General features: G+C 35.7%; 2 protein-coding genes and 1 non-coding gene across 6 annotated transcripts; 2 read left to right on the plus strand and 1 right to left on the minus strand.

Moving 5' to 3' along the window:
- The first annotated feature begins 8404 nt into the window (after positions 1-8404).
- Positions 8405-32769, plus strand: LOC132030257 (uncharacterized). Of its 3 annotated transcripts, none has more exons than XM_059419815.1 (23): positions 8405-8653; positions 9588-10688; positions 12877-12992; positions 14338-14546; positions 14761-14880; positions 15192-15320; positions 15413-15538; positions 17838-17893; positions 17988-18087; positions 18627-18744; positions 18908-19117; positions 20266-20590; positions 23648-23741; positions 26135-26243; positions 26353-26621; positions 26749-26873; positions 28367-28601; positions 29121-29309; positions 29404-29687; positions 30180-30387; positions 30461-30700; positions 31953-32038; positions 32274-32769. In XM_059419815.1, the coding sequence occupies exons 2-23, from the start codon at positions 9862-9864 to the stop codon at positions 32431-32433; spliced, it is 4335 nt and encodes a 1444-aa protein (XP_059275798.1). In that variant the 5' UTR covers positions 8405-8653; positions 9588-9861; the 3' UTR covers positions 32434-32769. The 3 variants fall into 3 exon arrangements, with proteins under 3 accessions (XP_059275798.1, XP_059275799.1, XP_059275800.1); XM_059419816.1 differs by lacking the exon at positions 8405-8653 and adding an exon at positions 9138-9161; XM_059419817.1 differs by lacking the exon at positions 8405-8653 and having other exon boundaries at positions 9574-10688.
- Positions 32770-34564: 1795 nt separating this feature from the next.
- Positions 34565-34636, plus strand: TRNAM-CAU (transfer RNA methionine (anticodon CAU)). Its single transcript has one exon. It is a non-coding gene; the product is annotated as a tRNA-Met (tRNA).
- A 2283-nt stretch (positions 34637-36919) lies between these two features.
- Positions 36920-50405, minus strand: LOC132030258 (lon protease homolog 2, peroxisomal). 2 transcript variants are annotated; one of them, XM_059419818.1, is made up of 17 exons: positions 50242-50405; positions 49067-49179; positions 48640-48748; positions 47969-48138; positions 47640-47731; positions 46660-46839; positions 46484-46567; positions 45803-45930; positions 44516-44717; positions 44226-44432; positions 42498-42628; positions 41855-42068; positions 40778-41080; positions 39999-40193; positions 38787-39032; positions 38493-38594; positions 36920-37302 (listed from the first exon to the last, which is right to left on the minus strand). In XM_059419818.1, exons 1-17 carry the CDS (start codon positions 50346-50348, stop codon positions 37219-37221), a joined length of 2667 nt encoding a protein of 888 aa, XP_059275801.1. In that variant the 5' UTR covers positions 50349-50405; the 3' UTR covers positions 36920-37218. The 2 variants fall into 2 exon arrangements, with proteins under 2 accessions (XP_059275801.1, XP_059275803.1); XM_059419820.1 differs by having other exon boundaries at positions 48640-48739; positions 49064-49179.
- Between the last annotated feature and the right edge of the window lie 21684 nt (positions 50406-72089).

The following is a 72089-nucleotide window of genomic DNA, read 5'->3' on the forward strand; positions in this document are numbered from 1 at the left end:
CAGATGTCATCATCCAAAGCACTAAAAAGGAACATTGTACCAATTCATTCTATTCGAACAAAATGAAGTTGAGAGAGACAAAAATAGAATCGCTCTCCAGAAAACTTTTAAAAATCCAGATGTCATGAATTAGCTTTGATTGGTCATAAATCATGGATGCCAGCGTATTATTATCAAGTGTGACTTGAGAAAGACAAATATACCAACCTTATAATAACGCAAATTTTGAGTTATGATCACCCGAGTTATATTGCATCATCATTCATCAACATTGCCAATTTTCTACTATATATTTCAATTATTTCAGCTAATAACTTGTTACTATTTCCAAGTTACAAATAATGTGAGATAGAATTCCATCATATTAACAAATTTAAAAGATATCATTTTTAGTTAAAACATAGAATTTTCATTAATTAATAGCACCAATTATTATGCCTTAATCCTAAATAAATTAGGATCGATTATATAATCAATCATCACTAAACATGTCATTCCATATAATCTCATCTTAGACCTATTTTATATTATAATAATTATAATAAGTATCAGAAGTTTTTTATATTTTCCACTGGCATATAATTTTTGATAGGATCAATCTCTAGAAAAAATTAAAATCCAAGGTAAGCATATTTAAGTGGCTAAAACATAGTCTCAATTAATAAGTATATTGCTTATATCAATCTTTTTCTATTATTGTGCCTTACTTTTTGCTGAATGATCTACTTGGATCCTAAGAGATTTTAGGTTTACTCAGATAACTTCCTTCAATATGATTTTACATCTAGCTTATTTTTTTTTTAACGCCCTCTTTCTTCACGATTTTGCACTACATACCAATGCATTTGGAGATCAATAGGACACGATTGATCATACAACCTACTCAAGTGATCTTCTCTCGTTTCACCCCCAATCTCATATGTTACTTGCAACTTTTGCAGGATGTCATCATTTTAATCTTCTAATTTTGCTTGTATAACCGTACATGCACCTTAACATGCGAATCTTAACAACACTCATCTTATGAATATAATGTCAAGGTTCAAAATATTTCTAAATCGTATGCCTAGTCAAATAGTCTCGATAATTTGGAATGGAGGGAATATAGCATAATTGATGATCAGAGAGTATTTTATAAGAACAAACACAGCTACGCCAACGATGAAGAATAATGAGTTACAGAGCACGTGTATGCACACGCATGTCAACATCCAACATGCTGATCTGTATTTTCTTCTATATTTAGATCAAATAATATTTTCTTTAAAAAAAATAAAAATTCCTGGCTTTACGTTCTCTTTGCTTTAAAAAAAGAGAAACACTTATTACAAATGTGGGTCCACGTAGCAGGTGGATCAGAAATCTGTGGGGTCTCTTTGAACTTTCGCAGAAAATATGTTCCATAACTGTTCTATTACCATGTTCATTCCTTTTTCCATAAATACCCTTCTTCTTCTTCCTAATTTCTGGTTACCCCACCCCTTTCCCGCGCATTTAGTGTAAGATTATTTGAAGGTATTTGCCTAAAGTTTTGCTGGGAATGAAAGTATTATTAAGCAGTGATTATAATTAAGATAATATGATATGTGAACTAATTAATTTTATGTTTTTAAATAGGTTATCTTGTGCATTACTAATACACATATTGTTGTTCCGCATAAATTAATGGATAGATCTCATACAGTTTAATGCGTACATATAGTACTGTCAATTAAACACTATATTATTTTATATAAGATTTTTTGGTTAAGATTAATAATCCATATACCTTATTAACTAACATTATTTTATTTTAAAATGTTCATTTTATAAATTTGAATTTAATTATTTAAATTCATAAGCCAATCTTACCAAAGTGAATAGAATTGGTCAACGTACACATCCCTCATGAGATCAGGTTCTATATCATTGCAAATTGGGGCTCACTTTGATAATAGAATTAGAAACTTCATCTTTCTTCTTTATATCCGATCTCGATTATCATGACATGCCTTCAATCATGTTCATTTGAGAAAAGTTAAATACATACACTACAATAAAGTACAGAAATGGCAACAACTATTTTGGCAACAAAAATAATATAGTTGGCAAAATTCAATATTTGACAACAATTTAGTTTTATTGTTGGCATATATGATGAATCTTTTAAAAATGAACTTTTTTTTGTTGCCAAACAATTTAATTTTGTTGTCATAGTATTGACTGTTGTTGGAAAAATTTTTTAAAGAAAATAAAAAAGTTGTTAGACGCCATTGTAATAAAATAGGTGAGAAAAGTTTATGCAACAACAAAAAAAATGTTGTTACCAGAAATACTTTTTGCAACAATAGTCTATCTATGATAACAAAAATATTTTTATTGGCAAATGTCTTCTTTCTTGTAGTGATAAGACAATATTGACAAGCTTATAGAGATTTTGCGTCACCATTAAAATGTTAATTAAATAATTGATTCATTTTAATAACATTTATCCTTAAACTCTATTATAATGCAAATAAAAATCGTTTTCATAGTTCAAGAGAGACGTGGTAATCTTGAACAATCCAGATTATGACGTGACATATATTTGCTTAATCACCTAATCAGGCTAATTAAGTTTTTATTAATCAAGATGTTAAGACAGATTACAAATTGATCAAATCATAATTAACGTGGTATGATGTATAACGTGGATTATGGGGAAAATTGTTTTTTTTGTGTTCTTCAATTTAAGAGCACAAGACAAGTAGTGTGGTGGGCTAGTCTCTACCAATATTTTATGCTAATTTGATAATAAAGCTTTGTCTTCAATCATTTCTTACTATATTTATTGATTTATCTGATTTTTATGGGCCGTTGTATTTGCAAGATTGACTTTACTAGATCTAGCCAGCTATGCATGATGAATAAATTATAATATCTCTGAATTTTATAAATTTATTTATCATGATCTTGTTTCTTTACACAATCTTGGCTTCTCTTTTTTGTGTTTCTACATGATCCTCTTAACTTTACTGTTAATGTTAGTTTTAAACGTATCATAATGTGTCTGTCTAAAAATGAATGGAATTCTTTTGTACTCCTACTTTTTTCCTAGTTTCTGAATAATGTGAATGCTATTTTTAGAAAAAATCAAGAAACAGATGTCTGAGTATTTATGAAAAACAGATGTATCATGGCCATCAAACTTCGACTCTCGATGTTTTTTTTCCTTGGGATACAAGAAACAAGTTTAACCTTATGCAGGAAAAAATGTGTCACATTGTCACTATAGCCACGATGTTTGATACGTCAATCTTATAGCAAATATGGATTGATATAATGAATTTCCCTGTTTGAAGAAGTAGTTTATGGTAATTAAGTGGGTCATATTTGAAGTTCAAGATTCCAAAAAAATGAGAGGAAGTACAGAATATTTTAAAGAGTGAATCTCACTTTACCCCCTAACATTTGAGAGTTGGGAAGTAATACCCCCTCCACATACTGAATGGAACGGTAACCCTCTTACGTAATACTTTCTAGTAAGAGTTTTTTGTTTTTCCCCCCAAACAAAGATCTTTTATTTTTCTTTCTAGAATTAAAATATAAAAAGGGAAAAGGGCCAAACATTACCCTGTACTATCAGAAAAGGGTCAAATAACCCTCGTTATACTTTCGGTTCAAATATATCCTTGTTGTTATACTTTCGGTCCAAATATACCCCTTCCATTATACTTTGGCACAAATTTGACTTCAATTTTAACGAAAAGACAGGTGGCAAGCTCAGAATCAAATAACCCACCCCCAAATTTAAATATCCGATTCCTTTTAACCGACTCAACCCATTTATCCTTTTTTTTTTTTTTTTAAGTTTTTCCTCATTTTACAATTAATGTGCTAGATACAAAAAATAAAAAAATTCACTCTCTTACTTCTCTTAATTAGACTTTTTCCTCTCCTCGATAACTGTTGGCTGTTTTCATTAGGATTAACAAGACATTGTTCAAAGGCTATAACAGGTTATTGTGCATTTTCTTTCATTTTGGGTTGTCTGAATATGTCCTCATTATTTTTCGTCACTAGCCCTCAAAACATTTTCTACTTTCCTTGTTCATGAAATCATATTAGTTCCTCTTAGATATTCCTTAGAATTTCTCAAGATATGTTGAGTGATATTTAGTCTCTATCATAGTATATTAGCATATTGAATTGTTGCTAATGGTAGAGTGATTTTTGGTGTTTTAATAACTGGGCAATTGGCATTTGTTTGCTAGTTCCTTGTCGGTTAAACGGGTGGTTTTGTAAAAGAATCGGGTTTTAAAATTGGGGTGGGTTCTTTGATTCTAAGCTTGACACGTGTCTTTCCGTTGAAATTGAGGGGAAATTTGTGCCAAAGTATAAGGGGAGGGGTATATTTGGATTAAAAGTATAACATCAGGGGTATTTTTGGACTGAAAGTATAATGAGGGGTATATTTGATCCTTTTCTGATAGTACAGGGTTATATTTGCCCCTTTTCGATTTTTCTATTTTAATTCTAGAAAGAAAAAGAAAAAAAGATCTTTATTCAAAAAAAGAAAATTCTTACCGAAAAATTACATAGGGGGATTATCGTTCCCATTTAATATGTGAAGAAGGTATTGTTTCCCAACCCTTAAAATGTTAGGGGGTAAAGTGGGATTCACTCTAAATAAAAGTTACTTTATTAGAGGATTCCATTTTCTATGTAAATTCAATTCTTAATGATTAAATCTTTTCTTTCCACACAGATCAAATCATTAGTAAGAGTATGATAAAATGGTAAAGTTTAAAGTTTTAAGAGTTATTATTCTAAAGAAATATGGATGATATCCTAGCGTCTGGACTGCAAATCATTTTTACTTATCTAGCGGTAACATTATATATAGGTTCCTTATATATATATATATATATATATAGACACACACATATATAATTTAATGATTATACATTAATTAATTAATTAACACTGCATACTGAGTAAAATTTGTAAAAATAAAGACTAGTGTTTTTCATTTTTGTGGGTTGCTGACTTGTTGTGTAAGGTAAAAAATCCATCATTTTTGTTGTTGGTTCTTTTACTTGTTTTTGTTTTATATATGGAAAAAAAATGAATGTATTTGGATATTGTTTTGGAAGCATTGGGTTTAATTTGTATGTTGAAGGAATTATTTTGCAGAGCCTTAAGGTTGTTTTTTCTTTTGGGAAACAAAAAATCGCTTCTCAAAGGAAAAAAAATGTTTTTAATTTCAATGTTTAGACTAAACATAAAACTAGTTTTATAGGACAAGATCTAAACGGCTAACTACAGTTGACATCAATTTTCATTTTAACACTAACTAAACATATTTCTTATTAGATCTTGATGTATATAAAATATGTCTATTGAAGTTGAACTCAATATGCTGATAGGATAAGGAGTTTGGTAACAACTCAATTCTCTCAACTCAGCTGTAATATTTTTTTGAAGATGAATAAAATGCTTTGTTGGTTTTTTTCTGGAAAAAAATAACGCTTTCAACTATTTAAATTTCGAACTTTTTATTTTTGTTGCAAGATTTGCCCAAAAAGGGGTGATTCACAAAAAAAAAAAAAAGAACAAAGCCTGAAACTAGACAAGATGGTAGAAAACCTTTTTTTTTTGGGGTATGTTTTTCATTTCGTATTTGATATTTACTATGGGTTTTCGATTAATTTTAATTCACGCCGATAAGACCATTAAAGGAAAGTGCCTATTTGGATTTTTTTCTATTTTCATGATTGAAACTCGAGATATTTAATTAAGGATAAATGAATTCTATCTATCACATTTCAAACTTTTGGTGGTGATAGAAAACTTATTATTCATATCCAATATGGTGCCCCATTCCCACTAAGCCCTTATCTTATCATTGGACCACTTAAATAATTGTTAATGTCAATGATCACCTAATACCTTAAATTTATTTATCTCATTAAAATAATCACTCTTTGGGACCAAAAACGAAATTTCACCTAATGCCTTTGGGCTTTTGAAAAAATATGAATATAGTACTTGCATCAATTTTAGTAAAATAGTTTCATCCTTTTCTCCCCTTTGGGGACTCATCAAATGATAATGTTTTGTAACTACTCTCAACCTTAGACGTCAAACCATCCCTTCTTGTCACTTTGTGTATGTTGAAGACCATTTGTCAAGAATGTTCTGTTCAAATGGCAGCAAACCACCTGTTCAAAATTAATATATTAAATTAATATTATAATATTTATGATGGATATGTATACATTTTATTACAAGTCAAGTGTAAAATAATATTTTCATGAATTATTCGTTTGTATTGTTTACTTGTTAAAAGAGTAAGTTAAAGAGTGCTTAATCATAATGAAATATATCTGAATGGAGCAGAATAAATGTAGAAAATTCATATACAGTACGTTAACAAATTTAAGGTTGAATTTAAGTTGATTGATTGACAAGCTAATTAGGTCCGTAGACCAAAACAGGAAAAAAAAAGTTTAAACCATTTAACTTTCCTATGGATACTCATTGCTCAAGCTCGTGTTGCTTTCGATTTATCCATTTTTATCCTGATAGAAATTAGCCTCCAAAGAAATGCCAATTCCAACACTTCATATTCACAAAAGTTGGAGCTTGTTCCCAAGATATTTGTCTAAGTATGGATCACTTTATTGTTGAAGTTGAAATGTGTACCAGGTAGTTCCGAAATTCTTAGCATGCATCAATGCTTTAATGTCATGAGAAATACTACAATCATCACATAACAGGATTCTCTTTAAAATTGTTGCACTGGAATTTCGTAGATCCAACTTTTTTTTTTAGTCTCTCACTCGGCATTTGATATCCGTATTAGGGTCCGATTAAATTTCTATTTACACCGAGAGGTCTCACATTAGGGTAAAACACTCATCACCAAGACAAATCTATACCCAGGGCTCGAATCTTAAATCCCTCTGGATGTAATTTAAAAATAAAGGAGTACTTATCACTCCAAAGACGATCCTTGTAGGTTATATGATACCCATCAATTCAAAACGGAAAGAGTTGAATAGAATCTCGTATTAGGTGTGTGTATTATTCAAATTAAGTAAAAAAAAAAAAACCAATCGAACTAAGTTGAAATCAAAATATATTTGTTATTTGGTTTGGTTTTTCAATTTTTTTTGGTAAACGAAAGATTTTAGAATTTTTGTTTCTCCATTCAGTACCGAATTTAAAACTAAAAAAATTAAGTATCTAATTTTTTTTTTTTATATATATATATATATATATATTATTTCTGTATAAAAACATATTTAATCCTTGGTTATGATCAATAAAGAAATTAACTAGCATTAAATAATTTTATCCACTATTTTAGCTAAATGATGTATTCTTTTTACACAAGCTTAAGAAAATAATAGTAACTAACTTGTTATGATATTGTTGAATTCAATTATAATGATTCAATTGCAATTTTTTACATTGTAAATATACATAACTTTAAATCCTACTTGTGAGTATATTTGTCAACAAAATAACATGTTAAACTCTTTACATTATCACTATAAAAAACTAATTACTCAATTAAAAAAGATCTTGAAGAAACAAGAAAACATCATATTGTTTCTTTGGTATAAGAAAGTCTCATGATTCGGTTAATTAATTCAAATTGATATCGGGTAAGACATAAAAAAAGGAAAATATTTTTAATTACTAAATATCTTTTTTGTTTTCAAAATTCAAACCTAAAATATATAACATTCATCTTAATATTAATATGTGCAGTTACAAATCACCACTCCCGTTGGTGGTTAAGAGTCATGATATACCAAAGCATGGACTAGAAACATAAAAATTTACTCGTACGAAATGTTACACCAATTCAATAAATACATATTATGTGTTTAAATTTGTTTTTTTTTTATACTTAATCATGCTATATGATTTAGCATAAACATTCAGTATATATAAGTTCTCAGGGGTTGTTTGATTCGCAGACTAAATTATTCAGAAATTATGATTTTTGAATTAATTCATCCCACCTAGAAGGTGTAATAAAATAATATCAAGTTTAATTGAATAAAGTAAAATATTTCAAAGTTAAGTTTGAAATTAAATTTATAGCGTATTTGATTGACGATATTAATGGGATATCCCAAAATTAAATTTGAAATTAACATTACAGATTCTAAAATATCCGACGTAGCAAACACACTCGAAATGACAAAATGGGGGGATGGTGCTTAGCTGTTAAGGATAGTGTCATTTCCGTAGTTAAAGGCATATGGTAAGGGTGAATATCGTAACGGTCAGAGTGGAAATGGATCTCAACGGGGAGTCCAGCTAATACTCAAACACACCCTTTTGCTTCACTTTGAATGGGAACTCATTTTCTCTCTCTATATTCACTTCAGTTTCACTGCTCCCATATATATTACAACGCAACAAAACAAACACCCATCAACATCAATACTATCATCATACACCATTTGCCACCATCAACACAGAATAGTTTAACATTGAATTGAAATTTAAAAAAAAAAAAAAGAGACAGTGAAAGCTACTTACATACACATACATATACAGTTTGCTTTTCTTTACTTCAATTGTTATATTGTTATCATTCACAGATTTGACCAAAAAAAAAAAGTTGCATCATTCCAATTCTGGAAATTCTCCTAGATTTTTCCCTTCTTTGGTTAGTCTTCCTTCTTTCCTTTGAACTTGTTTAGTGTATATAAATGTGTTGTAAACAGTAGACGTTTCACTTTTTTTTGGGCGATCGGTTTGTTTTTGAGTGGTTTTAGTGAATTGAGGTTTTAAATTGAGTATATCGTGTTTAAGTAGGGACATGTAGTTTTTTTTTTATTTTTTTTTATAAATTTTGTTATTGATCGAACTTGATTGTATGAATGTTGTCGGTAGATGTGGGATTATTTAGTAGGCGTTTTTTGGTCATAGAAACCAAACATTTTTCACTTTGTTTGGAATTATTGAAGTCGGAGTTGTGTTTGGTTATAATTTTTGCAAAGAATATTTGGTTGTTTGAATATACTGAAAGTTGAAACAGGTTTTTAGGTGTTTTCCAAATTCCAATACAAGTTGTATTTGGAATTTTGCATGGCCAAATGCTGATTTTCAAATAAAGTGAAAAAGTTTTCCGGAAAAAAGAGAATAATTCTCATGGCCAAACAGGTCCTTACTGTGTGAGTATTTTTCCATAAAGCTTATGAATTAGGAGTTGGACGTTTTATCAATATCGAAATTGCAGAAGGAAGTGAATTTTCATGTTCATGTTGAGCACCATTCATTGGTTGGGGATGAGAATTGAATCTGGTGCACATATGAGATATATAGGCAGCACCTTTACTAATTATCTTCTTTTTGCTAATGATCATGTTTAATTAGATATTTTCGCTGATTGAGGAGATTTCATTTTGATAAACTGTGATAGTAGAAACAAGTATCATCATTTCTATGACTTCACGATGCTTATCGTAGTCTTTAAAGCAGAGTACAAGATAATTGTTGTGCTGTTTGGTTTACTCTGAAAGTATGAACTGTCATTATAATTATTTGCAGTTTGCAATTGTAGAGTAAAAGATAATTGTGGCTTATGTACTCCATCTCAGGGCGGAGGTACTAAAGAGTAGTGCTGTTTTTGGCCTAAAGAGAGAAAATTGAACAGATATTTATTTGCGGAGATACTGTATTTACATTGTTGGTAGTGGCTTTACTGAGCTTGTAAGCTGATACCCTGTTTTGTGCTTAAAGGAAGCAAATTTGTTGAGAACTGATTGAGGGATTGAGCTTGTGCCTTGTCTGCATTTCTGGCTTTACCAAGACAATTGTTCTGAGCCCAATCTCATGCTTTGAGATTATTAGTCTATATTTCTTTGGGCGGTGATGCGTCCAATGCAAGCGAAATGCTTTCTCAACTGGTGCAGTTTATGTCAACTTTTTATATTAGTGCTTTCCCTTGGTTTAGGGCAGTATAGAGGCGAGCCTGTTGCATTTGAGAAGCAAACAGATTATTATTCTGGATCATCTCTGATTCACTGGTCTGAAATCAATATCACAGGACCTCAATTTTTGACAAATAATTCAGCCTCTTGTGAGGACCTTGAAGGTGTTGGATCTTTTGATACAACTTGCTTGCTGAATTCAAACCTGTACATAAATTCTGACTTGTACGTGTCAGGTACTGGGAACTTGGAGATACTTCCTCAGGTTTCTATTTACTGTCCAATAAAAGGCTGTATTATAAGTTTCAATTTGACTGGCAATGTTAAAGTTGGGCAAGATGCAACAGTCGTAGCTGGTTCTGTTATTTTTTCTGCGCTCAGTCTGACATTGGGACACAATTCTTCTATAAATACTACTGCATTGGGTGGAGAACCACCTTCTCAGACTAGTGGGACGCCAGTTGGGTATGATGGCGCTGGTGGAGGGCATGGTGGACGAGGTGCATCCTGCCTCAAAACTAACAAGACAAATAATTGGGGTGGTGACGTTTATGCTTGGTCTTCATTGTCAAAGCCATGGTCTTATGGAAGCAAGGGTGGTGGTACCTCTCGTGAACACAAGTCTGGAGGAAGTGGGGGAGGAATGGTTTTCCTTGATCTGAAAGATCTCCTGTACATAAACGGATCCATATATGCAGATGGGGGAGATGGAGGACCAAACGGCGGTGGGGGTTCCGGTGGAAGCATTTCTGTACATGCTCAAAAGCTGTGAGTAATCTTTCTGCTTGGACTTGCAGTATGAATCATCACTTCTTTCTATCCTTGGTAACGTGTCAAAAAACTTTCTATTACAGTATAACTATTCTCAGGCAATCGAATATTCAAAGTCTATGCATCTTGATTACTGTTCCAAATAATCTGGACATTGAATTTGAGGCTGCAAATGTCAAATGTTATTATGTCAAAAGTATGAATTAACAATTACTTATTTCTTTTTTAATTGTTTAAAATGTCATAGCAGTCTATTTGCACTTATGGTTCTCGTTTTTTTAGCTGCTTGTGCGTTCTATGTCTGCTAACTCACAATTGCAGACATTAAATTCTTGTACATTAAGCTTCTCATCTTTCTAGTGGATTTGCTCTTTTATGTTCTAGGCTATCCATTGATTAGGCGTTGTTAAGAAAATAGACCTTGGACCTAACTCAACCCAAAAAACTTAGCTCCTGAGGTAAGAACTGACCAAGATCATATATAGGAGACAATGACCTATTCCTTCAACCAACTTGGGACACTTAACACCCTCGGTACGCCCAGAGTTGAGAACATAGGATGTGGGGCCCTAGTTTGGTTAAACCAAGAATACAAATGGGTCAGGCTCCAATACCTCTTTTTAGGATCAAAATAACCAAGTGTTGTGCGGAGGATAACAAAGCAAACCCTGAATGATAATAAATCAGGCAACTAAAGAGAAATATACCAAAGGAGACACAAAATTTTAACGTGTTAGACAAATTGACATACAACTACTCCAAAGAGTACATAAAAAAGAGTACAAAAATATCTAGAGAATGACCTCGCAAAATTTACTCTTAAAGAGATTCTCACAGATGACCGCTAAGTCTTATGTCTCACTAACTCTCTTCCTAGATTGTACTCTCTAACTCTGCAAGTCTGCATTGTGAATGCTACCAAGAGACTAGCAATGGGTTTTAATTTATTGGAGGACATAATTTTTTCCTCCAAGAAAGGAGAAAGCCAAATATGAAAGATTATATTCTCATATAGTAAAAGAACAAATCAGTTATGGTAATTAGATAAGAAAATCAAGATAAACAACTAACTTTGTCATGAGTTTTTTAACAAAATAAACTTGTTCCGCCTTCTCCACATAATCTTCGATAGGTTGGATCTCCATCTCCTCCACTGTAGCCACAATGTGCGGGCTGTAACATTAAAATCCTCCCCACGAAGTCTCTCTCTACTTGGAGTGGTACTCTAGTCAAAATTACCGTACAAAAATCTTCAGTATTGTCAAAATGGATGTACCTAGAACTAGACCAGCTTTGAACCTTGTCGTACCATGTAATAAGTTCTCTTGAAATTGAAGTCCCTCCAATGAATGAACAGATTATCATAATCTACATTGGATACACCTGATTCTCCCAAAAAAAAAAAAAAAAAACACACACACACACACACACGACATTGGATACAACTAAAACGATCTAATTGTAACCAGTTCTATAATGCTATAGATCGAATCGAGTGGCTAAAAGTTTTGAACACCACTGGCAACTCTGGTGACACAGAATACTGTGCTAATGCATCATCCTCCGCATGCACAAGAAGTGGAAAGTTCTTTGGACATACTTGAACCTTGTCTCTTGAAAACTGGAACCACATTATAAAGAAGACATGTACTTTAACCTTCCAAATGTGATATGCTCGAGAGTATAATGATTGATAAGCAAAATAATCAAAGCATCCTTACATCTGATTTTGCAAAGTTTTTCAATTTGCAAGTTTTTTAGTCATCACATAACCTTTTTCTTTCCTCATTCAACCTTTTCATTATTCTTTATATCTTCTCCTTATGATGCATAAAGTACCCTGATAGGTGACCAGATTAAAAAAATTAAAAATAAAGTAGTGATAGCCTGATAGGCGATAGCTAATAACTGCATCAAAGATCCATATGTTCATCCTCTTCCCCCCAACCCCCCCCCCCAACCCCCCCCCCCAAAAAAAAAAAAAAAAACCACCATGTTTAGTTGTGTCGTTCCATTTGTTTTGGTAATGGAGTCTGCAAGAACCTCACTAGCAGTTTGTATAACTTTAAACTTGATTTCAGTCTTAAAGTGCTGCTTGTATTCATTCTTCTACTGCAAAATTTGAATAACTATTTATTGTACTTGCATGCCCTGTATCTAACTTCAATACGGGATACCTGGACAGGAAAGGATTTGGAGAAATAAGCGCAGCCGGTGGGAGGGGATGGGGTGGAGGCGGGGGTGGAAGAATCTCACTGAACTGTAACAGCAGACAAGAAGATGTAAAAGTTACCGTGCATGGTTTGTGTTGATCGTACTTGTTTTGGCACATTCTATGATCTGCAATATTTTATGACTGCTAAATTAACACTCTTTTGATTCAATACTCTACAATGGAATTGTTACTTCTTTGGATTTTTATTTTAGTCAATGAGCGAATCTAATTTAAAAACTTTCATGTGTTCTCATTGGCTTCCATATCTTTCAAATTGAACTGGATTTTCTTGCGGGGTTTAAAAAAGACAAAAATTCATGGTCACAATTTTAAGGAAAAGTTCATGGTTGCTTTCCAAATTTAGACAGAAATTTATCATTCATGATGTAAGGAATAAATGTTGAAACCGTTCCCATCACACTGCATGTGCATTATATGTAATATCAAGAGTGAGACGTGTTGCAAAACCCAATTGAAGTGAGAAAAAACTCTCTTTTTCTTTTTTGCCCTCAGGGTTTTGGTCTAGTGGTAAGAACACAACATGTGATGTGCGGGTTAGGCGCACGTCAAGGGTTGGAACCTGGCTGCAGACAAAAACTTGGTATTTAAATGGAGATGGGTAGAGGTGTGGGCCCATTACCCACATAGTTTTGTACCGTGCAACATTGACACTGGGGGATTTCTCGTAAAGAAAAACGAGTCTTTTTTGCATAAATTTTTCAAAGGTTGCAGTTCCCTACCATCTTTTTACTTGCAGAATGTATAATTGTACGAGATGAATACACATTTTGTTTTGCTCAAATGCCCTATTCCGATTTCCACGTAGAGTTGTCCACACATGAAATAATGGAAGAGTGTAAAACGATCATTCAAACATGGTCTTCAAAAAATTCTGTTACCTTCCTAAAAATTTTTTTTTTTTAATGAACAAAAAGGTATTACGCAATCAATGATATGTAGACTAACATATGTATGCATCTTTAATATGTTAAGAGATATCGAAATCAATTAGATATACTAGTAATACGTGTGAGCCATAGTAGACTGAACACAGAAGAATGCAAAAACTTGATAGCTTTCCAAATAGATGTATACAACTATTAGTTTACCTATCATTGATTGTTTCATACTGTAGTAGTTAATGGTTTTAGTGCATCATCAGCAGATACATTCATTACTATTGTAAAGTATTTTGCTTCCAGATGCTGGAAAGTGGTCTCTCAGTCCACAACCTGCATTGCTAATGCCGAAAGGACGTCATCTCTCTCCCCTATGTTAATCTGATCTTGAACCTGTTGTCTAGGTGTGAAGGAATTTTTGTGTTTATTGGAAGAAAAAGGATATTAGTCTGACTAACATATAAAGTTACCCTTGTCCAAGTGTTTAATGCCTCTCTTTAAGCTACATAATCTATATTTGGTCTTTTGGCAGGTGGTTGGAGTATCGGTTGCCCTCAGAATGCTGGTGCAGCGGGTACTTTCTATGATGCATACGTGCTGAGTTTACGGGTAGACAATGACAATATAACAACAGAAACAGAAACCCCTCTGCTGGATTTTTCGACTTCCCCTCTCTGGACAAATGTTTATGTCGAGAACAATGCTAAAGTTTTGGTGCCTCTATTTTGGTCACGAGTTCAGGTCTGTATCTTGATTTTTTCCTAGATCATCTATTGTTTGTGTTTGTTGGTGAAGACGTGGACTCAAACCGTCAAGATCTCTTCTTGTTTGTTGACTTCCAGAGTCACGTCATTCTTGCTAAACCACTGGTTAAGAGTGTTCTAATTTTCAAGCTAATGATTGTTTTTCTTTTGGTTAACAAACTGTTCATTCTGTTCATAATTTCTTTATAAAGGTGAGGGGCCAAATTAGTCTACTTTACGGAAGCAGCATTGTCTTCGGGTTGTCTAATTATCCAGTCTCTGAATTTGAGCTTGTAGCAGAGGAACTTTTAATGAGTGATTCAATAATAAAGGTAAAATTTCATGTGAAGATCTTTTATTGCTCTCTAAATATCTAATTGTCCTTTTCCAGCACGGACCATTGTTTATTCCGGGCTTTTTAAACATTTCTCTCAGTAATCACTGGCTAGCAAGTTGATGGACCAGATTTGTACCTTCACCTATTTAAATGCTAATATTCTATTTCTTTTCTTAAACATGTCTCAAGCATATTATGGAAATAGTTAAATCTCCTACTGTGTTCTGTTTCAAAATCACATTCCAAATATATCTTGTTGAGATACACAAGCAGTATTAACTGTACTCTAAGAAAACTGTATTGAAGGTTTATGGTGCACTTAGAGTAGCTGTGAAGATGTTACTCATGTTGCAATCCCAAATCCAAGTTGACGGTGGAGGAAACACAGTTGTTACTACATCTGTCCTTGAAGTCAGGAATCTTGCTGTTCTGAAGGTAATCATTAAAAGTCTACCTGATTCATTGATACTGATGTAGTTTTATTCCTGGTAAATTATCATAAACACTTTGTCATACCTCTTTTGCAGGGAAAGTCTGTTATTAGTTCAAATGCAAACTTGGCTTTATATGGTCAGGGACTCCTAAAGTTGACTGGGGAAGGTGATGCAATCATAGGCCAGAGGCTTTCCTTGTCACTGTTCTATAACATTACGGTAAGATGTTGATTATTTTTATTTTTTGATAATGGTGGGGCCAGGGTCAGCTTATGTGCAAGGCGACTATTTCACCTGGTACCTGCTACATCCCACTAGCACAAAACCAGATAATACGCCTGTCAAGGTTTAGGCAAATGAACAGGCTATAAATTCGAAGAAACCATGCCACCTTTGAACTTTGGTCAACCTTGTCTATATAAATGTGCTTGCGGCACTAATTGTATGCTCGCTCTTCTCAGTTTATGCAATGGACAATTAGACCCTTTGTGGAAATATTGTAGTTCTTTTACCACATCACTTTTTATGGTAGTGTATAGGGAACATCAAGTTAATAGTTTGAATTTTTTTTTTTTTTTTTTGAAATTGGTACTGTTGTATTCCTCAGCATTTAGGGGAATGCTGGCGACTTCCAAAAGGAGACAAAAGAAAGGAAGAAAACAGAAAACAGTAGATTACAAGGATCCTAAGAACTGAAAAATCTCCTCTACATCTTCTATACAATGTTCTTTACACCAAAAGTAGAAAGATACAATACAATTGCACTTCACTTTCTGAAGGGAATTGGACTTATCTTCAAAACATCTCCCATTTCTTTCTTTCCAAACTGTCCACCATACACAAGCCGGAATTATCCTCCACCATTTCTTTTGACTTTTACTTCCCCCTCTTCTAATCCAGCAACTCAGCAAATCAGTTAATAGTTTGAATTCTTAAGAGAGGTTTGTTTAATTGGTAAATATCACATGCTAGTTTGAATTTGGATTGTTTGATGGATTTTAATGCTGAAGCTTCATCAAAGGTGTATCCTACTTCTCAATGAAGTGGGATGAAAAACGTAAGATTCCAGGGTTCAAGTTTCCGCAGAAGCAAAAAGCGATAGGTGGATCCTTTCTGTCTACCTAAATTTTAGTGCTTAGAGTTACCCAATACCTATGCTGGTGGGATATAGTAGGTACCCAGTGGAATACTCTAGGTGCGCGCGAGCTACTTGAGCACCATTGTTTTCATTTTTTTAATTCTTGAAGCTTTTGAACCATGTATCAGATATTACTTCCCTTTTATGTTACCTAGTTTGACAGGCATTAATAGTAAGAAGTTAATGGGACATGCATGTTATTTTGATAGTGGTACAAGAAGTTCGTAAAGCTATTAAAATTGTTGGTTTGATAGGGAAAACAAGGAACATGGTTTTAAATTTGGATTCCTAAAACTTTGGGAAGTTCTCTAGAAATTTGTCATGTGTGGCCTAGGATTTCCAGAAATTGTGTGGCGATGAAGTATTATGTTTACAAGATGCATAGTTGTCAAAACAGGTTACGCGTTTCATGTCCAAATGGCCAATCTGTGAATTAAATCTTGTATCATTAGATACCTAACAAAAGAAAAAAGCAATGTAGTCACAAGATAATGTATACAATCTCAAGCTATATTATATATTAACAAGTAGCAACCAACAATACTATAGGTAATAATGAAAAATAAACTCAAAACTCTTAGAAATAAATTTATAATCCATCTCAAAGATTGATATCAGCATCATCACACCCATGACCAACTTAGGATATAATGTGACCCAAGAAAATTCAGAGCCACACGGATTGCATCTATATGCGTGAATCTCTGGATACATATGGGTTATAAGTTATGGATTGGATTCCCATGATGTATAGATACAGTAATAACATATGTACTTTTAAATGCTTGTGTTGAATTGTTTGATATCATACCTATCGAGTATTGTCAGACGCTAACACAATGAAAAGAAGTCAAACGTCTATTTGGAATGTCCAAAATGAATGGGCACATACATATATAGAACGGACGAGCGGAAAGCTTAATGAAAATACTGATGTCTGATTCTATTGTAGAAGATTAAGAGCCTAATGACATCAAACACATACATTTTAGATTCTGTTGACAATGCAGATTTATTGATTGTTTATTGTTTCCTTTTAAATTTGTTCTTTCTTCTTTTTCAATAATTGAGAGGGGGTAAAAGATGAATGAGAATTTTCATAAGAAATAAATAACGCGAGAAAAATGGCGTTTTCTTAAGATTTGGAGCTTGATAAAGCTCACCATTGTGGTTGACTTTGTGCAGTTTGTTCTACCAATTGGACTTAAGTATGAGATAGCAAGTGCTTTTTTTCTCCAATGTTTTCCTTGGATTTGATTGCCTTCTCACTGTTGTTGTTTCCCATTAAGCTCTGAAGGGTATTCTCTCTTTTTTTTTTTTTTTTTTTTTTTTTAACTGTTATACTTCTGCGTAATTCTTTTGTGAACTTCTCATTGTTAGGTTGGCCCTGGATCTGTACTTCAAGCCCCCTTGGATGACAACAGAAGTAGAAGCAAGTATGGAGTCTTACTTCCTATGTTGTTTGATTTACTGTCCAATTTAGTGTTATTATTTCATTTATGTCATTTTAACCTCCTTGACTCCAAATAGGGTGACTGAATCTCTGTGCGACAGCACACACTGTCCAATGGATTTGATTACTCCACCTGATGATTGCCATGTGAATTACACGCTGTCGTTCTCTCTACAAGTAAGAGAAACCTATCTTGTAATTTTTCTTCTGCCAATAATGTGTGTGTGGCTGAGATGTATTATTATATATTTAAATTTTATCTAGAAAATGCATATCTAAAGCAAAAAGTTCAGTTTTGCTTCTCTTTGTTAACTAGATTTTCATCCATTTCTTGCATGATTGAGTTATAATCCATAGAAGATTGATTGGAGAGATGATCATGAATTAAAAGGTAGACCTATGAGATGGAACATAATCATCGAGAGGATTCACACTTCCTTTACTTATTCAAAAATATAATTTCTGCCTGGCCTATCTCAATACATATTACAGTTTTCATCTTTTACTCTGGTTGATAAGCAAACAATGGTCACTTGGGACAGATGCCCCATTGCTTGAGATTAATTGTTCATTTCCTTGTCTTACATCAATAATTAGGATAATAAAAAATGGCCAACTGAATATGAGTGATGCTCTCAACCAATTTTTGCCTGTTACCAAGTCAACGTACATAATTCTTGAGACTAATTTTTGGTTTCCTTGTCTGCTAATGGCAGATTTGTCGAGTGGAAGACATTCTTGTCACAGGCATCATCAGGGGTAGCATTATCCATGTTCACAGAGCCAGAACTGTCATTGTGGACTATGGTGGTGCCATAACAGCCTCTGAATTAGGTCACAAATTTTGCCAGTGATTTTTAATTTATTTGCTGTCGTTTTTCTCGGGTTCTGATTATTTTGACTCCTCTGCTGAGCCAGAGAGCAGGAGAGAGGTTTCTAAAATGTCTCATCTGATGGTTCACTGGGTATGTTGTTGTTGGTGATGGTTGACTTTCAGGTTGCAGTAAAGGTGTTGGCATGGGAAACTACTCAAATGGAGCAGGTGGTGGCGCTGGACATGGAGGAAGAGGTGGTTCGGGATTTTTCAATGGGAGACTGAGTGAAGGTGGTCAAAGATATGGCAGTGCTGATCTTCCCTGCGAGTTGGGCAGTGGGAGTGAAGGTCCAGGCCAGTCCTATGGACCCGTTGTTGGAGGCGGAATAATTGGTATAATATTTTACTTAAGTTATTATACTTAAATCCTTCACCTTTTTGTTTGTCTTATGTTTTATGGAGGGTGATAAAATTAGCACATTCCTCTTCATTTGTTTTCAATCTAATTAACGAATTCCTTTTCGTTCATTTTTCTTATTTTTTGAACCACTAGTTTGCTGCCTAGCATCTGCACATGTGCAGTGTACTGGAATTACGTTGCTTAGATAGTGTACTCCAGGGTTCCTGTTTAGAATTTTGTTTGGCTGTAAGTGGTATTGGTGGAGAATAGGTTAGTTATATCAGTACTCTATTGAAAAACCTCAATGTGGTGGAATGCACCAAATATCTGGTTGAAATCGACAAATAGAATAGAATGCAAGGAGAAATTAATGAATGGTAACAAAATAGTTTTAACTCTGCAAACCCCGCATTATCCTTTGCAAATCAGTGAGTACTCTTCTATTTGTCTTTCCCTCTTCAACCAAGAAACTAAGCTGTTCACGTACTAATGTGATTGGAACTTGAAGTACTTTTCTTAGTGAATGTGGGCTTCCATATTCATTATGATTATGTGTGGTGTGTTCGGTGTCTACCTTGGCTGATTACGGCGACATCCGATATGGTGATTCTATGGAATTCATCTCGATATCGTGCTAATTACTTGGGGCTCTTTACTGCTAGACAATGTTGTTAAGTTGCAGCGTTAATCCTTCTTGGACTGTCATTCGAAGAATGGGTCCCCAATAATATATTTAAACGTCTAATTGCTTCTATTCTTATTTTGTATTGCTGCTTCAAATAAAACAGCACTTCTAAATTTGTTGTCTCCCACATCTCGTCTCTATCCCTTTTAGTTGGGTAAAAGAAAGTATGTAGAATTATGGTCCCAACTATAGATTTGATAGAAAAAGAAGGGTAAGAATGGATGGTTAATCCTCTAGTCGAAGAGTAATTAGCATTTCAGGTTGCTACCCTATGTAATCCTCAACTCAAGTACATGCCTATGCTGGTCGATACTCTGTGGAATCACATGTGTTTAGCACAATTTCCTCTAGTAATCCCTGCATTTCCAAGTGTATGTTTTCTGTTTGACTGAGATGTGTATGGTTTGATATTCACAAACTTACTTGTTGACTCTGATACTTTTTCATGGTTGCCAGTTTTGGGATCCAGCCAGTGGCCTCTTCTGAGACTTGATGTTTATGGATCTATGAGGGCTGATGGTCAAAGTTGTCGTACCCCAAGCAAAAACAGTAATGGTACTCTTGCTGGCGGAGTTGGTGGTGGTTCCGGAGGAACAATTCTACTTTTCCTTCAAGCTCTTGCTCTTTTGGATAACTCAGTTTTATCAGTTGTTGGAGGCTATGGTGGCCCACTGGGTGGAGGTGGTGGTGGGGGTGGCAGAGTTCATTTTCATTGGTCTAACATAAATATGGGTGAGCAGTATGTCCCTCTTGCAACTGTAAATGGCAGCATTTACTATAGGTAGGTTATGTTCATGATACTTATGCATTTTACCAGCTGTTCCTTTTCTTTTTTCTTTCGAGTACGCATGCAGTATCTAGAGGTTTTGATTAGAAATTCATTTCAAATTTTGTTTCCACTTTCTCCTTGAGACGTTGTATTTCAGTTGTGGTATTGTTTAACTTTGCCTTTGTTTTTAATTGGTAACATCTTTTGTTTAACTTTGCCTTGAACTTGCAACTTTTACTAGTCTTCCTCTTCAGGAATCGGGATTCACAAATTTCATTAAGATTCTCACGTTGCAACCAATAAAATCTATGCTTCAGTCCCAAGCAAGTTCAGGTTGATTATATGAACCTCTATTGACCATGCTGCTTCAGTTAATCTCACCATAGACCCATATTGTACGACAACAACAACAATGTACCAGAAGTTCTTTTGGCACATAATCTCAGATAGGACTAAAAGTCTCCAGAAAACATAAGACCTAGAGTAAATGTACTAACGTGATTAAAACTTAGTCAACTAATAAGTATCAGATTTGGGCAATCTTTTTTAGCCTCACAAAGGTTAATTGGACCATGCCAGGGCACACCTCAGATCTATTGAGTTGTTGGGTTAGAAGAGGGGGAAGTAAGACTCAGAAGAAGTGGTGGAGGATTGCCTGTGTTTGGTGGTCTGTAAAGGAGAGGAATGAAAGATGTTTTGAAGATAGGTCCAATTCTATTCATAAAGCGAAGGGGAATTGTATTGTATCTTTTTATTTTTGGTGCAAAGAACAATGTATAGAAGAAGTAGATCAACTTGTAGAATTCCTAGGATCTCTGTAATTAGCTCCCTGTTGCTCTTCTTTTTTTCTTTTTGGAGGTCGCCAGCATACCCTTAATGCTGAGGAATACAACACTACCAATTTTTTCAAATAAGTAGCACCCTTATAGATTATTTTCTTTCATTGTACCCTATTTTGTGCTAGGTCTGCGTGGATTCCAAGAAATTGTTGGACTTTCGAGACAATTTCCTTCCATATAATTTTAGGTCTACCTTGTTCCTTTCTTAACACCATCATTCGCTACGGTTTCAGACAAATATAGTGCATCTGTAGGTCGTCGATGCAGGACATGACCAAACCATCTCAAGCAACCTTCTCTTGTTTTATCTTCTGTGTGCTAATTGCACCTTTTGCTCGATGTGGTCATTTTTAATCTTATCTAATCTTGTATGACCACACATCCATCTTAGCATGCTCATAATAGCAACATTCATCTTGTGGATATGTGACTTTAGCGGCTTAATTTTCACTCCCATATGACATTGCTACTTTATAATTGTTCTAAACTTACCTTTCATTTTGGTAGATATTTTTCAATCACATAACATCCAAGTAACACTTCTCCATTCCGACCATCCTATTTTGATGCCATGAGTAACGTTTTCATCTATCATACGTCTAGACTGCATCTTTATTTAGTTCCCATCTTCCCAACTGGCAAAGATGAGATACTCATATTCTCTTAACTCTTGAGGCCCGGTCCATCTATTTAGAAGGAAAATCAACAGATGTCGCTTGCGATACCCTTCCGTCAAGTAAAGTGCTTTCATGGCCTAGTTTCCCTCCCCTTATTGGCATTTGGCACCACACATAGCATTAGTTAGAATAAGACGTGGCCGTCGAAGTATTGCCTTTACAATTTGACATGAATTGGCAGTGATTATCAGTTTCTCAATTAGTTGAATCTCTTGGTGCAAGCAACGTTATAAAAATCATCGCTTTGTTGCTTAAAGCGATGCGAAGCGAGGGGTTTTGCTTCATGGGATAGGCCATGTGCTTTAGAGAAGTATGCGTGTTCAAACTATGACGCGCAAAGTGATACTAACGAAAATGGTCGATTATTTGAATCTCTAACTTGTAAGGAGTTGGGTTAGTAGCAATATTATTGTAAATTAGATGCTACAGCTAGTTATTTTAATTGCAATTTAATTAATACAATACTAAATTCACATATCTTAAGTACTTTATCTTTTCGTAACTTGTGCGCTTCACTTTATAAAAGCGTGAGTTTTTACTACTCGCTTTCTGCTTCAAGCCCCTTGGACCATGTGACTTTTTTGCACTTTTCGCTTTTAGCAACACTAGGTGCAAGGTTGTAGTTCAGAATTAGATTTTGAGTTGTATGGATTATTTACTGTTAAGATGCTCGGAAATTTTCCGTGCTTGATATCTTGAATAGAGGTTAAGAGGAGAAGGGAGATTGGGTGGCTTCTTGCAAACCTACATATCTCTTTGGTTACTAACCTATTTTAGTCGACTATTCCATCTTCTAGATACTAGCTGCATATGCTAAGCAAAATATTGTTATACTGGATCAACAACATCAGAGGAGAAGGAAGGACATCTGATTGGTCGTGTCATTGTGTATATTTGGGGTGATTTGGAGTAAAATGAGTGGACAGTAGTTGAAGGAATTGACAGGACTAAGAATTCCTAACTTCTTTATTTGTATTTTTGTGTAAGATATACCTTTTTGTGTAGATTGTTGAATTGCCTTTTTGGAAGCTTAATGCTATAAACGGAATTGTAATTTTCTATAAGTAAACTGATTTTGTCATAAAAGAAAAAGTAATTGAAATAAGAGATGTGAAATGACCAAGAAAAAGAGATGTGGCTTGAATATGAATAAAACTCCTGCTCACATCCTACCTGACTACTCACTGTCATTTGAATGACAAGAAGCCAATTGTGTTTAGTGCAAAAGTTAGATCTGGTTTAGATTGGATTGCATGGTGACCAGATAGGATGAAAAAAATATGGTAAGTTTCTCTCAATCTTAAAGGTGGAAGATATTTGATAGTACCTGGTGATAGGGTTTTCTAGTTGTCCTGATCAACCAAATACGATTCCCTGCTTCACTACAGATTATTCTTCCCTTTTTAACTGGTCTTTTATATGTTATGATCTACCGATCAAAAAGATTAAAAGGTTATTTTATGATTTAATAGCTGTATTATGTTATGTTTGCGGATGCTTATCTCAGTAAATAGTAGGTTCTCAGTAAACTGGTATTTCTCAATTTATTACAGTGGAGGTACCGGGGATGGTGGTGGTCTTCATGGAGAGAAAGGGACAGTAACTGGAAGGAAGTGTCCTAAGGGCTTGTATGGTACTTTCTGTGCGGTAATTTTCATACTAAACTGTTTTGTTATTGCCTTTATCCTACGTTTCTTAATCAGTACCTTTTGCCCTATCTATTGCTTACTATATAATTTCTTACTCTAAAGAAATTCATTGATAGGCAGATGAACCAAGTGAGGCATTGTGGCACGTACCCTATTATCTTTCACCTGTCGTTGTTGGATTAGCAACATAAACATTCTTCCTGATCAGATATGCAGTAGTTTAAAAAAGATTAGGTGTGAACCGCAAAGCTTGCATCAGCGTGATGTAGAAGAGCTTGACCATGCATTTATGACTTGGCTTATAGCCCTTTTCGACCTTCCCTTTAGGAGGAAAACAAAAACCTTCATCTATCGTCTTCTCTTATGTTCAGATGATTGATTAATGAGGCCAATACTTACAAAAAAGAATTGATTATTAGGCCAATGACATGAAAAAAGCAATAGACAAGATTGTTATCATAACTGGATATGACTGTCTATAATCTGCTAATTAAAGTGTTTCCTAGCAAAAGCTTAATAAAGCTGCATACAATCTATAGAAGCCAAGGCTAAATCAAATAGGAGCACCAAGTGTAGCTACCGGAATTATTTTTGGTTACATGTTTCATAATTCATTTTGGTCTTTAGTCTGAAGGTTACTGGTAGCACCTCCCTTTGTGTGTTCCTACTTTAATATCCTCACATTTGAAATAATTACTAGATACCGTACGAGCCAAGATATTTGTAATTGCTAAAGGCAATTCAATACCAGCCAGGATTTCCTGCGAAATCTTATGGGTTACGAAGCATAGAATATGCAACAGAAAGTCTGCAGTAGTAGTAGAATATAGCTGGGTTGTAGTCATTGATACTAGAATTACTATGCCTCAATCCAAAAATGGAGGGGTTGGTTACATAAATCCTCTATATGGCCTCTTCTCTTTTAGGGGTTTTCTATAGTTAGAGGTTCTTTAGATATCACATTTATTCTAACACTGACAGACATATCACTAACAGAACTAAAAATGATTTCTGACAAACATCAGATCTAATGTAAACTTACCAGCATGAAAACCTTAATTTCAACTAATTGGTATCGCCTATACAATTTTTTTTACTTCATTGTATTCTGCTTTTGCTAAGCTCAATTGATTCTGAGAGATTGTAATTCTTTTGAAATAGGATCTCTCTATGTGATTTTAGGTCTTCGTTCTCTTCTAACATCTTCAAGCATCATCATATAGCACCTATGGGCAGATACCTCTGGAGGTCTATGTAGGACAGAGCCAAATCATCTTAGGCTAATGCTCTCCTATAGTATCCTCTAGGCGCTATGTGTGCTACTTGTACCTTCTGTACGGTGTTGTCATCTGATCCTGTCTAATCTTGTATGGCTTTGCATCTATCTAAACATCCGAATTTCTAGGACATTAATATTGTAAGTGGGCCTTAGAGGCCAATTTTCACTCCTATAACATTGCAGGTCCCGCAATTGTTTTATCTTCCTACCGCACCACTCTTCCTATTAATTCTAGTGTCATATCTTCATATATCATACCATTCTCCTTTTTTTTTTTAATGAAGTAACCATTCTCCTATAATGCTGATTTTCTTGGATTAAGGCATTACAGATCTGCCTAGTCTCACTTCAACTTCATTATCGTAATACATATAACTCGTCTTACTTTTTATCCTAAAACCCTTTTCTAGAATACTTCTGCATAGCTCCTGCTAGTTTTGTTAACACAATATTACATGCAATAGCATGCACCAAGAATCTTGTACAATTTCAGTTAGCTCGTCCATAACTAAGGTAAATAAGTATGGGTTCAAGGTAGATCCCTAACGTAAACCCATGGTGATGGAAGTATATAAAGGTCGGAGGAAGGATCTCCACATTCATTGACCTAGAAAAACATATGAGGAGGAAGAATCCGCCTATATCCATTTCTCTCTATTAGGACCTGTTTCTAATACTGTACCTTAATGTTTTCTACCCTTCTATTGCAATTTATCGAGTGGGGACTATGCATTTTAAGAATTGTGGTTTTGGTAGTTACCCATGGCAAACCAATCAAATCGATTGAGTTCCTAATCGATTGAGTTCCTTAAGCCAAGCTCCTTATGGGCAAGTGCATTCTTAACTTTCAGATTTGCATCCTTGAAACCTTATTGTTATTGACACTGATGATTTCTCTTTGCTGACCCAAAAATCTCGTCTCCTCTGACTATCAGATACTTTATCAAAATTATACAGCTTTACTTTGCAATTGCTTAAGAGTGTTATTAGCAATCTGTTGTCCAAGTCCGGCTTATTGTTTTCTATTATTCCATTAGTATCGGCTATGACAATTAGATATTTTCCAGCTGGTTAACAGTGATAATCTCTATCATCTTATTACATTGAATCAGGAATGCCCTATTGGAACATACAAAGATGCCGAAGGATCAGACCCTTCCCTGTGTAGTCCATGTGCCATTGAGCTCCTTCCTAGACGTGCTTATTTCACTCATAGGAGAGGTAATGGTCACTTTTGAATGATTACTCTATGAGATGTTGCTTACTTTCTCAAATCTTTTGAGAGTGTGCTGTACCAGATGTCAATTAATTGCCTCAACTGCTGCTGCAGGGGGAGTAACAGAATCACCTTGCCCCTATAAATGTATCACCGATAAGTATAGGATGCCAAACTGCTATACACCTTTGGAGGAGCTCATATACACATTTGGAGGCCCCTGGCCTTTTTCCCTGTTGTTGGCGTGCATTGTTGTGCTGCTGGCTCTTCTATTAAGTACTTTGCGAATCAAACTAGTAGGATCAGGGAGTTCTTATAACACTTCAAATTCAATGGACCATCACAGTCATCACCATTTCCCTCATCTCCTTTCCTTGTCTGAGGTATAAAATTCTGAGAATTTGTATGCTCTTTTACCTTTTGTCAAATTATCAAAAGCTGGATGTTCACTTAGTAATGTTCTTCTTCTTCATCTGCTAAGTTTCAATTTTTTTTTCTTCTAATCTCAAGGTCCGAGGTGCTAGAACAGAAGAAACTCAGAGCCATGTCCACAGGATGTATTTTATGGGCCCCAATACATTTCGCGAACCCTGGCATCTTCCTTACTCACCTCCTGATGCCATTATTGATATTGTGTAAGAATTTATATTTATATCTACTTTGATTCTGAATAATAGTAAATCTGACTCCTATTAGGCCATATTCCCATGATAAACATGGTTTTGGTATTAATCAATGATCACTCAACAAAATCAATGATCACTCAACATACTTAGTATATCTCTTCAACAAATAATTTTTTTTTTTTAATCAAGTAAAAGTATTTTCATTCATACACATTGCCAAAACGGTTGTATACAAAGGGTATACCAAAAGATCAAGAATCTACAAGCTAGGATTCTCTACAAACTCCACCCAATCCTCTATACAACTAGGAACTTTCTGTTTACACCAAAAGTAAATAAGAGAGCGGACTCTACTCCTCAACTGAGAAAAACTCGACTCTACTCCTTCAAAAGCTCTCCTATTTCTCTCATTCCATATTACCCACATTAACGCAAGCGGTCCCGCGTTCCAAGCCCTTCGTCTCCTCCTCCTCTGGCTCTTCCAACTGAACATCAAATCTTTCACAGTTCTTGGCATTACCCAAAGTGTGTGAAACCACCTAAACATATCCCACCATAATCTCATGGAAAGCCCGCAATGTAGAAGAAGGTGATCCACGTCCTCGCCCGTCTCCTTGAACATGTAACACTAACTGACGCAAGCAACCTTCCGCCTTCTAAGATTTTCCGCTGTCAAAATCACCCCTCTAGAGGCTAGTCAAGTGAAAAAACACACTTTTCTTGGCACACGTGGAACCCATATTGCATTACATGGGAAATCAACCTCCTCCCTAACCAAAAGACTCATAAAAAGAGTTCACAAAGAACACTCCATTATTTCCAGGCCACACCACCACATATTGGGATTAACCGCCGGATTGTAAGTCTATCAATCTTTATAACTCACTTCCCAATCTTGAAAATCTCTTCTAAATCTCAAATCCCAAAAATTCTCTCCACCTTGTGTCCCCCTAATTTGTTGAATCCTCAAGTTTCTTTGGCAAGATATTCTATACAGACTCTGGAATTCAACTTTCAAGAAGATATTCCCACTCCAATTATGTCCCCAAAAATATACTCTACTCCCGTCTCCTACCTTGAATGAGATATTTTCCACGAAATCTTCCCATCCCTTCATGATATTCCTCCACAAACCACACCAAAAGGCAACACGATATCTCTAGTTTTCCAACCCCCTTCTATAGTCCCATATTTATCAACTATCACGCCCCTCCACAAAGCTTGTACCTCCAACCCGAATCTCCACATCCATTTGCCCAACAAAGCTTTATTAAAGACTTTTAAATCTTTAACTCCTCCCCATTTTTTAGGAGATGTGACAATCTCCCACCGCACCAAGTGGAACTTCCTTTCCCCATTTTTTACATATATCTCTTGTAAGATGAACTTTGTGTTGAGGTTCCGAGAGTGGCTTGACTTATCGACAAGCCATATCTGTTAGGGAATACTCAATAGCTCCCTGTCACTAACTTCAGCATTTCTTTTATGACATGGAATTGCAGGTATGAAGATGCTTTTAACAGATTCATAGATGAGATTAATTCAGTTGCTGCTTATGATTGGTGGGAGGGTTCTGTGCATAGCATACTTTCTGTCCTTGCATATCCTTGCGCTTGGTCTTGGAAACAGTGGCGGAGGAGAAGCAAGATTCATCGCCTTCAGGAGTATGTGAAGTCCGAGTATGATCATTCTTGTTTAAGGTCCTGCCGCTCACGTGCTTTATACAAAGGAATGAAGGTTGGTCTAGTAACTTGAATTCTGTAGTAGTCCTTATTGTGATAGTGTCGAGCTTGATGTGGTGCATTCTCTTTAAGAATGTTTTCTCGTACTCTTCAATTCTCTATGTGAATTATCACATTCTTGACTTGCAACTTGTGCTTGAACAAAATCCAATCATTATGTATTAAAAAGATGAGGCCCTCAACCTCCAAATTAAAAAAAAATGAATTGAAGGAACAGAACAGGGCGGGGTGGGAGAGCATAATGGATGTGTACGTAGATTTGATGCATCAATTTGTTTGCGCCTTTATACATCCATCATGTCAGTATCTTACAGGAAGTAGGTTGTACAACTTAGTGCATCTAATTCAGATAACCAAGTTTACCGTTTCAAAGAACTTAGCATGAAATAAAGATCTTTTGATCCAGTACTTGGAGACGCGTGAGGACCTGGACACCATAGTCCTCCCACTTTGGTGGTCAGGGTTCGCATTTTAACTGCAAATACTGTTGCATGATTTTATGAGTGTGTTACAGGTTGGAGCAACACCAGACTTGATGGTTGCTTATATCGATTTCTTCCTAGGCGGTGATGAGAAACGTTTAGACATAGTAGCGAGTATACAGAAGAGATTCCCCATGTGCATTATCTTCGGTGGGGATGGAAGTTACATGTCACCATATAATCTTCATAGTGACACGGCATTGACAAATCTCCTTGCTCAGGTCTGTTGACATTCTTGTCCTTTGATTTTATATTAGCAATTGCCGCAACCTAGTTTCTTGATCGTTAAAGGGGAAAGATCTTATTTGTTTCCAGCATGTGCCTTCGACTGTCTGGAATCGCTTGGTAGCTGGTTTAAATGCCCAGTTGAGAACTGTGAGACATGGGTCAATCCGCTCTGCGCTCCTACCTATCTTGACTTGGCTTAGAAGTCATGGAAACCCCCAGCTTGAGTTTCATGGTGTTAAGATCGAGCTTGGGTGGTTTCAAGCAACCGCTAGCGGGTACTACCAATTGGGTATTTTGGTGCTAGCTGGTGATCATTCTCTCTATGATCTCCCACAAGCTGAAGATTCAGAAAGCTGTGATGACTGCTCTAGGTAGTCTTGATGAGACTTTGTATATTGTTCTTTTTTTGCTTGCCGCTTAATGTAGAAGTTTCTTCTCTGCATAATCTTTGCAATGCTCTTATTCCTGAAACTTCCTAAATTGTTCTGAACTTTTTGAATTTTTGTGTTTCCACCTTGAATTTCATGATAAAGTGTCTGTCTTAACTTTGACTATATGCTGCTAACTTGGAAATCTTTGAAATCTTTTTTCTTCCGTGTGAAAGATAAATTTGACGATTCTGAAAGAATTTGGATAACTGATTCTTGAAAGGAGATGGGTCTTAGTGAAGCACCAAGTTTGTCATCTACAATAGCAAAACAAATCAGTGTAGAGATGCATGTCTGTCTGGTGCATAATGCATATGGCATGGTATTTCTGGTTATAGAGGCTAGACTTCTTCCAGTATTATTCTAACAAAATTCAAAAGCATTAAAATGGAAAACTGATTTCTGTTATAAAATCTCTGCTTGTATGTCTTACAGGACGGTTCCCAAAATAGTACGGAGGAGTCTTAAGCAACCTCAAGAAAGCCAGCAATGTGCGAGTCATGCATTATCCCGCAAAAAGATCACTGGTGGAATGAATGGTGGCCTCATAAATGATATTACTGTGAAATCCCTGGATTTTAGAAGGGATTATCTCTTCCCATGTTCTTTGCTCTTGCACAATACTCGCCCAGTTGGTCGTCAGGTACTGTGCAGCTACTTAATTTGAGGATTTGAGTTAATCATAATCTAACCTTTCATCTTACTATGTGTTGCAGGACACTGTACAGCTGCTGATCACCATCTTACTATTGGCAGATCTATTTGTTACCCTTCTTACTTTAGTTTTGTTCTATTGGATATCCCTTGGGACATTTCTAGCTGTACTGCTTATTCTCCCTTTATCCTTGCTTTCGCCTTTCCCGGCTGGCCTAAATGCCTTGTTCAGCAAAGGTCCGAAAAGAGCTACTCTTGCTCGAGTTTTCGCACTGTGGAACGCTACATCTTTGTCCAATATTGTAAGTTTCTCTACGGATGCATTACATTTCGCATGCTTCATTAGTAAACTCTGGGTGGGCAAAACTCTAGAGAGTTTCGCTGGGAAAAAAGCCAATTGATTCGGTTTTCTCGAAATCAACGAGTGGACTTGAAATCATAGATCCATTTTGTGATCCACGCGACTCAGACAAGAATCCTATATCTTACCCACCCAGTGCTGTTCTGATTGAATTTCAAAGATCTCGCTCGCTGAAAGTTCCTTGCCTTTTCCCTCTCCCTGTAGGTCGAGCCTCCTTTTCAGTCGCCCTCTCACTCTTTTCCACTCGAGAGCAGATTTGCTCTTTCTATCAACTAATTTTCTATGGTCGAGAGGCTCCCCAATTCTGGATTGATCCTCTCGACCTCGATGCAATACTCAAACTCCATCTAGAAAAGATGGAGTTTGATCATGGAGCTCTCTCCTAAGAACTTCAAATAACACATCTTTCAAAAGTCAATATCTGCTTTTCATCCTTATTCTTCCCCTGCAAATTATAAGGTAGGAACTGAAAAGACTTGTGAAGGCCGATGTGAACAATGAAGTGAAAGTTTATGATGGAAGTCCAATTCTAGAATGATATAAAGTAGTTGAAATCAAGAATGAAGTAGCTCCGTATCCCAAATCGTTAAACACAAAATTTGGCTTCCTTGCTTTATATATGATTATATTTATCTAAAGTTGTTACTCAAACCTCCTGCCTTGTGACGAAATTTCTAGGTTTTACAGCTTGATCACCAAATAATTCAGAAGCTTTGTGACTCTTGACATCTTATAAGTCCAATGGACAAGTAACAGCCTTTGCTTTGTCCTATTATTCTCTGCTTTACAAAAGAAGGATATGAAACATAATTTACAGCTCATGCCAATGACCCTTAAAATGCGGATGAGGTGCATTTGGTCACATAATGTGTGGATAAATCTAGAACGACTAAAGTTCATATCATGCTGCAACTAAACATTGAGAGATAAGGTACATTTGGTTTGATCTAGTGCCTCGTAAAATATGGACAAATTTAGAATGACCAAAGCATATATCACGCAGCAACTAAACTATAGGGAGATGAGGTACATCGGGGTTGGTCTTTTGAAGACAGCACACTTTCATGGATCTGAAATTTGAGGATGACTACATATGATCGAGACCTAAATGATAGTCTGACTGTAAATGCTAACGTCATTAGATCTGGAACTTTTGTTACTTGTTTGAGAGAATCTGTTTTGCCTTCGTGCAGGCTGTTGCTTTTATCTGCGGTTTAATCCACTATGGAGTTGCTGCATTGAAGCCCCCAGATGAGAAAAGCATTTGGGTTACGACAAGGTGAGATTGTCAATATTACTACATCCAAAGTGCGTCTTGGCCCCTAACCTCATTAAGTCACAGCATGAGACATAAAAAGAAGTCTGATTCTGGAGCCAGAAATTTAGTGTAGTTCCCTAACAAGAAACATTAAGAGCTATGTAAATTCATGCATATATATCAATCAATCGGCTTCAACTCAATCCAAAGCTAGTTTGCAATTGTATTTAAAAGTTTGAATTATTTGTATTGTCAGGGAAGATGACAAATGGTGGCTTTTTCCTACGATTTTGCTGCTATTTAAGTCGGTTCAAGCTCGATTTGTTGATTGGCATATAGCAAACTTAGAAGTTCAAGATTTTTCTCTCTTCAGTCCAGATCCTGATACATTTTGGGCCTATGAAGCTGCTTCTTGACATGAAGAATATCTTTGGATAAGATGGACAAATTGTGCAAATTTTTGGAATAGCACTTCTTGGAATTTTGACCTGTATATATGTCCAGATCAGTACAAAATCATTGGTATACATGTGCAGTTTTCTTTGATGTAATTAGTGTGTGAGGAGAACAGTGATAGGTTTAGAAAGTGGATTTTTACATTTGAGGTTTTTTTCCTTTAGGGGAATGTATAGGTGATTTACAAATAGTTTTTGAAAGAGCGCAGATAGAATAGGAGCAAATATTTATCTTCTTTATTTAACTTATGTTACTTCTAGAAATAGTGAAATGTGTTGCAATTTTGTTCTCCTTAATTCTGCTTGTTAATTGTGTAACAAATCTCATCAAGGATCTCTAGATGGTGCAGTTAGAATGAGGTTGTTTTCACAGGGAAATTTAAGTTTTGTATAATTTAACCAATAATAGCAGCTTACTTATTAATTTTACCATGTTACCAATTAATACTTATCAAAAAATTGTAATTATACTTATATGTAGTTTGAATGTATATATTTTACGCGGTAGGCCTGTAAAACTAGGAACACTCCTGAGAAAACGTGTACCTTCGCTTTACATGCAAGTATCAGGTGTTGTGTATATGTGTGTGTGAGGATTTCTAATTTTCTGTGTGTATGGATTTCTGATTTTCTATCTGTCACAAGCAATACAAATAAACTGTTCAAGTACGTCAACTTTTGAAGCAACGAAAACTAGATGTGAGATTATATTAGCAACAAAACCGAACCAAGATTAACAAAGAAAATTGAATTTCTCAACTTCTGGTAATTAAAATTACAAGAATTTGATTACATTTGCTGCGGTCTACAATCCTCCACCCAGTACATAAAAGAAAGATGGAAGTTTACTTTTGTTTAGAGCCATCAATATCAAATAAAATACTATGAAGGAGTTGGTTGGAAGACTACACAGGGGGATCTATGTTAAATTTGTGGGTTCGATAAACTTCAGTAACTTTGACCTAGATCTCATATTTGTGTTAAGAAATTCATTTAACACAGTTAGTATCCTATAGTAAAATTCAGAACCTATAAACTTAAGAGGTTACTATAATGCATATTAAGGGTGTTTCAAGCTTCTTTTGAGATTTCACAAGCTACTTCAAAGGCAAAGGCAAGAGGCATGCAAGAAGTGGGGGTGAGAGATCAGTATGATAGTATCACATTGAATTCATAAACCATTGAGGACAAAAGCCTTCTTCAAAGTAAGGGAAATTAGGTAGGTCAATTCAAATGGTCTGGACTCTGGAGCCTTTGATATTAGGTTGCCTAATATATTAATGTAAAGAGAATAGTTGTCTTCTCTATTTTAGATTTGGTGAGAGTTAAGAGGAGGGGCACGCTATGATACCCTAAGCCCAATGTGAGTTTTTCTGGTTGGATTTGCTTCTCCACCGGCGTTCAATGAGAATGGATAAGAAACTAGTGGGATTGACATAAGGGGATAGGGGTGGCTATATTTCTGGAGAGAATGTTGGGCGAATATGAAGCGTGTGGATACAAGTTATGCCTTCATGTAAGGATTATGAACAATGTGTGCAAGTGCAACTCAATTTCAAAAGGTAGTTAGAGTTGTGAGGATTGTCAAAAATCATAACTCATGTATTTAATCGACGTGAGACTCTAAAACCCTCATGTGCACTCAATATATTATAATATGGGAGCAAAGTGTTGAATAATCTAATCACGAATTTATTAGGCTGTGATAAAATGCCTAACATCACGAATTGATTAGGCTGTAATAAAATAGACCTTGAGCCTAAGGATACAAATAAAAATGGCTATACAAGAGCAATATCAAAAATGCATAGAAGGAAACGAAAAAAGGAATTATTATTAAATTTTCAAAGAGTAATAGTAGGTTGGTCATTATTATTTTACTACAAATTAAATCAAATAATGTCAGTTTTTCTAAATTTTAACATAAAATCGCATCAAATTAAAGAGTAGGTCCAATTTTTAAGCTAGAGAAATTCTCTTTGAACAGCCTAGTTAGTCGAGATCAATAAACATTAATATGAATGGTCCATCCCGAAAATCAGACCATATGACGTCTAATTAAATATACGTTATAGCAAACCAACAATAACTAATCAGAGTGGCGCAGCGGAAGCGTGGTGGGCCCATAACCCACAGGTCCCAGGATCGAAACCTGGCTCTGATAAATTTCAGTAGTGGCTTCCGTCTATTTTTATTTTTTTTGGTCATTTCCCACTTTCCTTTCTCTTTCTTTATTCCTTTTCTAAACTTTTTTGAGTTTTATGGTGCAAAAATAATCAGCTCTTCGTGCAGAAAAAAAAACTAAGCAACCAACTTAATACATAGATTAAGCACTCAAAAAAAAAAAAAAAAGATCAAATACTCATTCATATTCAACTATAATCAGTTCAGCTCGGCCTCAAATCTTTTCTGCTTAGGTGATATCCATTATTCCTATTTCCCACCCGACTGCTCCCCTTTAGCATTTAGTTTTCAGGATGCGGTTTATGCGTCCATTAAGAAGAGTAATCAATCTATCCTTTATTAATTCCTAATGTTTGCCTATTATGTGCCTCTTAATTCTAGAACAATGAACAAATTAATTAATTTTCTCTTGTGATTCATTAAGATGACAAATATATAGGAATAACTAGAATTAATATACATGACAACTACTCCTCCGTCCCAAAATACGTGTCGTTTTAGCTAATTAAACGCTCATTACGAAAATCAATAAATACAAGGTATAGTTTACTAAGTTACCCTAATTATTAGATGTTTCTTGCGACTTGAGCACTATTAAGAAGTACTGTCCACTTTCTCCTTTACACACCCTTTAAGAAACCATTAATAAAAGTATGTTTTTTGCAACATTATCCTTATCTCTATGTTTTTACAACATTATCCTTATCTCTCTCCAATAAATTGTACTCTAATCAATATTAGTTGCTTTAAAAAACAATTAACGTTAAGGTCAAAAGAGGAAAACTATAATTAATTCTATCTTGGTTTTATAAATGGACAAGTATTTTGAGAAGGATGTTTTTATGAATGCGACAACTAATACTTTATTGGTTGAAACATCTTTAATAAAAGGGTATAGTTGGAAACAACACTATTTTTTGTCTTGAAATTCTAAAGTGATTATTATCTTGGGACAAATTTGTTTCCACTAAAGTGACATTTTGGAACAGGGGGAATAAATGAGAATGGTGCACGTGGGAGCGGCTCACAATTCTAGTGCTTGCACCATGGAGAGCCAGTTCATTTCTACATTTGCTGGCGTGGGGGATTTAACCACCATACTCTGGTGATCATAGCATAAACAAAGCCCATACTCCTAAAAAGAGATCATCAGTCGGAAGTTGAAATTTCCACATCCAGCGGATGTATAGCCATCCATTGCTTTCAGCTCAAAGCATATTGAGTTGAAGACTTTCAAAATATGATTTATACACTAAATATGTGTTCACCAATCACTGGCACAAAGAATGCTGGTACAATGTAATAGTGAGACTATACCTACTGATTTAATTGCGTCCATTTGTCATCTGATCATGACTCGTTGTTAACGCAACTACCTGAAGAAATAGCTCGAGTCTTGCACCACCAAAGGATGTGATGCAGCCGATGGGGATCTTTCCTCCTTAATCGGAATCTCGCGTTCAGATATGAAAAAAAAAAAAAAAAAAAAAAAAAATTTTTAGGAAGTGAAGCGCTTTCCGGAATGCCCTACACCGCGCGAATCCAGATATAGTTAGGCTCCAATATAGATGCCGGACACTAAGGAAACCAAAAGGAAAAACACTAGTCTTGGAAAATAAAGAAAAGAAACGAGCATTGGTTCTCCATTCGGCCTAACCACTAATCCACGAGCAACCTTTTTTTTGGGTAAAATTCACAAATTGCCCCTTCTCAACCCCTTTAATTTTAAGAAACAGACATTGTTCTTGAGTTTGAAATTCAACTACATTGGACGCTATTAATACAATTAAAAAAAAAATTGGCAGTGCTAGAGCGGACCTTGAGGCCCTGCCGCCCTGGACGACCCCAGAAGAAAGGGTCCTTTGCACTTTTTTCCTATTTTGTGCTAAACAAACAAGTTTTTCGTGGAACATAAATTTATATTTCCGCATCACAATATCCCACAAGTTATCTGCGCTCGCCCTTAAAGAACTTATGCCCTTCTTGGCATAAGTTCTATTTTGAAGGGCAAAATTAAAGACCAACCCTTTCGTAGGGAAAAACATGCAGATATTCCCAGAAGAAAATGACTAACAAGAAGATTAAAAATGTGGCTATTAATTGGTAAAGTTGAAGGCCAACTATTGTAACTATATATGGAAACAATTCTTTTCTGGAATAGAAAGGCGGAAGAAAATTAAATAATTGTTTGAAACTTAAATTCGAGATCTGCCAACCACATACAAAAAAAAAAAAAAAAAATACATTACGAATTACATATGAATGCTCGGGAAAGCAAGCTGACCTTGCTGAATTAAATGAAAGCTTATACAGAGGGTAATTGTGTCAAATTCTCAAAAGAAAAAAGAAAGAATAATCATTTATAAATACAGCAGAATAAGAGGCAAGAATAATACATGGAAACATTTTCACGGATCTCTGTTAAGTAAATTCTTTAATATCTGTTATGCGTTAATCGTGTTAACATTTCCTTTTAGGCTTGAGCTCTGGCCTCGGATCTACATGCCCGAACTGTTTGTTTGCAGAGCTTCTCACTGTTAGCTAAGGGAAGTCTGTTAAGTATCATAGTTTTGAATGCTGTCTCCATGGGCAGCCACCTTCAAATGCATGGTCCAGCACATCTTCCACTCGTTTAGCAAGTATTATCTGTTAAGCAAAAGAGATCATTAAAATTTAAAATACGCACATGCTTCTACCTCATGAATCATTGAAAAGACACACTTCTACCGTATATCAATGTTTGTGGTATAGTGACAACACACTGATATGGTACTCTCAGGGCCCGCTCAAGGGGAAAGCTAGTCTATGCTTTACAGCGATATTCAGTGTGATTTATTGCAAGCACATCCCTAACGTCTTATTAAGTTGAATAAATCGATACCAATATAAATAACGGAAAAGGCTCAAATATGCCATCCAACTATCGGAAATGACTCATTTATGCCACTCGTCAATAGTTTGGCTCATTTATGCCATCGAATTATAGGAAATGGCTCATTTATGCCATTTATCAATAGTTTGACTCATTTATGTCATCGCCCGTTACCAAAATGACTCATCCATGCCATATTTCATTAAAACTGGTTTTACAATACCATATATGACACATGGCCTTCAACTAGATTATGATTGTGGGTGGATAAGATGTATGGGTCGATTTTTTTTTATTAATTTGGTATTTAAAATTGGACTGGTTTAATTAAACGACGTAGACCTCTAATTGGAGGCCACGTGTCATATCTGGTATTATAAAACCGGCGTTAATAAAAAATGACATGGATGAGTCATTTTAATAACGGGGGATGGCATAAATGAGTCAAACTATTGAGAAATGGCATAAATGAGCCATTTCCTATAGTTTGATGGCATAAATGAGCTATTTCCTGTAGTTCGATGGCATAAATGAGCCAAACTATTGACGAGTGGCATAAATGAGCCAAACTATTGACGAGTGGCATAAATGAGCCATTTCCGATAGTTGGATGGCATATTTGAGCCTTTTCCGTATAAATAATAATATTTCTATGTGAGATTAAAGGTTTTATGACTTTTAAGAATGTTATACTACTGTAAACAAGTACGAAAAAAAGAAAGGCAACACTAACTGTGTGTCAATTTAAAGTCTCTTCTTAAAATTTGGCTTAAGGCCACTAATTATATTGAACTGCCCTTGGGTACTCTCACTGATACATGCTATCAGACAATCAAACTGTCTGAAAAAACCTAAACGGAACACTTTTTTTTTTTATATATAAGTCAACTTTGAAAGGGACTTTTATCTATAACAAAAAAGTTAAACATGAAAATTTTCATAAAGAGATGTACTTATCAAATACCTCAAGACTTGAAAGCACAGTCGCTGGAACTTCAACCAGGTCCTTCAAGTTCCTCTCTGGCAGTATAACTCTTTTAATACCATATCTATGGGCAGCCAAAACCTACAAGATACATTGTGATTTAATATTGAGTATCGAATTACACCCATAGTGCAGACATGTGGGTGTTCTCTCAGACAAGATATGTAACCCCACATGCACCATTGGTTGTACTGGAGCAAAAGTATTCAAGGGGGATCTATTAATAATGGAGGAATTTGGGTGGAAAAATGTTGTGCCAAAATGGAAGCATACCTTATCCTTGACACCACCAACAGGCAAGACCATACCTCTGAGAGTCATCTCACCGGTCATTGCTGTGTCTGCTCTTACTCTTTTTTTACTGAACAATGAAACCAATGATGTAACCAGGGTCACACCAGCTGAGGGCCCGTCCTTAGGTACAGCTCCAGCGGGGAAATGAATGTGAATATCTCGGCCCTCTAGAAGATTAGTTTCTTCAGAAATAGCTAGCTTCAGTTCTGTGGCTCTAGCACGTACCTATACATACAAATAGAATATTCACTCAACAAGGGATTAAGAACTGCTTATATCTACGATTACCATATTTTCATTTGATTCATTAAACTTATATGTCCAAACAGATGCACAAGGAATACACGCTTGGACAGCCAAACCCATCAAACACAAACCAGAAAGTTTCCCTTGTAACACAAACCTTAAAAAGATAGATATAATTTGTGGGCATCAAGTGGAGTTTAACATGTTCTACATGTCCAAGTGTGCAAATTCAGAGCATGAACCCCTCTCCCTGTAACCTATTTCCACTTTTTTTCAGGAAGCAGAGACAAGAACCTTAATTTTTGATTTCATCCAAAGAATAATATCCAAGTTTGATTACATGCAGTGGTGAAAAATACAGCATAAACATCAATCCAGTAACAGATGTACGAAAACATTTATGTTGTGGGTTTTGCAGTCATAGAACATGTAGAGTTAGCCAAAAATGTTATTAATGGTAAAACTGTGTTTCTTATTTTTTTTTTTAAATCAAGAAAACAAGAAATTAATGGTAAAACAGTATTTCTTGGAAGTAAGAAATTCGTCCAAATCATGGAAACAAAGCATATACATCCGTTTGTCAATGACACAACATGATATATGAAAAAGTTGATATGCATCTAAAAAAGAGAAATAGAAGGAAATAAAAACTAAAACAAGCAGACCTTTTATGTACTCAATTGTCAATTCAGATTCCTCCTTTGCAAAATTTAAATTACGGTACTGGTCATTCAAGTGAAGGACTGGCGTTCTCCATTATGTTCTGGAGTAAATTCCTTAACAAAGTTTCTACTTGTGCAATGAAGTTCAGTAAGAGCATTTAACATTGGAACTTAAACTAAGCTTTTATTTTCAAAGGTAATCTTGAAAAGGATGTACAACACCAAAAGAGATTACTTGTATTATTTATTTCTCAACATAACTAAGAGGAAGAGTGAAAATTACCCATGTTAATGCAATCTGAGCTGATTCTTTGATAACATCCCCAAGTTGGCCAGTCAGATGAAGATCACCTTTTCCCGCCATTGATGTGGCCTCAACAAACTGAACCTCTCCACCAACTGCTGTCCACACCAGTCCAACAGATACACCAGGATTCGCAACTCGTTCTGCTGTTTCTTTGTCATCATACCTAGGTGGCTGCACCACAGATCACTGCGTTAATCTCCCATATCAGAAAAAATAACTTCTGGTATCAGTTAGGTATGAACTATGAAGTAATGGAGAAACATTGAAGGTCATGATTGGGCCACATTAGAGGTAATGCTTCCAAGTATTTTGGGCATCACTTTAACTAAAAGCCCTTCTAAAATATTGTTAAGGAAAATGAACCTTGGGCCTAACTCAACCTCAAAGCTAGCTTATGAAGTGAGGAACTGAGGATTGTCCAAGACCATATGAGGAGACAACAACCATTTCCTCTTCATTTTGGGACACTTAATAGTTAATAGCCCCATACACGCCCAGAACTAGATCTCTGGAGCGTGGACGACATAAAATTTGAGCCGAACACTGGGGAAACCACCAATTGCGATGGGTCCGGCAGGTATCAGAAGTAGATGGACCTCGGCCTAACTCAATCCAAAACTTAGCTTGTGAGGTCAAGATTGTCCAGGACTAAATAAAGAGACAAGACACCTTTTCCGCTACTAATGTGGGACGCTTGACAAATTCTACAGATATTGAACAGACAATAACTAAGAGGGACTGGAAAAAGTACTTACACCAAGCACCTTTTCCACCATAGGTTCATCAACCACCATAGGTGAGGCAGCCCTAAATGCACTAGAGATCTCATGATTGTTGACACCCATAGGAATAACTTCCATTTCAACCTCAGCGCTCTCAGCAAGTTTGCCATCCAACAATGGTGAAGAAAGGCGTTGCACATCTTTGGCAAAAGGCACTAAATGTTCTTGTTCTGCAACTTTGACAGCCGCTGCACGTGCTAAGGCAGCTAAATTCCTTTCTAGATTACGTACACCTGCTTCCCTTGTGTACCTTTGGATTACAAGTTTCACCATATCCTACCACAGACCAATACAAAAATCAAGTTGTTAGTTTCTTTAATAAGAAAGAGATTATGCAGAATATGCAAGAACTGGATCAAAAAAAAAACTCCAAAAAGATTTTGGAAAAAAATCTCTCAAGATAATGAGTACGTGGGTATAAAAGTTCGACAAGGCCCTCAAATTCACATGATTGATTACCTAAACACACCAAAAAGAACAAAACAATCACAGGAAATGACAATCATTTCACCGCATTCTGCTATTGTAAAGTTTTGCATATACATAATGTCTATGTTGCTCGGACTCTCCAAAAGTGTTGCCGCGCCCTTGTCGGATTCTCCAAAAATATTGTATTTTTGGAGTATCCACTATCCAACATGCACCGCAAGCAACATAGCACAGTGTACATGGCTGACATCTCGTGAAAAGTGTAAATTTTTGTGGAAGATAGCTAAGATGGATGTTAATACGTTGGAAAATTGAGAAATAAAAAATATAACCGCAGAAAAGGATCCTTAAAGCCAATCACATCATAGTCTTTGTAATAGTCAATATATAAGCATTTTGTTTAAGATAATATAGATTTAACAACCAAATCGGGACAATGCTATGATCTACCAACAAAGATGTGAACAACTGCTTTTAGTAGACCAGACTATCTAAGATATCATATGCAGATATTTCTTTTACCATATATTACTCCACCAGAGTGAAACCAGTATGCAATCATTAGATGCACTTAAGGAAACATAAGACATGCTATGATAATGTTTCTAAAGATCTCAGTACCTCAGGTATCTGAAGGAAGTCAGAACTTAAACCATGCTGATCAAGAACTCGAGGAATTAAATGCCTAATTGCTATCTTAAGCTTTTCTTCTGGTGTATATCCAGGCAACTCAATGACTTCCATTCTGTCCAAGAGTGCGGGAGGAATCGGCTGCATCCTGTTTGCGGTTGCCACAAAAACAACCTTTGATAGGTCGAACGGCACATTCAAATAGCTAAATTTGAATTAAGGAATCACTGCAAACACACATGGAATCTCAAGTCTGATTTTATTTAAAGTAAATGAATCGATTAGCCAAGACCTATATGACAGTCTTTTCAGCAGTTAGTGTGAAATGCGACTGCCGGCAAGAAAGCTTCATATGAAACTTTCAATAATGAAATAAGGTATGCAATGATAACCAGAAAAAATTCACCATCAATCTCCGCATTTGCCAAATTAACAGGCAAAAGAGGATCCCAAGGACCAACTTAATCCTAACCATGATACATGGTATCATATGCATTACTTAAAATAAGACAAAAGATACTTGAAAGAGAAGAAAAGTGATTTAGTGTTTACAGTTACCAAATGCATCATAGCCAGAACCATTTGGATCCAAATAAATAACATAGAAAATACAATAACAAATATGAAAGGATACTGATCATTGAATGTTTTATTCTGTTCGGGATCAAGAACCTCCAATAATGCTGATGCAGGATCTCCCCTCACATCAGACCCAGTCTTGTCAATCTCATCCAGCAGCATAACTGGATTGCGAACACCTACTCTCTGAAAGTTTAAACCTTAAATTACACTTCAACAAATGAGAAACCAGTAACAATCCTTCAGCTTCTGTGCTCTATAGAGTAGAAAGGCAATGTATCTCTTATCAAAAGCTAGTGTAGACTAGAGGCATAGGTTTACCGTGAAGAAATTTCTCAGCTAAACAATGTAAACATCCGTAATTTTGTTTATCTAAAGTAATTTATATTCTCGCTGCATTTAAAACTGCAGTAAAGAACCAAAGAGGATGATGCTAGTTACTTTTTGTTTATCTTGTTAGTTAAGAACAGCAAGCTTCTGGACAGAATACTGGGAATTCATACAAAGGCAGTAGTCAAAAGTGGCGGCTTCAGTCTTTAGGAGCCAAAAGTTAACATGAAGCTCCTGGACATCAGAACCAAAGCCTAAACCTGACAGGGTTCGCTGATTATTATAGAATTGCTCCTTCTCTTATCAAAAGCTAGTGTAGACTAGAGGCATAGGTTTACCGTGAAGAAATTTCTCAGCTAAACAATGTAAACATCCGTAATTTTGTTTATCTAAAGTAATTTATATTCTCGCTGCATTTAAAACTGCAGTAAAGAACCAAAGAGGATGATGCTAGTTACTTTTTGTTTATCTTGTTAGTTAAGAACAGCAAGCTTCTGGACAGAATACTGGGAATTCATACAAAGGCAGTAGTCAAAAGTGGCGGCTTCAGTCTTTAGGAGCCAAAAGTTAACATGAAGCTCCTGGACATCAGAACCAAAGCCTAAACCTGACAGGGTTCGCTGATTATTATAGAATTGCTCCTTATACACTGAAACTAACACAGCTCCAGCTCTAGACAATCCTTTTTGTTTGATAAGGAGACAATCCTTTGACAACTATGCAGAAGCATACAATAGAATCTATGCTTGTGTGGCAACTACACCCAACTGTAACAGAAGAAGGTCAAAAGAAAATTATCTCACCTATTCACTATGCTAGACAGATCCTTCAAAACACAGTGGGACCCGTGCCGGTCAGACAAAAATTGGGTGTGATCATGGAATACAAACCATATTTATTCTTCACCAAGGGTGCATAAACTACAACTATGGCCAAGAAGCATAGTCTGATTAGGGTTTGGGCTTCGATATATGTGTTCATACACACATGAAGTACTGTAAAACTCCTCAGTTCAATAAGACATTTTTTTTATAAAGGCCGTTCTGTTAGACAATTTAATGAAATAAAACATCAGGTACTTCAAAAATTTACTTGTACAAGTTTTGATTCAATGACTTCACAATTAACTATGTGTGTGTGCATGTGTGTCAGTGCATGTATTCATTTTATTCTATACATTTATTAGTTGTATCCCAACACCTGCATTAGAACTCCTATCCGTATCTCCGCATCCTAAGATTTAAGTGGTGACGAATCTTTCTAGATCAAAAGACCTGTATCAAACACCCACATGACGCGTAAAATGGCTTCTTCCTAATCCTGTTGATTTGATCCGTAGGACTTTTCTTTGCAGGATAACTTAGTTGAAACAGTATTCAAGATTGCAAACAGCAGATACAAAATGAAATGACAGAAAGAAATCATCAAAATTCACAGAAAGTTAAGTTTGCACCTTTAACCCATCAATTAGACGCCCAGGCATGCTTCCAATATATGTTCTCCTATGCCCTCTGATATCGGCCTCATCCTTGACACCACCAAGAGAAATGCGTATAAACTTTCTGTCTAAAGCAGCAGCAATAGATGAAGCCAAAGATGTCTTCCCAACACCAGGTGGGCCAACAAAGCACAACACAGGACCTCTCGCATCTGGTTTGAGCTGCAGTTAATTTTCAATTGCATCAGATTATTTTAATGATCAAGGCATGTTTTAACATTATGAATACCAGAAAAGAGCCCAACCTTACGAACTGCCAGATATTCGATTATCCGTTGTTTGACCTTTGATAAACCATAATGATCTGCATCAAGACGCTCTTTCGCAGCCTTTAAGTCCAATTCAAGTTCTTGGCTGGCCTTCTCCCATGGGAGATCAGCAAGTAGCTCCAGATAAACACGGGAGCTATTATATCCAGGTTGCTGAGGCTGCATTTTTTTGAGTCTCCTGATAAAAAGAATTTGGAGTAAAAATTAAAGAGTAGAAATTAAATGGACCACTTCACCAAAACCCAAGCACTCAACATGATCTGCTATACCAGTTTATCAATAATTAAGCACAAACCAATTCTAAAAGATCAAGCAGTTAACAACATAAGTTAGAAAAACAAATTAATCAGCACCTAACTTGTGCCAGAACAGTAGTGCTAGTGAATAGATAGAGACGGCAACACAAAAATCTTGATAGAGAAAAAATATGATTAAGTATAAACTCCAGCGCAGCATAAATTAGTTCCAACGAGGCAACCACTGAAGTGGAGCCAGGCACACATCCTCTCTTCGTGCAGTAACACTTCTGTCTATCATCGGTGACTCGGCCATTTGTCAAAGTGCATCTCTGATGCCAATGATTAGGATCATTGTCAAATGAGTTGTTTTAATCGGAGTCCAAGAGTAGCGCAGGTTTTAATAATGCAGACAGTGAATAGCAGCAACTCAAAACATAACCAAAAGGAAACACCAATATCTAACATAGTTAAGTCAATTAAAACTATGTCCATGGGTAGAGGTGAGCAATCCACCATTTCTGAGATGGTAAAAAAGACGTCATTGAATCCTAGTCAACACACTAATAATTCCGGAAGCATCACAAAAAGAACAATATTACATAGTTCATTCTCTCCGCTGAATAATTAGCGAGTGGATTCCCCACATAAACATTTTCTTACCAATAATTTTTTAATGGAAAGCTACAATTCATTGGACACAAATGATGGTCGCCACATTTGAGAAAAAATGAGGGTTGTATTCACAAGAGGAGAGGAGGATCCTCCTCCCAGGTAGCCCACAACTATTCCACAGTACGCAGATTTCCTCTTCAAATCCATTTTTACATGTAGGTGAGAACCTGCCCCTTCTTTATCTTCTCATGTCTTCTCCTCTTTCCTTTTCACTTTCTCTCTTCTCTCTCCTTCTCCTCCATTCTTATGTCATTGTATTCACTTTTCCTTTTATGTTATTTTGACCAAAAATGAGGATGGTCCAACCATGAGAAAATCTCATGAAGCACATATTGAGTGTCAAATAGTGTACCTTAGTTCCCTCAGAGCATGTTTCCAGATACTTGTAGGCATTCCTGCTCCTTCCATCTTCCTTTCCAAGGCAACCAAATCATCTTCTTCATCATCATTGTCACCAAGTTCCTCCTTTATGGCCTTCATCTATAAGATGAATAAGAATTACAAAACAAAAGAAAAATGAGTACCAAAGCCCAAAGGAGATCAGTTTCCATCAGAACCATCTACTCCTATCCTAAAAGGATTAGGAAAGGACTTCAATCACACCAACCCCAATGTATTGAGGAAGACGAACCAAACGTGAGCAATCATGACAGAGTGAAACAGAGGAAAAAGGACAACAAAAATAATAAGCATATTAAGACCTATTCTATCGGCAGGCACACTAGCACGTTACTTAAATTTGCAAGAAACTTTGGTAGCAGTGGCAGCAAAGGCGTGCAAGTGTGGAGTAAGCAGACAGGCCTTGGGTTTTGAAAGGTATACATCTTATCCTTAACAGTTTTGGGAAAATAACACGATGATAGACTTCCAACCGACCCCAAAACCCAATTCTAAACTCCTCTGGCGTTGCCAAAGATTAAGGTGTCGACAGCAAATACTCCCACTTATCCTACAGTTACCCTCATAACATAGCAAAATGTGGCAAAACTTATTCTCAACTCCCAAAATATAGAAGAAAATATCACAAAAATACCTGCTGTCGCAACAGAAACTCTTTCTGAGACTTTGATAACTGCCCCTCAACCTTTTGGGTGATCTTCTCTGCCACCCGAATTGACTGGACAAGCAAAGGGTAGATAAGATGACTCAAGTGCATGAAATCAAGAAGCAACACATTCAAACACAAAAGCACAGCGAACAAGTAGGTACCTGTAGATGCCTATCAACTAGCTCAGTAGCTTTTGAAAGCCTTATTTTAACATCAACAGCATCCAGCATGGATAATTGTTCCTCAAAGCTAATCTCAAAACTAGCTACAAAAATATCAGCCAATTTATGGACAGGAACTGTCTCCAGAAGAACCTTTGTTCTCCCACCAGTCTTCTGTTTCTGTTGAAGAAAGATCAAACAAATATACATTACTTTCTCAACTTGGATAGAACTCACTCTGGGATATTTTTCATGCTATTAGTAGATGCATTAGCCATCTAAATGATAGAGAACACCTTTGAAAATTTGGAAGTAGTGCATTCTTAAAATTTTACTAAGATCAAGAAGACTTCATTGAATTTTAGGTCCAGAGAATCATCCGTCGCGCATAAACCTTACCCCGAAAAGAAGAAATTTCTAGCTTCTAACAACAAATAGAAGTAGTTTTCACATGCCACGCAGATAATAATAATAAAGGACATATTTCTTCTTCGTTTGAGGTATGTACGACATACTTGCAACAAATCATTCTTGTTTTCTGGGATGCAGCGTGTTTTCTATGTTTAATCTGGCTTTGCTAATATTTCTATAGTAACGACCACCAAGATAGGTTTAGTAATTCGATCTTTTGATCACCCCTTTTTTGTAACCATTTTGGGGACGTCAGCCTTAACACGGAAGATTGGATTTCCTGAATCATGAGTCGTATTATCAGAGAAAGGGGTAGGGAAAAAGATCGAAATCAGGGGAAGAAACATTGGATGCCAGAAGTATCCCCTGTTACATGTAACAGAAGCAGAATTACACATCTTCTCATCCACCCAAAAGAAAAACATTCCCAGCCATAAGTTCTGGAAAATTATTAAAAACTTCTTAGCTACTACCTAGAGGTAATTGTTTACTAGTTGCAACTTAATTGTGCTACAAGGAAATTCAAAGCAGGGAAGTCATCGTAAAGAAAACTTAGCCTCAAATTTTACCTGTTCAAGAATGGAAATGAGCTCCATTGCAGTGGCTTTAAATTGACGAGACAATGCTATGAATTCTTGGTCTTGCTCAATTAACTCCATCACTGATCAAGACAAATAAAAATGCTAGCAATTCAGAATTCTTGGACAAGGTCCTCGTATGTTATTATTTTCAACATTAAGCACCAAGCTCCACCTCCTGTCTCTTGGTCTCCACACCTCACCCCCTCTCCCTCTACCTCTCCTTCTCCCCCTCAGACGCTGGGGTAAAAATAAAAGAATTTACCTATCTAGATCCTACATATGTCCAGTCATCTAAAGAAGAATAACAAAACTCTTACCAGCCTTGTTCATATCAAGAGCAGTGACCCGTGCGGTATAATATGTTCCTCTGGTACTAAGCTCCTGCACATTGAATCTGCATAAGCCCTCTAGTACCACTATATATGTAACTCTGCCACTTGGTTTCTCGACTCCTCTCGAGAGATGTAAAGCTCGGGCTGCAACTCCCCTGAGTTGACATCAAATGTTAAACTTCACAAATACTTTAAGAAAACACGTAAAAAGAAAGAAAAATGACCTATAGTGAACATCCGAATTCGTGACATAATGAGTGAACTAGCATCAAAATACAATAGACAAAATCCAAGCTGCTAAATGATACTCCCTCCGTTCCATAATAAGTGGTTTTTTAAGCTTTTCATTTTGTTTCAAAATAAGTGGTGCTTTAGGATTTCAAGAAGAAATTGATCTTATACTTCCAAAATTACCCTTATTTACATAATCAAGAATCATTAAGCTTTTCTTTTTCTAGGCTTTTAATTAAGGGTAAGTTAGTAAAAACACTCCTAATTTCTAGGAGTGAGCAGTTTCTTAATGAGTGTGCATAAGCTTAAAAAACCACTTATTATGGAACGGAGGGAGTATATCACTAAATCTACATCAAATGGCTTATGACAAACCAGGGCATCCATGTCAATGCAACTATAGGAATGCATCGCGATGCGCATACCTATTATGCCAGTGTATAACTTCCTGTTGATTTTTCGAATCGAGCTTGTGAGTATCTGATATACCAGCCTGATTTTTCAAGCCCCGTTCAGCTGATTCTCCACCCACACCTGCAGTAATTATAACAACTAAATTCAGCAGGGCACAACTATACTATATTTTCCATCCCAATTTACTTGAACTACTTCCTTTCAATTCATCCTGATTTGTTTAACCCATTTCTCTAGGAAACCATAGTTTCGACTCTCACAACTGTACCTTCTTTATCTTTTTTTTGAAATTAAAAGGAAAAAATGTACCTTCTTTATCAAGTTAGTCAGTACCTCAATATATGTCTCAATATAAAATTCTTCGAGCATGACGTTTTTTCTTGCTCTTTTTTCCTAATTTGGGGCATAGGCAATAACATTCAGAATAAGCAAGATCACCTGAAGATACCGCAGCACCCGAAGTAGCAGTCTCAGCTGAATCTCTAACTGGTAATATTCCAATCAGTCCCTTCTCTTCCCTCTGCCATAACTCCTGCTCCACCAATTTTACACTGCAAAATACACATTTGTACATAAGAAAAATACAAACTTTACTCCATATCCTTTGATCTTTGTTCTTCGCCACAATCAAACACACAATGTCTTGTGAAATATTAGCTTCAAAAGTTCAAATCATACCATACCAACCAAGATTATAAAAATAAAAAAAGTTATTAAAAAGTGATAATTTCATATCATATCCAAACAATTAAGTAAAATATAGCTAGTAATCTTTCTGAATATCCTAGTTGAGAATGCAACTCTTCGCTCAAACAATTCCTGTCATCGTCTCTGCTAAATCAAGATAATAAAAACAAATATTTATTATCTCATGCAGTCACATTTCTTCTTGATTCTAACTTCCTAACAAAGAAAGTGACTTTCTAAGATAATAACTATTACTTGAGTGACCATCCGAGAAATGAACTCGCAGAACACCACAAGTCAAACCGACAAAGAATAATTCTCAAATTCTACCACTTCAAAATTCAACTTTATAGCAAGTCAACGAAACCTGTAATCCTCGCGCCCATTCGCAAACAAGTAACTACTTTTCGAATCTCTACATAGACAATAAGCTCAAGTACACTCATTTTTTAAAAATAAAAACAAAAAACAAATACTTTCAGCTATAACAATACAATCAAAAATTGTAAATTTCCTCAGTAAATAACGAACCTTCTAGAAACCTGTAATCCTCGCGCCAATTCACAAATAAGTAACTACTTTTCAAATTTCTACATAGACAATACAGCTCAAATACACTCATTAAAAAAAAAAAAAAAAAATACTTGCAGCTAAAACAACACAATAACAAATTCAGTCAAATTGTAAATCACCACAGTAAATAACTAAAAATCTACCATTTCAACGGTCAATTTTATAGCAAGTCAACGAAACCTGTAATCCTCGCGCCAATTCACAAATAAGTAACTACTTTTCGAATATCTACATAGACAATTCAGCTCAAGTACACTCATTTAGACAAAAAAAAAAATACTTGCAGCTAAAACAATACAATAACAAATTGAGTCAAATTGTAGAATAAGGAAACGAATATTATAGAAATCAACCTGCTAGGAGAAGTGCAACGAATTCGAATAATGGCACCAGGCAACAACACTTTATTCCTAAATGGAAGTATCGCTAAACGGCTTGGAAGTTCAACCGATTCCCCCATACTTATTTTCTCTTCCCCAAAAGAAAAAAAAACTGAGTGTTTATTGCTTGAGAAATCGGTATTTATATAGGGAGGAAATGAATAAGGGGAAAAAAGAAGGAGAGGTGCAGGTTGAAGACGAAAACGATTTCTAATAAAACGACGGCGGTTAACTCAATACTATTTTGTTTCTTTATTATTTCTTGTCCTTTTCTTTGTTCTTTTTCTCGCTCCTCATGATTCATTGCATTGTTTATTCATTGGATTGGATTATTTTAATTGGACCTTAATAAGTGACAACTAATCATAGAGAAAAGAAAGAAACGTAATTGGAAAGTAATTGCGCTTAAGCTCCTCATGATCCTCTATTTTGGCATAAGACCTAACTTTTGGACTTTTTGATGGTCGGAAAAGTGGTATCAATTAGGTAACAAGCTACAGAATGATTGTCAGCTTAAGTATGTACGTATTAAATGGGTTCATTACTTAAGCAGAGAATTTTAATTTTGTATGAAGTTTAACTTTTATGTGCCGATGATATGCATTTTTCTAAATAATCATGTCATTATTAGGAATTGTGTGTGTAAATTTTTTAATAAAGTAGTGATTGATATCTTGATAAATAACTAAGAGTTTGGTTACTAGTTGAAGTTATGCAGGTACTAGAAATACAAGGATTAATTATACAGGTTTTAGTTATGTCGGGTTAGTTATTCCATCTTTTACTCTACATAAAATAATTCATAGTTTGACTCACAACTTATACTTGTTTTATTTATGTAGGATTGTAAAATGATAACTAAATACCGTACTTTATGTATTGAATATTATATAAAGCAACTACAAAACTGTCAAATATTACATGAGTTATGCTAGTTCATAATTAATTCCCTTCCGGCCAGCAACCAAACGACCCCTAACCTACTATAAAAAATTTAACTATACTATATTGTTAAATAAATTTACATTATCATTTGTTTATGACCTGAATTGTTTAATGAAGTGTTAAAGGGTGTGACAAGTCAACTAGTCAAGCACTACTTGTCTACTTGCACGCTAGTTGATGACTGATTGGTGCACTTTGCCCAGTAAAAAAGACGACTGCATGTAGAGATTGATTCAACTTTGTAGTGTACATCTATCAGAAGTTGTACTCTTAACAAGAAAAAAAAGTGATTTATATGCTTCCTGTGAGTCGTGAGATACAAGTCTTTTTTAACTATATTATGTATAATATATAATAGTTGAACTTAATATTCCCCTCCTCCGATAATCATTGTCTTTCTAGTACTTCCCAAAAGTAAAAACAAAATTATCATATTTTTTCCAAAATTGTTGAATTTTCATATTCCTTTACCGGGTTGTCCTTTGTACTTTTCAAGAGCCAATTAGTTCCTTTTTTTGTTAGGATTTATCATTATTTGGCATGAAAAATTACCCAACTTGTAGTACTTGCAAGGCATTTTCGAGATAAAAAAGCTTTATTTTCAAAAAAATAATAAATAATTCATACAAGATATAAGCCCAAAAATTGATCAAATTTCCCTCAAGGAGTGAAATTTGGTTATAATTGTTGTTGGCCTGACTCAAAGAACTTCCAGGACTTCGACGTATATATAGAGCTCCCTCACTCTATAATAGTGGCACTAAATGAACTTCTTTGTTTCGAGACATATTTAGGACTTCTTCTCTAACTAAAAATGTATCCTTACACATAGTTATCCCATCATTTTTTTGCGCGAATTGCCCTCCTTTTGGGGTGGTCTTTATTTGCCCTCAAATTGCTGGTCTTTATTTTTTTTCCCTTTGCTTAAAAAGGTGGTCGAAAATATCTTGAGATTCTGGGTTTGACCCCCCGCTCAGTATAAAAAAAAAATTCAAGGTAAGATTTTGCAAAAAGTCTGTCTTATAAGGCAGACCTTTAGTTATACCTTAAGGCAAAGTCTGCCGCATAAGGTAGACTTTTCCTTAAGGCATAACTAAAAATTTGCCTTATAAGGTAAAGTCTGCCGGAGACTATGAGACTTTTAATTATGCCTTAAGGCCCTTTTTGCAAAGCATTGCCTTGCGATTTATTTTTTATTTTTATCACTAAGCCGGATTCAAACCCAGAATCTCGAGATATTTTTGACGAAGGATAAAAATTAAAGACCAAGCAATTTGAGGGCCAAAAATTAAAGACCACCCCCAACGAAGGACAATCGAGCAAATTGCCCTTTTTCCATTAGAATAAGTCAAAGTAATGATATCATAGGAAGGATAAATATTATGAAACTGTTTCTTCTAGTGTTATCGATTTACCTTTAAAGTTTAAGAAAGATTTATTGTGATAAAATTTATTTATCTTAGCTTATTACTAGAAGTGAACTTGTATGGATTTAAGAGATAGCTATTTTTTTCTGTCTAATCTATGTTTTATTGCTATTTTCATATTGAAGTAAAGGCAGAACTGCCAAAAATCAGTATAAAATAAGTACTTTGGTCAAATATACAAGAAAACTAAACACCTTTAGCTTTTACTCATAAAAATTGAAGGCGTTAGTGTTTTCTTAAACTACGTGAGAGCGCCATTAATTTTTGCCAGGATTAATGTATAAGTAAAAAATTATGATTTATTCTATGAAATAACCCAAAAGTTTATGATATGTCCCTAGCTTTTTTTACTTTACATTTTTCACTTTTTATGTAATTTTAGAAAACAAGAAGGTTGTATTACACCTATCAAATTTGTCCCTTTTAAATTATTAAGAGAATTGAATTTTTACATGTATAAACAATTTAGTTAGAAAAGGGTAAATTAATTCCAAAAACCAACAATTTTTAGAAAGGTAACACAGCTTTGAGACATCCAAGAATGGAAATAGGACAGACAAAATGATAATACAAGGAACAAGGAGTTTTCTTAAAATTTGTGGTCTAAAAATATTTTCATCTTCCAGGATTCAAGAGTTAGATGAAATATTTTTAACATGTGAAAAGTTTACATATTGTCATTATTGTTTGCAAATTTAAAATTAATATCATGTACAAATGGTAAATCTTCTTCTTTTGAAGAAAAAAAAAACAAATATCTTCTGAGGAATGAATTTTTAATCTTCTTTATCAATGAAATATCAAAAAGGATACCGAATTAGCTGGGGAGTTGTATGCTCTCATTAATGGATAAGGAAACAAACCGACTGAGGAATGAATTTTTAATCTTCTTTATCAATGAAATATCAAGAAGGCTACCGAATTAGATAGGGAGTTGTATACTCTCATCAATGGATAAGGAAACTAACCGAATTTCGAAAATATCTCCATTCAACGAAATATCTTTGCGAACAATTATACATTGAGTTCAATTATAGAGTATGGATGTTTATGAAAATTTAAATATCCGGTCTCCTACACGGGGCACTCATGTCCCACTAATTTAAATTTGTGAGACGTATGAATTGTTTGAGAAAAAAAATACCTTTTATCATAATTTTTAATATTTTTTAAAATCGAACTCTAAATTTATGTGATAAAATTGTTAAATGAATAGAACTATAATATACTGATACTAGTGTGACGCGACCTTATTCCTTGTAGTGAAGAATCAAAGGTCATCATCTGTTAGATAAGGTTCATATGTTGTGCATCTTAGTCATCTGCTCGTCTGTGGAGAAATATAACTCTCACCAAAAAAATTGCACAATTAATACTAAAAAATAAGATGAATAACTTTTTATTAGGAGACTAATTCTTTTTTAAAATAGGAAGGTAAGTCAAATTCTTTTTTGCTTTGTTTTGTTTCTCATCCGGGTTCGATGTCGGCAGTGAGATTCAGCTAAATTCAAATTCGAACTAGGAGTCACATATTGAGGGCAAAACTCCTCCCGCTTAAACAAAAAGCGATTTCATTATGCGAAGGCTGAACTCGAGACTTTTGAAGGAGTAGTTAAAGACAATTAAAGATTATGATGGGAATGCATTTTTTTTAGCAACATTCTCCGCACGAATCCAAATCAATCACGTCCAAAAGTGAGCACCAAACAACGATAAAGGAAAAAAACCAATCCTTGTCCTAATTAAGATATGTTGAGAAAATGGAAAAAATGGATATAAGAAAAAAACGAATAGAATTCAAAAGCAGTTTTGAGCCGTAGATCTCCAGATAAGATGGAGAAAATAAAACATTAGCAAGGGTATGGTGAACTACTTATTTTGGATGGATAATGGTACGTGTTACTATTCAACTCTGGGACCAGAACGGTTGTCGACATTATAAAGAGCTGGTCCCACATTTTTAAAGTCGGTACCAAGTGGGAACCAATATGTGTGGGTGCTACGTGGCATAGTGGATAGTCGTTGGCTTAGAAAATTAAGGTCCACGTTAAAATAGAACTAGATGTGAGGGTCAATATCCACCTCATGAATGCAACATCTTCCACGTTTCATTAAAATTTAGCCTAAAGTTTTCCATGCATAAATTTTTGTGATCCTCTCTCTCCCAATGTTATACTCTCTCTTTTCAAATTTAGAGGAATTATATATTTTCACATGACAACAACAACTGCATGCCCAGTTTAATCCTGAGTCTGAGGAGGGTGGTGTAGAATTGAGCTTTTATTACTCAAATCTTCTTCCTTTGATTCATATTGAATCCCCTTTTCAGCAAGTGCAATTCTTGCACTCATCCCAAACCCGCTCACACAGGCATCCAAAAGAACAACTTCACAAGCCATTTTGCTTATTTAAAACTTGTAATTGGAAATGGGAATGAGTTATTGAAAGGAACTTACTGATTAGTGAATAAGCTAGGAAAATAATGCGGAAAAAAACAGTATCAGCAACAAGTAATATAATAATAGAAGCAAAAGAAATCAAAGAATCAGATAGTAGGGGAGTAAAAATAATAATGATAAGGAAACTAGACTACCTAGAGCCCCTTTGGATTTGCTTTTAAGCTGGTACCAGCTTATAAACCATTTTTAACTCTTTTTTATACAAAATAGAAAAGTGCTTAAAATAAGTTAAAAAATGCTTCAAACAAGCCAAAAACAAGAAGTTGGGGGGCCCCAACTTTTTTCTTTTTGGCTTAAAAGTCATTTTGGTTTGATCAACGATTTTACTCTTTTGTCTCTTATATTTTCTTATAATTCCAATATTAATCTCGCTACTAAAAAAAAGTGCTTAACAACACTTGTGTATCAAATATATCAACAACTTTTTTCAAAACTTGACTTTTGTTCAAACTCGCATGCTTCTAACTTATTTATAAAATAACTTTCAACGCTTAAAAAGTACTTTAAGCACTTATGCTTACAAGTCTCTTTTTTTTCAACTAATCCAAACGCGCTCCTACTAACCTTCTATCCTAATCCTCAACATCCAAATTCTACATCATGGCCTATCTAATCACTTCTATTTTCCCAATATTTCTTCAGCCTACCGCTACCTTTTCTTAGACCACCATAGTCAACCCCTCACACCTCCGCACTGAAATATAAAACTTTTCCTTTTTTTAGGAAGAAACGTCATCAAATTGTCCATCTAAAAGGGATTCAGTATTAAGTGCGTGCTAACTAAGGAAAGTTACATAACTATGAAATAGTCTAGATCATTAAAATATTATATTTCATTTGTGTATAAGAAGTAAACTAGCTAACGGAAATAACAGGTTAACAAATTTTCCAATCTATCCATCTTACATGTTAGATCTTGTTTGGTGACACGTTTATAAGACCTAATACCACTCTTCGTAATATTTTGACGCACTTGGTGACGTTAACTAACGTGATTTATCACGTTTGGGCAAAAGCAGCTCATTGGAAAATCCCTATAGTTTACCCGATTAGAACTCTTAAGTGTTCGAATCTGAATATGCCTTTAAAATACTAACTTTTAACTGTACAATAATCTAGCTATTCAATGGGTTTTTATTTCACATTGTAAGTTTCTAATCAAGCATGCAATTCTACTTGTCTAAGACCTAAAATTCACGTTTGCTGTGATTTTATAATATTGAAAAAATGCAAGTTAGTTGATTTTACTTTACTAACTAAGCATGTTATCAAACTAGCACTATAGCATAATTAACAATTAAAGTTACGAGTCAAAAATTTACTTTACCCCCAAACCAAAAATAAACTCCACCGTAATATATAATACTATCAATCTTTTCCTTGTTAAGAGAATTGTTTTCTTATCTAACTTCAGTTTTTCTTTATTTAAAATTTTCATTTCAGTGTGGTGATTAAATTTTGTCTAACGTAACAATAACGCGGTGTTGATGCTCTATTAAGAAGTTAGTTGAGATTTAAAAACAAATACTGCTCGACTCCTTTTTAATGCATGTATGTATAGTACATTCATTTAGCTAATTAACAACACAAAAGTTCGATATTTGAACAGGTTACACAGTACTTCATCCGTCTCAAATTATTTGTCGTGTTCCTCTTTACATGTCCCTTAAGAAAATATTAACTAGGAGAGGGTTTTCTAAACTATTTTACCCTTGTTTGTCTTAAGATATAATATATTTTCATTGAATATGTACTTTATTATGTGTTATCTTGAGGCGTTTGTAGTCTTCAAGAACTAACTACTAAGAGTAAAATTGGAAGAAAATAAAATTACTCTCTCCGACACAATTTATGTGGCACCATTTGACTTGACACAAAATTTAAGAAAGAAAGGAAAACTTTTGAAATGTGTGGTCAAAAACAAGCCTTATATAAACGTGTGGCTGTAAATTTATCTTATAAAGTTAAATTGTTTCTAAATATAGACATGTGAGATTCTTTTTGGGACAGACCAAAGAGAAAATTGTGCCACATAAATTGAGACAGAGGGAGTATTTTCTCTTAAACTTCTAAAAGGACAAATGAGTTGAGGCAACTATTTTTTAAGAAATCACTAAAAAATTGATGACACTGAGGGAGTTAATACTTAGGTAGTTAATACTAAAGCTTTGGTAATTACAATTTCTCTTGATAAATGTGTTAGGTAAAGTTGGATTATTAATTTTAGAAAAGAGAAACACGAAACCAGCGTGTCCTCCACAGTCTTTAGTTAGTTGGGTACTCCATCATTTTCCAATTTCTGGTATACTATGGCTTTCATTTGGTTATGCAAAACAAAAAGTTCCATCTTGTGAACTAGAATTGGGGGGAAATGACGTACTCGTGCTGATGTCATCAAATGCAACGTCATGAGATATGACAATCAAATCAACGACATAATCCCAGAACCATTTCCAGATTTGGTAAAAGTCAATGCAATTATAATTATCAGGATTGAAATGCCTAGGTCTTTCTTTGTAATTGTTTTTTCATTAAAGAATAATTCAGTAACAGGAACGATGATTATGTGCGTAGTAATAGAAGCGCAATAAATCATCAAAATCATCAAGAAAATTGTCATAAGTTCATTTCGTCTCTATTGAAAATAATTTTTTTATTTGTTTCACAAACTAGATATCTTGTTTTCTTTGCATTGTATTTATAATCAGGGAGAATCGAAGAGACAACTCTCTCTATTGAAGAAGAGAAGTAATTGGCAAAAAAAAAAAAAGAAACTCTCTGTAGCGTGAACTAACCGGATCCACACTCTCTTTACTTATTTAACGCGGTGGTAGTTTTTAGCACCTAGATAACTTCCTTCAGGTTTATATCCTCTAACTAAATGGGTTGGGTCAGTCCACATAGACGACCCACGACCCAAATCGAATATTCAACATTTCGACGTACTACTATTTTTCCTGAAGAAATTTTTAGAGAGCAGATTCCTTTGTTAATTGTTACAGGGAGTCCAATACATGTTGTTGGTCACATTGCTAAGATGGTTACAAAGCATATTCTGAATGCATCAAACATTAAGATATTTGGTTCGCGCATAATTATTGCTAGTAGGAACAGGCCAAGGCCAACTAATATAAGGACAAGAAGAAATCATAATATAGGAGTTTTCCAAGATTCAATATTGTATTAACCACTTTTGATTGTGTAGGAGGTTTGGTAGGCCGTTTCTCTTCTCACCGAACTCTTGTATATTCTTGTTAAAGTTTCAAGAAGTGGGTAGTTTAATTCTAATTAATTTGAAACAAAGTGACGTTGTAGTACTGGTGTCACCATATGTAACGTCAGTTTGTGACAATATATAAAATTAGGGAAAGATATTTTATAATGCAATGATACAAATGTCCATAAAAAATCTCACTTTTTTGGTGCTTGAATTCGGTGAAAGTCAATCCACTAGACCCAGTAATTATCAAGTGTGGGAATGCATTGGTCTTCTCCCTAGTTGTCATTACGGCTTATATTTTTTGTCCTTTGCATCCTTGGAAGTTGGAATATCATTATTTTCTATAGGAATCTTTTTACGAGGCAGATTCAGAATTGTCTTTTTAGGAGTACCTAAGTTTAAGGAGTCGTGCCTCTTTTTCCCACCCCTTTTCACATACTAACATTTTACCTTTAACATTTATATGCGAAAAAAATAAAATACTATCATTCTGATGGGATTATCTTTTCGATTTTCTATTTTTCCAGTGAAAGCATTTTATCTATTAATTCATTGAGGATATAATACGTTCAAAGGAACGTTTAACATTATTTACGACCTACCCCATAAATTAATAGTATTTCCCAAGAAAAATTGTATACTAGAGAAATCGAAAACTTAGCTAAGTTATAAGTGACAAAACTAAAAGTCCTAGCCAGGAATATGTACAAAAACAACTTGATCTAAGTACAAGGACATGTTTCAAATATATATATATATATATATATATGTACAAGGACATGTTTCAAATATATATATATATATATATATATATTTTTTTTTTTTTCTCTCTCCTCTCATCTTCTCTCTCCTCTCATATACAACGGTAAGTTAGCTTCCCCACCCCCCAAAACCCCACCCCGCACGCACCCCCCAACCAAGCCACCCCGACCGGCGACCATGACCGTGACCACCGCCTTGTTTCCGGCGCCGGATCTCTCTCTCTCTCTCTCTCTCTCTCTTTTCTCTCTTTCTCTCTTCTTTCTTGTTTTTTTTTTTCTCTTTTCCTTTCTCTCTACCTTGCGACGAAACCCTCCACCAGATAGGTTTCGGCCGGTTTCACTGGTATTTTCCGGCGATTCCGCGGTGAACGATTCGGTCGGTGAACGGTGTTTCGGCCGGTGAACGATATTTTAGACGAAGGAAAACGATATTCCGTGCAAACGAGAGGTTTCTCGGTGGTGAACGAGTTTTACTTACTTGGAGTTGGTACCTCAAACCGCTTTTCTGTCGTTTAGCCTTGTAAATTTTGCATTTCCGGCAATTGAATACTGTTCTCATTATAGACTATTACTAACTGGTGCTCTATTATTGATCCTTCGTTTGTCTTAGATTAACCTTTCACTAGCGTATATTTGCTTTACTAGCTTTGGTGAGGGATGGTAGACTAGGGTCATGTTCTAGGTTGGGATCGGGGACTAGGGTTGGGGGGGCTAAGGGGGTTGAGGGAGCTTAGATTGAGTAGGGTCTTGAAATATTGAGACTTTATCGGGAAAATCCATAGGGTTAGTTAAGATTCTTAAAAAGAGGAGGATTAATATAGTTTGTGTCGAGAGACTAAATGGGTAGGACCTAAAGCTAAGGATGTGGAGGGGTACGACTTTGGTTCTCGGGCAGAGTCGAGGTATAGGAATGGGATAGGGATCTTAGTAGATAGTGAGCTTAGAGATCAGGTGGTAGAGGTTAGGAGGATCGACGACGACGGGATCTTTGGCGATTAAGTTAGTCGTTGGAGGGTTCACCTTGAACATTGTTAGTGCTACGCGCGCCATGCAGTAGGTTTGGACGAGGAGGTAAAAGGCGGCTTTTGGGAGGACTTGGACGAAGTGGTGGTAAGTATACCGCCTGCGAGAAGTTATTCATAGGAGGAGATTTCAATGGGCACGGTGGGTCATGTTTCGAGGGGTTATGACGAGGTGCGTGGAGGATTTGGCTTCGGGGACGGGGAATGGTGGAGGAGTCTCGCTCTTAGATTTCAAAAGCTTTTGGATTGGTGGTAGCTAACTTATGTTTTCCGAAGAAGGAGGAGCACTTGGTAACCTTTCGTAGCTCGGTGGCTGCGACGCAAATAGACTTTTTGCTTCTTAGAAAAGATGATAAAGGCCTCTGTAAGCACTGCAACGTCATACCGAGTGAGAATCTTACGACCCAACATAAGCTATTGGTGATGGATTTGGAGATAAGAAGGAAGAAGAAGAAGAAGGTTGTGGATGACCGGCGTAGAGGATTAGGTGGGGGAGTTTGACTCGTCTGGTGCTTACTAGAGATGGGGGAGAAGTTGATGGCTATGGGAGTATGGGATAGTAGGGGGGATGCGAGCGATGTGTGGGATAGGACGGCCCCGAGTTTGCGTTCGGGAAGCGACTAGAGAGGTATTGGGGGTCTCGCGAGGCCGCCGTGATGGGCTAAGGGGATTGGTGGTGGAATGGAGAAGTCCAGGGAAGGTAGAAGCAAGAAGCGGGCATATCGAAGGTGGTAGATAGCAAGGATGATGAAGAGAAGCGGACAAACGGGGAAAAGTATAAGATGGCGAGAAAGGAGGCGAAGTTGGCGGTTTCGGCGGCTAAACGGCGACCTTTGAACGCACCCATGCGAACTAGAGGACGAGAGGTGGGGATAAGAAGCTATTTAAGCTCGCCGGGCGAGAGAGAGGAAGGCACGCGACTTGGATCAAGTGAAGTGCATCAAGGACGAGGATGGCCAAGTGTTGGTACAGGAAGGCCGCATTAGACAGAGATGGCAGTCATACTTTCATGAACTCTTGAACGAAGGAGCGGATAGAGACATTGTGTTGGGAGACTTGGAGCACTCTGATAGGCGTTGCGACTTTGGTTATTGTAGGAGTATAAAGGTTGAGGAGGTTAAGAGAGTTGTTCGTAGGATGCGCAGGGGAAGAGCAACCGGACCTGATGAGATTCCTGGAGAATTTTGGAAGAATGCAGGCAGGGTAGGCTTGGAGTGGCTGACTGAATGGTTTAATGTCATTTTCAAGACAGCGAAGATGCCGGAAGAATGGAGATGGAGTACAATGATTCCCATGTACAAGAACAAGGGAGACATTCAAAGCTGCAACAACTATAGAGGTATCAAGCTGCTAAGTCACAATATGAAAGTGTGGGAAAGGGTGGTGGAAATGAGGGTGAGGAGAGGTATGTCTATTTCAGAGAATCAGTTTGGATTCATGCCGGGGCGCTCGACTACAGAAGCCATTGATATTGTAAGGAGATTGGTGGAGCAGTATAGGAAGCGGAAGAGGGACTTGCACATGGTATTCATTGACCTAGAAAAGGCTGCGACAAGGTGCCAAGAGAGGTCTATGGAGATGCTTGGAGACTAAAGGTGTACTGTGGTGTACATTAGAGCGATAAAGGACATGTATGATGGAGCTAAGACCGAGGTAAGGACGGTAGGAGGAGACTCGGAGCACTTCCACGTTGATGGGGTTACATCGGGGATCGGCTCTTAGCCGTTTCTATTCGCCTTGGTGATGGATGAATTGACGCGACAAATACAAGGTGAGGTTCCTTGGTGTATGTTGTTCACGAGATGACATAGTCCGATTGACGAGACTCGCAACGGAGTTAACGATAAGCTGGAGGGCTGGAGACAGACGTTGGAGTCTAAAGGATTTAAATTGAGTAGGACCAAGACAGAATACTTGGAGTGCAGGTTCAGTGGCGTACCGCGTGAGGTTGATGAGGAAGTGAGGCTTGGTACCCAGGCCATTCAAAAGAAAGGAAGTTTCAAGTATCTTGGGTCTATTATACAGGGAGATGGGGATATCGACGACGATGTTTCACATCGTATTGGTGCAGGGTAGATGAAACGGAGACTCGCCTCCGGAGTGCTGTGTGATAAGAAAGTGCCTTCAAAACTAAAAGGCAAGTTCTACAAAGTGGTGGTTAGACCGACTTTATTGTACGGAGCGGAGTGTTGGCCAGTTAAGAAATGTCACATTCAGAAGATGAAAGACGCGGAAATGCGAATGCTGCGGTGGATGTGTGGACACACTAGGAGGGATAGAATTAGGAATGAAGATATCCGAGACAAGGTGGGAGTGGCATCGGTGGAGGACAAGATGCGGGAAGCGAGGCTGAGATGGTTTGGGCATGTGAAGAGGAGAGACACAGATGCTTCAGTGCGGAGGTGTGAGAGGTTGGCTATGGATGGTTTAGGAGAGGTAAAGGGAGGCCGAAGAAGTATTGGGGAGAGGTGATTAGACAGGATATGGCACAGTTTTAGCTCACCGAGGACATGACCATAGATAGGAGGTTGTGGAGGACTCAGATTAGGATAGAAGGCTAGGTGGCTTACCCTTTCACCATAGTAGTTGCAGTTTTGCTCATTTGTTTATTGCTTTTTGGTTTATACATTTGATTGCTGCTTATATTTGTTGGGCCGTTGTACTTTGATTATTTTATTTTTCTATAGTAGTTAATGCTCCTTTCTTTCCGGACTGTTCTACCATGATCTTCTCGCTTTTGGTATTCGTGTTATCATATTGTTTCCGATATGCCACTATCGACCTTTTGTCTTGTTTTCCTCTTGTCTTCCTCTCTTGAGCCGAGGGTCTTTCGGAAAAAACCCTACCTTTCAAGGTGGGGGTTAGGTCTGCGTACACTCTGTCTATCTCCCCCTGACCCACATGGTGGGATTATACTGGGCTTGTTGTTGTTGTTGTTGATTCACATCCCAATTTAGTATTCACATATTATTATTTGTTTCAACCAGTCTACTGCACCTTGCACATAAAAAAAGTTAAAAAAAAATTCTCCCACCATAACGTATTTTTTTCAATGCTTCAACAATCATGAACCAACCAACGAGCAGAATTAGAGATCCATGGGCATGAAGTATTAACCTTGTTGTCGCCTGTCCATAGCAAACAAATCAATGCTCCTTCGTTGTTCAACATGCGTGTAGCCTTGCACTAACAGATATTCATCTTCCAACATTGTTAGTGAAGATTCTTTTTTGTTTTTTGTAAATTATATTTCGAGGAATTGCAACCATTTTTCAAGATATCCATTATATTGAGATAAAGTTTTTGCCACAATATCCGGGGAATTAATTAAGTCACTATTAAAGAGCATCAAATATTTATAGACTTCCGAATATATTAAATTGACATTATAGTCAAATTCAACACATTAACAAAATTACAAATAAATTTCTTCCCGTCGCATTAATTTTTCTATCGACAAATTTGTACCTTTAGAACCGGTCTCCCTGCTTTTTAAGGTCGGCAGCCATTTGAGCTACAATGAATGGGGTGTATAACGGGTGGCTTGAAAAAACAAAGGTCCACTGTGTAATTACATTTGGATATAGTCAATAGCCACCTTATGTATTCAAATTGTTATACTTATAAATGTTACACTTACAAAAGGAAGCTAAGGTGGTAGGTGAACTTGAATAAACAATATTAAATTTGTTTATCGTCTCCATAAACCATTATTGAATGCAGTAACAAATAATTAAAAAATTACTTTGTAATTAATCATAAGAAACTTCGTAATAGTAAACTACTAAATGTATGGACTAATCATGTGTTTGGTTGATCCTACGTGTTATTATTTTACTAAATACTGTACCAAGCGACTCATGATTTTGCTCTTCCTTACTAATTAAACAACTTAAGTAAAATTAAAACTATTAATTTAAGATGTCGATCGGAAGTAGGGGTGTACATGAATCGAGTTGGTTCGGATTTTTAAAATACCAAATCAAACCAATTGTGTCGGGTTTTTAAATTTATACGCCAAACCAAACTGAAAAAATTTGGGGTTTTCAACCTCGGGTTATTCGGTTTTCTCGGGTTTTTTGGGTTTTTTTCCCGGAAAAGTCTTCATATAAAACATATAACTTTTACTTCAAATATTTCTTTAATCCTAGTAAGATACAACTATATAATTAAGGTGTTTCTTAAGAAAATAACACAAAATGTGAGATGAGTGATGACATTGTATTAAAATATTCAACAAAAAAGATAATAAAATCGGTTAAGATAAATATTTCTAATGAATAAGCCATAAAGAAAATGGCCATAATCTAAAAATTCTAAGTTATGCTAAAATAAGTACGGCTAATAAGTTTTAATTACAAGACAGAGAAAAAAATTAAGTTATGTATTTTCACTCTCTAAACTAATTATGCAAAACTAAAGAATAGATATCCAGCATTATTGTCATTCCTAGTCGTAGAATTGAATTTCTTTTGTTAGCATTAGTGTTGAGTTGGTTTTGTTTTAGACTTTCTTTGAGTTACTAAAATTCATGGGATATAAAATTTATTGACATTCAAATTCTAAGTTCAAGCTTGAAATAATATGATAATACACAAAAAACTATGAAAAATTTAAGAAATATTTATAAATTACATTACAAATAAATATTTTAATATATAAAATATTTTAAAAATTGAATAAATGTAATGTCGGGTTGGTTTGGTTCGGTTTGACTTTTTTAAACTAAAATCAAACCAAACCAATTATGGTCGGATGTTTTTTTTCAACAACAAACCAAGTCAAACCAAACCACTAGTCAGGTTTTTTCTAAGTTTGACTCGATTAATCGGTTTGGTGCAGTTTATCGGTTTACTTTGTACACTCCTAATCATAAGCACGAAACCCGTGGCAAAACTAAAGCTTCGTGTGTACCCAACAGTGGCAAATTGAAATTTTCATCATTTCTAGCTTTAAAAAATGTGACTTGCATTTAGTAAGCGAAATAAATAAATAAAATATGGGAGCATATCAATCTTGTTGGTAGCTATTACAGAAAAAGATAAACTTAAAATAATAAATTAAAACGGTTAAATTACTAGAACATGACATGTTAGCAATGACCTCACCAAATGTATTGGTCACCTCACGTGGCAATTAGTTAACGAAGGGGATTTTTATAATGCAGTGCCCAAAATTCTTACTCCGTTCCATAATAAGTATCATCTTAGCCAAAAACACGCATATGTTGGCTTTCCCAAAAAGACCCCTATTGGCTAAGGTGACACTTAATTGAGTTAATTAAGATAGATCAATTTAGGCTAGACGATTATTCAGCAAATGTTGATACTCCTAGTCGGTTGGGAAATTAAATTAACGAAAGATACTTTTATAATGCAACCCCTGGATTCTTACTTTTAATTGGTGCTTTCACCATTGTGAAGGTCAATTTACTTAATTATAATTATCGCGCATGAGGTGTCTGGTCTTTTTATTAATTGTTATTTTATCCTAAAAAATTTTGCCTTTTGCATCCTTGTTCAGTTGTTTTCAAATTTTCGTAGTGCAATTACAAAATATGTTGTTTTTCTCTTTTTTTGACAGAGGCACTTGTGCTTGTGTTAGGCTTCTACATTGAACTGATGGCCAGGGTAGAGTTAGAATGTAGGAAGCGGGTTCAATAAAATCTAATGATTTTGTGTCAAATTATGCATTTGTCTTTAAAAAATTGTTTAATATGTATTAATTTAAAATCCAATAATTTACAAGACTAAATTTTCAAACTCATAGTTTTCAACTCCAGTCTCCAAATCTACTTATAGATCCACCTAGATTAGTGAATTTCACACTTTTTAAACTTTGGAGTAGTAGGTTAGCGTTATTTCATTTTATTAGTTCTCAAAACTAACTGTCACCATAGTAGAACTATCGATATTTTTGCCTTTTGTCACACCCTAACTTTCCATAGGGCATGATGGGCACCCGACCCTTACTTAGGGCCGAGCGAACCCGCTGACTCTCGTAATACTCATAATCATGCTGGGCCCTTAAATCATGACATGAATGCATAATGTAAGCCTTTCAAAGAAACATGCTTTTAGTCCTTCTCAAATCAAATAAAATTTGTAATCATAACAAATCTGTAACATAATGCATAATGATATATCGGCTTACATAGCCGCTTACAAAACTGACATATTATATACATGACTGCGCAAAGTCTCTAACATAAACCAAGAGGCCACAACATAAATACTCTGACTCGGCAGCACTAAGAAGAAAATGGAGCTCGCCGGTCCCGTCAACATCTTACTCGCTAATATCCTCTACTCGTCTGTATATACACGTGGCATGAAACGCGACCCAAGAAAGGGGGTCGGTACGGAATATGTACCGAGTATGTAAAGCATGAAATACGATACAGTCATAACGAGATAAAAGTACGGGAGCGAGGACAACGGTCGGGAATATCCGACCTTACTCTTAAACTCAAACCATGCATAACAATATCATATCCGACTGTTATGGGGCTTAGTGACACAATCGGACAACCGTTACGCACATGTGTATACATATAGCGTGTCCGACCCTGCGGGGACTCGGTAAGTAAGATCATATTACCATCATATATATACATATAGCGTGTCCCGCCCTCTAATGAGGGACTCGGTGAATAGCGTGTCCCGCCCCCTAGTGAGGGACTCGGTGGATAGCGTGTCCCGGCCTACAGTGAGGACTCGGTGGAGGAGATCTGTCTCCATCATGTATACATCATACTTGGCCCATCCCGCGGGTGGCGCCATCATCACATTATCATATACATAGCGTGTCCCGGCCCTCTAGTGAGGGACTCGGTGAATAGTACAGTAGAGTTGTGCACGAAAGCATGTCCTGGCCCGGGACTCAGTGAAAGATGTAACGACCACGCACGAGCAGAGTAGTAAGTAACCACATACATATAAATAATCATTTCAGACTCAATAGATAAGTAGACAAATCACGCTCGAGTATCCGAACAATAGTCATACTTAGGGCTCTTGAGATATCATTACAAAATATGTCATATAACGTCTTAGGGATCATAAACATATATCGAACCAATCCGAGCCCGCCTACGAAAGTTACGGGCATTATGCGTTATAAAATCATTTGCAAGCATATCAAAGCAATCCGGTTCCGTCTATGAAAGTTACGGACATTTTCAGACATAGAATCTTTTAAAACAAAAATTCTTTTTGCAACACTTGAAATTCAATCATACATAAGACTTAAGGACCATAGTCCGACCATATGAAAAATGTCAACATCAAGAAGCAAATAAGAATCATAAACATGCTCGGAACTTAGGAATGGAGTTACCCCAAGGCACAAATCATGTCATATCTTACTTCGTCTAAGACATGCCAAAAGAAGGAAAGAGTAAGCTTTACATACCTCGTCCGCTTCCCTAAGCTAATCCAAACTTAAGTCTCGACTTCTCAAGATCTACAATAACGTCGTTAGACGCCAAACATTAGTCATGAGCACTTAGGAATCCAATTTCCAAGCTAGCACTTTATCTACGAAATTTGGGCGCATTTCCCCTATAAACTCAACATCCCGAGAATTCAACTCGGCCAAATCTTCAACAACAATACCAATAACCATATTAACAATATCAATAATCAATTTGAAACGTATTCTAACATTAATAACTCCTTTCTACATAATTCGACGACATTCAATTACATTCAATTCAACTACATACTTTCAGGCTAACATCAACGCTCACAAGTTCAAGTACTAATCTGAGATCATTCAATCAAGATTCAAGAACATTTCAAACAATCCGTACAATATTCGAAACAACCCAAACAATACACTACTTCACCCGAAACCTCCCATTTCCAATAGGAACAACAACAACACATCTCCATCTTCCAAATTCATCAACTATTCCAATAATCCACACGTTAACAACATTATCTTCATAATTTCAAGAAACTATATTAAGATCACATTAGGTTCCAAAACATCCCACACGATTTCGACTTTCATTTGGATCATTAAATCTTCATTTTTATCATAGAATCCACAACAAACAACAACCAAAATACTACATAAAATTAGTTCATTCCTTCTACACCAAAACAGCCCATATTCGGCCACAACATCAACAATCATAACTTCATGAATTTCACCCATTTCCACACACTACAACATGTACAAATCATCCATAACACATGTAAAGGAAGATTAACCTTACCTTTTCCACTTCACTTCTCCCTCGGCTAGAATTGTAAATTGCAAGAACGGATGTTTTGCTTACTCCAACAACTACTCCACGTTGTAGAGGACCTTCCAATTAGTATAAAAGCTAGAAGAAAATAATTTTTCATGATCAATTCTTGAGGCACCATATTCGGCCAAGCCATGGCCGAATGGCCTCTCTCCCTCTTTCTCCATGCTTCTTGAATTTTCTAAGGTGAAAATGATGAAGATGATTTAATTTGTCATCTTTTAGCATCATAAATAATTAACACATGTGGCCCATGGCCCACATATGCCACACGGCCATGGCCCTTAATTTCATGAAAAATAATTAACTTTCCATAATTCACTTTTAACCCCAAATTTTCCTTAATATTCCATACCAATAAAATCATAAGCAACTTATGCCTCAAAACAAAATCGTGGTTAAAAGTCTCTACCTCGTACCCCGGAATAGTCTTGCCCTTAACTTATCATGGTTAGCTCGGATTGTCCCGATGTACAAAATACGGGACATAACACCTTTCACTTTCTTTCTTTTTTGGTTATATTAGATGCCCCTCTATAAGTTAATTAGATACATCTATTGAGAATGTTGTCTTTAAAAAAAAAATCAACAGAATTGATTTTTATTAATCAAATGCTAGTCATTCGTACAAAGCAAAGAGAAAGCCTCATTGACAATTCAAGATGGGAAGTTTTCATGCCAAGAGACTTCATCAAATAGTGATAAAGAAAACGCAGCTAATCTATGACTACAAGTACTAGCACGTCTACTTATGTAGGTAAAGGTTACATCATCCAGATAAAGTAAGAGATGCCAAACATCCTCACAAATAGTAATCACATCCCAAGAAAGAGCTATTCTCCTATTTAGCATTTGAGTAATTTTTCTCCTATTTAGCATTTGAGTCATTGTTGATGAGTTTGACAATATTTGTATGTTCCTCCATCTTGCTACACCGCAATTTGGATTGCTTTCCGAATTGCTATTGCTTAAGTTATCACGGCTTTTCCAACAAAATAAATTGGACTGCCATAGGCATGAAGCACATGACATTAGCCTTCAAAGCTACCATCGCAATACTCGCTTTTCGAGTATTTAGAACCAAACTTGCATCAACATAAAGGAACACATTTATTCAAGGAAAAGTCAGTGAAGTTGGGCCATTCACAACATGTCTCTCCTGGCGGATAGGGTTTGCACCATTTATTTCATCTGTAAACTCATTAAAGTTAGATAAAGCTTTTGATAAAATATCAGCATCACTCCACAATAAGGAACTAAACACATAATCATTTCTAGCTTTCCAAATCATCCATAAAATAGATACTGACAATTGCAACAAAACATTTGTATCTGAAATTTTTTTAGTATCCAAATAAAGTTTATACCACCATGCAGAAAAATTTGAAATGAGGTGCAAGTCTGGCCAATGAATAGGACTACTTTTTCACACCTTAATTGATCTCGATCATTTAAAAACCATGTGCTCTAGTGTTTCAGGTTCCATACCACACATAGGACAAGTTGAATCTGTGGTCCTAATTCTTCTTGTAATAATATTTCTAACAGGTAAAATATTTAAGATACGTTTTTCGTAAAAAGTGTTTCAACTTGTTTTTAATTTTAAAGGACCAAGATGATTCCAGAAGGATTGAGGAAAACATTAAGAACAACTTTCCGGTCGACTGGCCAAATTTCTGTCATTTGATAAGACTAATTTTGCAAGACGATAACCAGATTTCACTTCATAGTTACTAGAGTTTGTAAAGTGCCAGATAGTCTATCATTGCTTCCCCTAATAGATATAGGAATGGCTAGAATTGTTTGGACATCATCCTCATTAAATAAAATATTCAGGAGTTGGGAGTTCCATGATTTAGAATTATCGTCTATCAAATCTGCAACTTTTAAGTTCTGGTCAACACTACTTATCATACTAAACAGGTAAAAATAGCTTTCTCTAGGCAGCCATGGATCCTTCCATACTCTCACGGATGCACCATTTGAGATGTTCCATCTAACACCTTTAATTAATAGATCATGTCCCCATAAGATGCTTTTCCAAAACCAAGAGGTATACCTATGAGACTGTACGTGTAACAAAGACTCATTGGAAAATACTTATTCTTTAGCACTTGGGAAATTAGCAAGTTAGGTTCAGTCAAAATTCTCCAAGCTAATAGGGCTAGAAGAGCCATATTAAAAGCTTTTAAATCTCGGAATCCTAAACCACCTCTAAATTTTGGTTCACATAACTTTTCCGATCTTTCAAAATGAATTTTACACTTCTCATCATTTTGACCCCACCAAATTTTTAAAAAAAATACTAGTAATTTCCTCGCGCGAGCATTTGAAAACAGGATAACACATAAGAAGGGATAGCTGCTAAAATAGATTTTAATAAGACCTCCTTCCCAGCCTGACTCAAAAACTTTCCTTTCCAACTCTTTATTTTAGACAAAATTCTCTCTTTTATAAAAGACAACATTTCTATTTTTGATCTACCTACGACAATAGGCAATCCTAAATAAGTGCCCCTTGTACACAATCTAATATTACCAAGTGAGAAGCACATTCTTGATTTTTCCTCCTTTGTAGTATTCTTACTAAAAAAACGCGGCAGCTTTCTCAAAATTAATCACTTGTCCCGAGCATCTTGCATAAGTATTTAAAATAGAGTTAATTTGAGAAATACTACTGATGTCAGCTTTACCAAAGATGGATAAGTCATCCGCGAAGAACAAATGTGAAACTGAAGGTCCACTTCTTCCTAACCTCTGGGCTTTTAAAGTCTCTTGTCGCTCAGTTGAATGCGACAATGCTGATACCCCTTCCGCCCAAATAAGAATCAAAGATTTCTAGACTTTCGAATATATTAAATTGAAATTATAGTCAAATTCAACACAATAACAAAATTAGAATAAATTTCTTCCCGTCACATTATTTTTTCTATCGACAAATTTGTACCTTTAGAACCGGTCTCTCTGTTTTTTAAGGTCGGCAGCCATTTGAGCTACAATGAATGGGGTGTATAAGGGGTGGCTTAAAAAAACAAAAGTCCATTATGTAATTACATTTGGATATAGTCAATAGCCACCTTATGAATGCAAATTGTTATACTTACAATTGCTATCCTTACGAAAGGAAGCTAAGGTGTTAGCAGTGGCGGAGTCAAAATTTTCACTAAGGGGTTCAAAAATATAAAAAAGTAAGACGAGGAAGTCAAGGGGTTCAACATCTACTATTTATACATAAAAAATAATTTTAACCTTGTATATACATGATAATTTTTCGCCGAAGGGGTTCGGGTGAACACCCTGGCCACCACTTGGCTCTGCCCCTGGGCGGTAGGTGAACTTGAATAAACAATATTAAATTTGTTTATCGTCTCCATAAACCATTATTGAATGCAGTAAGAAATAATTAAAAAAAATACTTTGTAATTAATCATAAGAAACTTCGTTATAGTAAACTACTAAATGTACGGACTAATCATGCGTTTGGTTGATCCTACGTGTTATTTTAATAAATACTGTACTAAGCGACTCATGATTTTACTCTTCCTTACTAATTAAACAACTTAAGTAAAATTAAAACAATTAATTTAAGATGTCGATCGGAAGTACGAAACCTGTGGGAAAACCAAGCTTAGTGTGTACCCAACAGTGGCAAGTTGAAATTTCATCATTTCTAGCTTTAAAAAATGTGACTTTCATTTAGTAAGCGAAATAAATAAATAAAATATGGGAAC

The sequence above is a fragment of the Lycium ferocissimum genome, chromosome 9 (genome assembly GCF_029784015.1).
Source record: "Lycium ferocissimum isolate CSIRO_LF1 chromosome 9, AGI_CSIRO_Lferr_CH_V1, whole genome shotgun sequence".
Classification (NCBI taxonomy): domain Eukaryota; kingdom Viridiplantae; phylum Streptophyta; class Magnoliopsida; order Solanales; family Solanaceae; genus Lycium; species Lycium ferocissimum.

Excerpts from the sequence above, each read along its gene's own strand:
- LOC132030257 (XM_059419815.1), top strand. The coding sequence starts at position 9,862 with ATGCGTCCAATGCAAGCGAAATGCTTTCTCAACTGGTGCAGTTTATGT. Across the intron at positions 12,993-14,337 it reads TGTAAAAGTTACCGTGCATG|GTGGTTGGAGTATCGGTTGC; the intron begins GTTTGTGTTGAT and ends GTCTTTTGGCAG. Across the intron at positions 26,622-26,748 it reads ATCTCCTTTCCTTGTCTGAG|GTCCGAGGTGCTAGAACAGA; the intron begins GTATAAAATTCT and ends TCTAATCTCAAG.
- LOC132030258 (XM_059419818.1), bottom strand. The coding sequence starts at position 50,348 with ATGGGGGAATCGGTTGAACTTCCAAGCCGTTTAGCGATACTTCCATTT. Across the intron at positions 45,931-46,483 it reads AGTTTCTGTTGCGACAGCAG|ATGAAGGCCATAAAGGAGGA; the intron begins GTATTTTTGTGA and ends TTCATCTTATAG. Across the intron at positions 38,595-38,786 it reads TTGGTGGTGTCAAGGATAAG|GTTTTGGCTGCCCATAGATA; the intron begins GTATGCTTCCAT and ends TGTATCTTGTAG.